General features: G+C 39.5%; 1 pseudogene; it reads right to left on the bottom strand.

The window, feature by feature from the left end:
- Positions 1–31,951: 31,951 nt before the first annotated feature.
- LOC110135937 (mitochondrial transcription rescue factor 1 pseudogene) lies at positions 31,952–34,011 on the bottom strand (annotated as a pseudogene).
- Positions 34,012–52,572: the final 18,561 nt, after the last annotated feature.

Raw genomic sequence — 52,572 nt, 5'->3', positions numbered from 1 at the left:
CAGTATCACAGAGGTCCAGCTGACCTCTAAGACTATTATGGTGTTAACTTCTATCTCAAGAGATGAGTTTTAAACAATGATGTGATATAGGATAATACATATCTTGATGTCTTAATTAACCAACATTCATGGGACATAATGGCACTAGTTCAGTGGAATGCAGAGGAAAAACGAAGTTTGTCTTCCTGTTAGAAGCAAGCATAAGTTATAGGAATTTTGAATACTTGCTAGCTAACTTACATGCTTAAAAATATAAGAAGACTTGAAAAATATATTTTGGCTTTGTAGAGAGCATCTGAACATAAATAATTCCAACAAAGTCAGATTAGAAGAGGAATTTTAAAGTACAAAATCTTGACTTTAAAAAAGAAGAGGGTGAAAATGTTACTGAGCCTCAGCTTGGTAACAAATTTTGGTAAAGTCAGCCAGGATCATTGCTGCTTGGCCAGCTGACCTCAATTAGGGAATTTTCATGTAAGGCCCTAGCAGCTTCCAGGACCACTTGTCCTGAGGACCTTCCCTTCAAAATTCCCTGAAGTGGCACCAGCTGAACCAGCACTTGGCAGTTGGAGCAAGAAATTGACAATTTGGGAGCCACCTTTCCTTTGAGCTGAAGCAGTTACTTCAGGAAGCTGAGTTTACCCTGGAGCAACCCACCACTGTGTATGTCCCTCACCATGTCCTTCCTTTACTGGAACAGAAAGGGAGCTACTGGCTGGGAAAATGGGAAAGCACCAAGTAATTCTTTTGGACAATCCCAATGTAGGACTTCAGGTCACTTCAGTCATAAATCCAGCCCTGCTGCTCCCAGTTAATGCTGCACAATCCCCAGAGCATGACGGCCTACATGTCATCCAGCTAGTATATTCCAGCAGACCACACTTATCAGACCTGTTCACCAATGGAAACAGCTTCATGAATCAAGGTAGGCAGTGCACCGGGTATGCAGTGGTAATCCTTAAAAAGACTGTTGGGGCAAAAGCCCTGTGCCAGGGAGCTCGGCTCAGAAGGCAGAAGTCATTCCTCTGACAAGAGCCCTACTACTCACTGAAGGCAAGCAAGTAAATACATACACAGACTCTCTCTGTGCATTCTCTGTGGTGCATGCTCACAGGGCAATCTGGAAAGAAAAGGGGCTCCTCATTTCAAACAATGAAGACTTAAAACATGCTTCTGAAATCCTGTCACTCTTTGAAGCAGTCCATAAACCCCCACAAGGGGCCATAATGCGCTTCCCAGGACACCAAAAGGGCAAGGCTCATTTAATAAAAGGCAGCTGGTTATCTGACCAAGCTGTAAAGAAGGAGCCAAGGAGGGGGATGGTCAAGCCATGACTCCTCCCACAGTCTGACCTGTCAAAACACCAGCCTGTGTATGCAGAAAAGGCAAGGAGAAGGTCAAAGAGTGGAGATTCACTCTTCGTCACACCTCTCCTGGTTGGGAGTGTCATGCACACAGAAATGTTTTGCTTCTCGAGGCCCTCTTGGACACTGTGCTGCAGCACATTCATAATGGTACCCTTTCTAGGAGAGATGTCACCTTACAGTGGACACAAAAATATGTAATGGGACCTGACCCACAAAGGACCATCCAACAAGTCACTCGAAATTATAGAATTTGTGCTAAAAATAACCCAGACTGCTGTCAGACCTCCCCAGATGGGGACCCAACACAGAGGAACCCGTGCACCAAGGACTGGCCTATAGACTTTACACAAATGCCTCGAGCCACAGGGAATTTCAGATACCTGCTAGCATTTGTGGACACTTTTACAGGATAGTTAGAAGCATATCCCACCAGGTCAGGAAAAGATTCTGAAGGTGTTAAAGTCCTCCTTAAGGAAATTATCCCCCAGTTTGGACTGCCTAACTCCCACCAAAGAGGTGATAGGCCTGTGTTTGTTTCTAGAATAACCCAACAAGTGTCTAAAGTACTTCAAATTAATTGAAAGCTACATTCATCCTGGAGTCCACAATCAACAGGAAAAACTGAGAAAATGAATCATACATTAAAAAGGAACATTGCTAAAATATGTCAAGAGACGAATTTAACTTGGGATAAGGCCTTGCCAGTTGCCTTGCTATGGATCAACGTGGCTCCCAGAAGCAGGCTTAGTTTAAGCTCCTCTGAAATATTGTATGGTAGGCCATTCCAGATGTCTGCCTGGGCAGGAGAATCTATAAATGCTCTGAATAATCTAACAGTTGCCAACTATGTTGAACTCTGGACACTATACTAACCTCTGTTCATGACTTTGTTTCCAGCAGGTCTGCTTATCCAACTGAGTTAGTCTTACATCCTTTCTGGTCTGGAGACTGAATCCTCCTTAAAACCTGTAGAAAACAAGGGCCTGAACACCAGCTGACTACAAGGTGGGTAGGACCACATGTGGTATTACTCATCACACACTCATCCATCAAGCTAGCTAGAGTAAAACCATGGATTCATCACACTTGGGTTAAAGTAGCCCCACTGACATCAGAAAATGACCCAACTCCTGAGAGGCCTAGAGAGCAATCAGTTCAGTTCAGTTCAGTTCAGTTCATTCACTCAGTCGTGTCTGACTCTTTGCGACCCCATGAATCGCAGCACACCAGGCCTCCCTGTCCATCACCAACTCCTGGAGTTTACCCAAACTCATGCCCATCAAGTCGGTGATGCCATCCAGCCATCTCATCCCCTGTCACCTCCTTCTCCTCCTGCCCCCAATCCCTCCCAGCATCAGGGTCTTTTCCAATGAGTCAACTCTTCACATGAGGTGACCAAAGTATTGGAGTTTCAGCTTCAATGTCAGTCCTTCCAATGAACACCCAGGACTGATCTCCTTTAGGATGGACTGGTTGGGTCTCTTTGCAGTCCAAGGGACTCTCAAGAGTCTTCTCCAACACCACAGTTCAAAAGCATCAGTTTTTTGGAACTCAGCTTTCTTCACAGTCCAACTCTCACATCCATACATGACCACTACAAAAACCATAGCCTTCACCAGACAGACCTTTGTTGGCAAAGTAATGTCTCTGCTTTTTAATATGCTATCTAGGTTGGTCATAACTTTTCATTCAAGGAGGAAGTGTCTTTTAATTTCATGACTGCAGTCACCATCCAGAGTGATTTTGGAGCCCAAAAGAATAAAGTCTGACACTGTTTCTACTGTCTCCCCATCTATTTCCCATGAGGTGATGGGACTAGATGCCATGATCTTAGTTTTCTGAATGTTAAGCTTTAAGCCAACTTTTTCACTCTCCTCTTTCACTTCATCAAGAGGCTTTTTAGTTCATCTTAACTTTCTGCCATAAGGATGGTGTCATTTGCATATCTGAGGTTATTGATATTTCTCCCGGCAATCTTGATTCCAGCTTGTGCTTCTTCCAGCCCAGCGTTTCTCATGATGTACTCTGCATATAAGTTAAATAAGCAGGGTGACGATGTACAGCCTTGATGTACTCCTTTTCCTATTTGGAACCAGTCTGTTGTTCCATGTCCAGTTCTAGTAGATTTGTGCATCCTTAGAAGGGTTAAGATTGCTCTTCAAAAGGAGTAAAATTTCATCACAGACGTGATGTGATGAGATTAAAATTTCATCACAGAAGGAATTTCATTAGATTCAAATAGTTGCAAATAAGGACAGAGAAGTGTATTGCTTACTAAAAATTTTAGGAATATTCCAGACCCCAAGCCAATCACTTCCATTTCATGATCACACCCTCATCACCTCTGTTCAGTGGGAATTAACCAGAAAGATCAGTACCCGTTTTCCAACAAGACTGTGGAATGAACATTGACAGTGGGGAATTGTAGTAGGGGTGGGGCAGGCGCTACCGATAGCAGCCCCTCTCAGCCTTTGCTCAGCCCCACAGTAGGCCCCTCCCCCTACTCTGTATAAAAGGATCCTGGAATGTGGGCTGAGAAAAGATGGGGCTCCTTTATTTATTTATGTATTTGAGATGCTAATCTGCCATCATCTCAGCCTGCTAGCTTTCCGATTAAAGTCTCTATTCTTTGCCCCAACAACTTGTCTCCTAATTTATTGGCCTGTCATGCGGTGAGCAGAGAGAGCTTGGAATTGGTAAGAAAAACTTGATCCAACAGTATGAATGAATAAAATGAGTAGTGAATAAAGAGTAATGAATAAAAGGAAAAAGAGATAGCAAAGGTGAAGAAATTCAAATGAACTAAATAAACATGCACAATAAGTTTGAGATTTACTCTCAAAAGTAAATCCAGACCTTCTAGAAAAGTGGTTTCATACCAATTTCAACAGAACAATCTATCAGAGAAGAGAGTCAAAATCAGAAATCACAGAATAAAAGTATAGGAATGTGACAGAGAGAAGAAATAGAAGATGCTGGTTCACTGGAAATGCAAAGAAAGGATGTGTTTCTCATTGAAGTAGAGATGGGATGTGACTGGACCTCCCTTGAGGAAGGAAAAAAATGCCAGAACTAAATAGTCCTGGTAGTTCAAGGCTATCAAATACTAACCCTGGGATGAAGGAATATATGTTGGTGTTGGTAGGTCCCTATGGTGGAACTTCAAGGCAGCTATAATAAACCAAATGAGAGCCAGTATTGCTATCTTTTTCAAGTATGTGCCCAGGATTGTTACCTAGTCAAGCTGATTCCCATAGAGACAATTGGGACATATCTTTAGGGTAATAACATTATTGGAAGAAACAAATATTTTAGAACATGAGGTATTTTAAATTGATTCCCTTTGGGAGAAAGAGGAAAATATGGGAAACATTAGTGAATGAAATTTTCTAAACCAGGACTTAAAACAATGAAATTAAAGAGCCATGTCTAAGATGGGACTGTATCTTTCCAAGAAGGGTAAGATTGTTTGTCTATAACCTACTTAATGTAATTATGAAGAAAAGTTAGAAATAAACCTATAGCAATAATAATTAGAGTAAAAGATGGTAGTTCTAACATGGAACCTCCAAGACATTTTTCTGCTGTGCCCTCTTCTTAGAAAAGCTATTTTCCCCAGTTTGTTGGTGTCAAGAAAAGATCTTTCTTCTCTAGATCCAAATGGCTGGAGCAAGTGAGCTTGTAACACCAAAGAACATAAGTTATAGGCCATTTCAAGGCAATTAGATGTGGGAGATACAGTAGGGGTACCAAGACTGAGTTTGGGGATTGGACACTTGATCTGGAGGGTCATGTCCATTGCAGATAACATCACCATTTTTTCCCTTGTGCAAACATAACCAACAAATGCTAGGATGCAGAAGTTAGGGAATGGTACAGATGAACCTCAGAATCAAAGAAGCACGGAGAGATAGCAATTCCTAAGTGTCAGATATCAGTTGAGTTCCTTGTGGAGCTCAGCTATCCTCTATGGTCACATATTCTATAACATACTCCTATATTCTGTCATTAAGGGCCCCATATTTAGTTTAGTTTATTTTGAGGAGGTACCTAATTCTTGCAAGCAAACAATTCTTATCTAAATTATGTAGAAAAAAGCATGACTATGAGTGTGTTGCAAATCATTTCAATAAAAATAATAGAGAATTGTGTCCTAAACAAGTCTCACAGTCTCATAACATCAGGTGTTTTACATACTAACATAGAATATGTGTTATAAAGGAGATACATTTGATATTGTAGCATGGCATGGTAAATATGCTTTCACAGGAAGCACTTGATGGGATAGACTAAGAAAGAGTTATGACATAGTTTCAAATATTCAGACATTTACTAAGGGTCTCATCCAGCTAAAGTTAATTCTTGATTAACTTTTAGTTTAATACACAGACAATTTCATCTACCAAAGAGCAGATGAAGTATCTAGAGGAATTTCAACTCTGAGCCAAAACTTGCCAGAAAGGAGGAGTTTGTTGGTGAAAGGAAAGTAATGGTGTCCCAGGAGAAAACTTTTCTGGATGATCATCAGGAAAACAGAAGTTGAATATAGCCTAAGATTAGAAAGCCTGAGATTGAGGTACAGAAGAAAATATGATTCCACGGCAGAAGATTCTTTAAGGGGATATAGTTTAAGGGGTTAAGAAGTTACCAAAAATGAAATTCTGACCATGTGGTTTCTCTATGAGAAAGAAATGGAAAAGCAATGTAATTATACAGTTTTCTCATGAGGTTAAATGTAACAGTTGCATATAAACCATAAGAGAAAAAGACCAATGAAAAAAGAATAAAAGAATGGCATCAATCTATATACAGAATTACATGAAAGAAAAAAGGTTACTTGTGCAAAAAATGTTAAGGTTAACAAAAAAAATTTTATGCTTATATTTGATCAGGATACACTGGAACAAGTAGTAGTTTGTGAATACCAAAAAAAAAAAATCTTTTGTCTCTTTTATTTCTGTCTTTTCAGTAAAGGTGAATGGCATTCAAACTGAGAAGGTATGGAAAAAATGGACAGGGATGACTAAATCGAGACTTCTGCAAAGTAATTTTAAGAAAGCACATTTTAAGAAAGTTACCCTACCTTGAGTTCATGTTTTCAGGCCCAATAAATTACAGCTGAAAACTACTGAAAGACCAGAGATCTTTACAGAAACACGGAGGGCAGGCAAATATCATCTTAATTTCCAAAAAGGGATGGAAGGTATGGTCTGAAATTTAATCACCAGAATGATCCTACAGTGAATTTTTAAAGGGCCAGATTGTAAGCCCTTAGAAAATGATGTTAGACAATCTGCAAGTGTGAGAATGAACCAAGCCCTCTAAGAATCAGCATCTCTGACTACCTCACTTCCATTTGGACAAAAGTTACAGGTGGATCAATGGTAAAGAATCTGCCTACCAATGAAGGAGATGTGAGTTCGATCTCTGGATGGGGAAGACCACTGGAGAAGGAAATGGCAACCTACTCCAAGTAATCTTGCCTGGGAAATCCCATGGACAGAGGGGCCTGGCCAGTTACAATCCATGGGGTCACAAAGAGTAGGACACGACTTAGTGACTAAACAGCAGCAAGAGCAAAATTGTAGTAGGTGGGAAATCCTTGAATAGCAACAAAATAGATATCTCTCAATATCCTGTGGTCAAGATGATAACATTGGGTGAATGTGAATACAGACTGATGAATTTATACATTATTCAAAGGGTAGTCAAGGTGAATTTATGTCCATTTAAAAGGAGGTTCTTGGCGTCATACCAAAGAGCCTGAGCACTTTTTTCCAATTTAATCCATCAAACATGATCTGTACTAAACACTGTGATGAGCAAAAGGAACAACAAGGAACAAGACAGACAGTTTCTGCCCTTAAGGATCTTAAATTTGAGTCTGCCCTTAGGTCTGTTCCATAAACATTTTTAGATGACTTTGGTAAGTATCCAGAAAACACGTTAATTACATTTTTGTATGACAAGCAGGTAAAAAAAAATAGTAGATCCTACAGATGATGAAATTTATTCCCAAGGAATCTTGAAAGGCTGGTGCACTAGATTAAATTAAATAATACTGAATATAATAAAGATAAATATAAGTCTCTTCCCTTGAATCCAAAATTAACAACAACAAAACCCCACAATGACCATCATAGAGGTAACAGGTTGAAGGAACATATAATTTAACAGCAGATGACAGAAAATGATTCATGGACTTTGGTAGGAAACACAATATGACTATGCAGTGTGACCGGCTGAAAAAAAGAAAAAAAAAGAAGATATATAATACTGAGATGTATGCATTGAACATATATTAGAAAGAGTAAATAGTAAATAGGCGGTGGCCCAGGTATCTTTATGACAAATACACAAACAGTGAAGGATGTGTAGAAGAAATGGGCCAGAATAAAGATGGCCTCTGTGAAAGAAGAGGAAACAGTACAAAGAAACAGAAATGTCTATCCCCGAAAAGGGTCACTGGGAACAGGATACACATCTTCAAATATATAAAAGACTATTCTGTGGAGGAGGGTCTATACTTGTTCTGTATGACATCTAGAGGCTGAGGTAGGATAAAGCAGTGAAAAATAGAGTGAATCACATCCAGCTCAAATGAAGTACAAACCATGTTATCTAAACATTTACCCATGGCCAGTGAGCTCTATGGGATCTACCGTACGAGGCTTCTCTCTAGAACCTGTCCCACTGCTCTCCCACCCACTCATTACAGGTCACCTACTGTCATTCTTCCTATTCCTCAGACTCACCAACCTGACCTTGGCATTATGTACTTGCTAGTCCCGCTGTCTGAAAAGCTTTTTCCCCAGATGTGTAGGGTTGGCCTTTTATCATTAAGGCCCTTAGCATTAAGGTAAATTCTGATGAGAAGACTTTTCTGGTCACCCTAAGTTAGAATCTCCAGTCACTTTGCAATGCAACACTATTTTATTTTAGCATTCATCCCAATATGATATTATCTTCATGGTGGTACATGGACTTTTGCTTTCTATTCACTGTCGAATTCCTAGCCCCTTTTACAATGCCTGGAACATTGGGTGCTCAGTGAGTATTGGTTGAATGTATGAATGAATGTAAAGTTGGTGAGATCTGCCAGAATATATGTTTGAGTGAAGAGCAAAAGCTCATTGGGAAGGCTATAGTAGGGGAGATTAGCACACAGATTAAAAAATATAACTGGGTGATCTAAAAGACCTTTTCAATCCTGAAGTTCTACAATTAATCCCTAATTTATGGAATGCATTATAATATCACTAGTGGTTTGAGAGAGATGGTAAATGGAGACTGGAACAGTCAAGAAGGCTTCATCAAAGATGTAGTTGCTGTTGTTCAGTTCCTAGGCTGTGTCTGACTCTTTGACCCCATGGACTGCAGCATGACAGGCTTCCCTGTCCTCCCAGAGTTTGCTCAAACTCATGTCCATGGTAGAATTTAGACAGTAGGAATAGGAGGAAAGATGTTTTAGGAGAAAGAAATATCATGAGCAAAGTCTTAGAGGCAGACCAGAGTACCATATGAGTGACAGAAAACTGTAAGAAGTTCAGTTCAGTTCAGTCGCTCACTTGTGTCTGACCCTTTGTGACCCCATGAATTGCAGCACGCCAGGCCTCCCTGTCCATCACCAACTCCCGGAGTTTACCCAAATGCATGCCCATCGAGTCGGTGATGCCATCCAGCCATCTCATCCTCTGTCGTCCCCTTCTCCTCCTGCCCCCAATCCCTCCCAGCATCAGGGTCTTTTTTTTTTCCCATTTATTTTTATTAGTTGGAGGCTAATTACTTTACAACATTGCAGTGGTTTTTGTCATACATTGAAATGAATTAGCCATGGATTTACATGTATTCCCCATCCCGGTCCACCCTCCCACCTCCCTCTCCACCCAATCCCTCTGGTTCTTCCCAGTGCACCAGGCCCGAGCACTTGTCTCACAGCATCAGGGTCTTTTCCAATGAGTCAACTCTTCACATGAGGTGGCCAAAGTATTGGAGTTTCAGCTTCAACATCAGTCCTTCCAATGAACACCCAGGACTGATCTCCTTTAGGATGGACTGGTTGGATCTCCTTGTAGTCCAAGGGACTCTCAAGAGTCTTCTCCAACACCACAGTTCAAAAGCATTAGGGTCATCTAAAGGAGAAGATGTGCTTTGGGAACTTGAGAAAAATGAGACTAGACAGAGTAGGGATACAAGGTGGGACCTTAAAGCCAAACTATGAATTAAACTCTGTGGGAAAATCCTGCTGTGATTTATGTCGGAGAGTGTTTTGCCTATGTTCTCCTCTAGGAGTTTTATAGTTTCCTGAGTATCCTTGAGAAGATAGGTGAATACCATGATAAAGGCAATGATTTAAGAGATGTTAATTCCTGGTAGAATCCAAGCCTTGTAATTGATTTGAACTAAATGATACCCCTTCAACTATAAAACAATTTATTATTTTCTAATCTATTCCATTTTAGGAGGCTTTAACAATAATCCTGATGTAAGATATGAGGCCCTGACCTAAGATAGTAACAAGTGAAACAAAAGATTAATGTGAGAGATTTTTTAAAAAAGCTACCAGGAGGGAGGAGCTAAGATGGCAGAGGAATAGGACGGGGAGACCACTTTCTCCCCTACAAATTCATCGAAAGAACATTTGAACGCTGAGCAAACTGCACGAAACAACTTCTGATTGCTAGCAGACATCAGGCGCCCAGAAAAGCAGCACATTATCTTCAAAAGGAGAGGGAAGAAATCCAGCTCCATGCACCAGAACACCGACACAAACTTCCCTACCCAAGAAACCTTGACAAGCCACTAGTCCAACCCCATCCACTGGAAGAAACCTCCACAATAAAAAGGAACCACAGACCACCAGAATACAGAAAGGCCACTCCAAACACAGCAATCTAAACAAGATGAAAAGGCAGAGAAATACCAACAGGTAAAGGAACATGAAAATGCCCACCAAGCCAAACAAAAGAGGAAGAGATAGGGAATCTACCTGAAAAAGAATTTAGAATAATGATAATAAAAATGATCCAAAATCTTGAAAACAAAATGGAGTTACAGATAAATAGCCTGGAGACAAGGATTGAGAAGATGCAAGAAATGTTTAACAAGGACCTAGAAGAAACAAAAAAGAGTCAATTAAAAATTAATAGTGCAATAAATGAGATCAGAAACATTCTGGAGGGAAGCAACAGTAGAATAACGGAGGCAGAAGATAGGATAAGTGAGGTAGAAGATAAAATGGTGGAAATAAATGAAGCAGAGAGGAAAAAAGAATCAAAAGAAATGAGGACAACCTCAGGGACCTCTGGGACAATGTGAAATGCCCCAACATTTGAATCATAGGAGTCCCAGAAGAAGAAGACAAAAAGAAAGACCATGAGAAAACACTTTAGGAAATAATAGCTGAAAACTTCCCTAAAATGGGGAAGGAAATAGTCACACAAGTCCAAAGAACCCAGAGAGTCCCAAACAGGATAAACCCAAGGCGAAACACCCCAAGACACATATTAATCAAATTAACAAAGATCAAACACAAAGAACAAATATTAAAAGCAGCAAGGGAGAAACAACAAATAACACACCAGGGGATTCCCATAAGGATAACAGCTAATCTTTCAATAGAAACCCTTCAGACCAGAAGGGAATGGCAGGACATACTTAAAGTAATGAAAGAGAATAACCTACAACCCAGATTACTGTACCCAGCAAGGATCTCATTCATATATGAAGGAAAATTCAAAAGCTTTACAGACAAGCAAAAGCTGAGAGAATTCAGCACCACCAAACCAGCGCTTCAACAAATTCTTAAGGATCTTCTCTAGACAGGAAACACAGAAAGGTTGTATAAACACAAACCCAAAACAACAAGGTAAATGGCAACGGGACCATACCTATCAATAATTACCTTAAATGTAAATGGGTTGAATGCCCCAACCAAAAGACAAAGACTGGCTGAATGGATACAAAAACAAGACCCCTATATATGCTGTCTACAAAAGACCCACCTCAGAACAAGGGACACATACAGACTGAAAGTGAAGGGCTGGAAAAAAATATTTCACATAAATGGAGACCAAAAGAAAGCAGGAGTCGCAATACTCATACCAGGTAAAATAGACTTTAAAATAAAGGCTGTAAAAAGAGACAAAGAAGGACACTACATAATGATCAAAGGATCAATCCAAGAAGAAGACATAACAATTATAAATATATATGCACCCAACATAGGAGCACTGCAATATGTAAGGCAAATGCTAACGAGTATGAAAGGGGAAATTAACAATAACACAATAATAGTGGGAGATTTTAATACCCCACTCACACCTATGGATAGATCAACTAAACAGAAAAATAACAAGGAAACACAAACTTTAAATGATACAATCGACCAGCTAGACCTAATTGATATCTATAGGACATTTCACCCCAAAACAATCAATTTCACCTTTTTCTCAAGTGCACACGGAACCTTCTCCAGAATAGATCACATCCTGGGCCATAAATCTAGTCTTGGTAAATTCAAAAAGATTGAAATCATTCCAGTCATCTTTTCTGACCACAATACAGTAAGACTAGATCTCAATTACAGGAAAAAAGCTATTAAAAATTCAAACATATGGAGGCTAAATAACATGCTTCTGAATAACCAACAAATCATAGAAGAAATAAAAAAAGAAATAAAAATATGCATAGAAATGAATGAAAATGAAAAGACAACAACCCAAAACCTATGGGACACTGTAAAAGCAGTGCTAAGGGGAAGATTCATAGCATTACAGCCTTACCTCAAGAAACAAGAAAAAAGTCAAATAAATAACCTAGTTCTACACCTAAAGCAACTAGAGAAGGAAGAAATGAAGAACCCCAGGGTTAGTAGGAGGAAAGAAATCTTAAAAATTAGGGCAGAAATAAATGCAAAAGAAACAAGAGACCATAGCAAAAATCAACAAAGTTAAAAGATGGTTTTTTGAAAAGATAAACAAAATTGACAAACCATTAGCAAGACTCATTAAGAAACAAAGGGAGAAGAACCAAATCAACAAAATTAGAAATGAAAATGGAGGGATCACAACAGACAACACTGAAATACAAAGGATCATAAGAGATTACTACCAGCAGCTCTATGCCAATAAAATGGACAACTTGGAAGAAATGGACAAATTCCTAGAAAAGTATCTTTCCAAAACTGAACCAGGAAGAAATAGAAGATCTTAACAGACTCATCACAAGCACAGAAATCGAAACTGTAATCAGAAATCTTCCAGCAAAAAAAAGCCCAGGACCAGATGGCTTCACAGCTGAATTCTACCAAAAATTTAGAGAAGAGCTAACACCTATCTTACTCAAACTCTTCCAGAAAATTGCAGAAGAAGGTAAACTTCCAAACTCATTCTATGAGGCCACCATCACCCTAATTCCAAAACCAGACAAAGATGCCACACAAAAAGAAAACTACAGGCCAATATCACTGATGAACATAGATGCAAAAATCCTTAACAAAATTCTAGCAAACAGAATCCAACAACATATTAAAAAGATCATACATCATGACCAAGTGGGTTTTATCCCAGCAATGCAAGGATTCTTTAATATCTGCAAATCAGTCAATATAATACACCACATTAACAAATTGAATGATAAAAACTATATGATTATCTCAATAGATAAAAAAAGCCTTTGATAAAATTCAACATCCATTTATGATAAAAACTCTCCAGAAAGCAGGAATAGAAGGAACATACCTCAACATAATAAGAGCTATATATGACAAACCCACAGCAAACATTATCCTCAATGGTGAAAAATTGAAAGCATTTCCCCTAAAATCAGGAACAAAACAAGGGTGCCCACTCTCACTACTACTATTCAACATAGTTTTGGAAGTTTTGGCCACAGCAATCCGAGCAGAAAAAGAAATAAAAGGAATCTAGATAGGAAAAAAAGAAGTGAAACTCTCACTGTTTGCAGATGACATGATCCTCTACATAGAAAACCCTAAAGACCCTACCAGAAAATTACTAGAGCTAATCAATGAATGTGGTAAAGTTGCAGGATATAAAATTAACACACAGAAATCCCTTGCATTCTTATACACTAACAATGAGAAAACAGAAAGAGAAATTAAGGAAACAATACCATTCACCATTGCAACAAAAAGAATAAAATACTTAGGAGTATATGTACCTAAAGAAACAAAAGACCTATATAGGGAAAACTATAAAACACTGATGAAAGAAATCAAAGAGGACACAAATACATGGAGAAATATACAGTGTTCATGGATTGGAAGAATCAATCGTATGAAAATGAGTATACTACCCAAAAATAATAGCAAATGAAAAAACAGACAAAGGATTAATCTCAAAAATATACAAGCAACTCCTGCAGCTCAACTCCAGAAAAATAAATGATCCAATCAAAAAATGGGCCAAATATCTAAACAGACATTTCTCCAAAGAAGACATACAGATGGCTAACAAACACATGAAAAGATGCTCAACATCACTCATTATCAGAGAAATGCAAATCAAAACCTCAATGAGATACCATTACATGCCAGTCAGGATGGCTGCTATCCAAAAGTCTACAAGCAATAAATGCTGGAGAGGGTGTGGAGAAAAGGGAATCCTCTTACACTGTTGGTGGGAATGCAAACTAGTACAGCCACTATGGAGAACAGTGTGGAGATTTCTTAAAAAACTGGAAATAGAACTGCCAGATGACCTAACAATCCCACTCCTGGGCATACACACAGAGGAAACCAGATCTGAAAGACATGTGTACCCCAATGTTCATCACAGCACTGTTTATAATAGCCAGGACATGGAAGCAACCTAGATGCCCATCAGCAGATGAATGAATAAGGAAGCTGTGGTACATATACACTGTGGAATATTACTCAGCCATTAAAAAGAATTCATTTGAATCAGTTCTAATGAGATGGATGAAATTGGAGCTCATTATACAGAGTGAAGTAAGCCAGAAAGATAAACACCAATACAGTATACTAACACATATATATGGAATTTAGAAAGATGGTAATGAAAACCCAATATGCAAAACAGAAAAAGAGACACAGATGTACAGAACAGACTTTTAGACTCTGTGGGAAAAGGCGAGGGTGGGATGTTCTGAGAGAACAGCATTGAAACAAGTATACTATCAAGGGTGAAACAGATCACCAGCCCAGGTTGGATGCACGAGACAAGTACTCAGGGTTGGTGCACTGGGAAGACCCAGAGGGATGGGATGGAGAGGGAGGCAGGAGGGGGGATCAGGATGGGGAACACATGTAAATCCATGGCTGATTCATGTCAATGTATGGCAAAAACCACTATAATATTGTAAAATAAATTAGCCTCCAACTAATAAAGATAAATAGAAGGGAAAAAAAGCTATCAGGATTTCATGCCTAAATTAATAATAACTATAGTTATTTCCATAATGGAACCCAAAATACAGTAGGTGCTCAATAAATATTTGCTTATGTACTATAAAAAGATTCTATTACTGAACACTGGCAAGATATTTAGAATCCTTTGTGCAACAATGGCAATGAATTTGTACATATTCTCTCACTCAGAATCCATTGTCACCAGTGTCCTGCAGGTGGCTGGGTGAGCATGGTCAGGTGAAAACGATGTCCTCTATTGTAAATTGTCCCTATGACTTATATGACTGTGACCTTATTAGAACCATGCTCCATTCAGAACAGTTGTTACAACCTCATGTGACTGGGCCTCTGTGAGGCAGCACCATAAAGGGATCAGAATGATTTCTTATCCATCTTGCCAGCACTTATACAATGAATACACTCCTTTCCAATTAATCACTTTAAAAGCTCATCCCTTTAGTCTCATTCATCCCAGTCTTCCTGACACTTCTCTTTACTAAAGACTTTTAGAAGCCACACAGCAGCCAAACAATTAAAATAACTCATCACTCTATAGGAATTGGTTCATGCCATGTAACTCTCTGCCAGATCTCCTTAAAAGCATCAACACAGCTCCCTACTTCAGGCAGCGCTGGTTAGAGACCAAGATCCCAATTGACCCCCACCCCCTTTCACTTCTTTTCCCTTGTTAACTGGCCTTTCTTCTTCTTCTCTCTCCATTTGATTCATTTATTTCTAATATTGCTTGATTTTTGTTGCTGTCTTTCCCCCACATTTTTTTGCCAAAGAAATGTCAAATGTATTTGTTATGTGAATGAATTCAGTATGCCACCCTAAAAGAGCCCAGTTCAATTTGGGAAGAGGTGTAGCACAGTGTAACAGACTCCAGGAGATAGTAGAGGACAGAGGAACTTGGCGTGCTGCCATCCATGGGCGTGCAAAGTCAGACATGACTTATTGACTGAATGACAACACATGGTAACAGCTCTGGAATCACACAGCCTGGGTTTGAAAGCTGGCTCTGTTGAACTTGAGCAACTATCAGCTGTATGACCTTCTACAAATTATTTAACCTTTCTAAGCTACCTTCTTAAACTGAAAAACAAGAATGTTAATAAAAGGAATAAGATAATCTTTGTAAAATACTTAGTTCTTAGCACATAAAAAATTTCTCCACCTTCCATTTAAGACTATCAGAACAACAATAAAGGTTAACTACATTAATTAATCTTAATAATTCAGAGATTGAGGGAAAATCAACTGCTCTGTCTATACCACACTCTTAAGAACTACTCAATCCCATGAAGAAATTGGTCTAACAGACACAGGTGTAAATACAGTAAAAGAACTGAGAATGCCATTTATTTGAATTGTTCTCTTTCTCCATGGTGATAATGTTTTCTCAGTAACAAACAGATGAATAAATATAAGCCAGTAATTTTTTACTTTATCTCACACTTGAAGAGTCAAGAGGAAATGAATATAAGAAATATTCTCAGAGAAGAGAAAGGTGCAGGCATGAGCCTTGCAAATATCCATGAGAATTTTTGGCAAGTGCTTTCAGTACAAGATTAATAAGGAGACTAAAGGACGCTGCAGCCATGTTTGCAGAGCAGACAGGCATGAGGCCCTTCACGAGATCAAGGCTTTGAAGGTTTAAGTTCCAATTCTGCTGCTTTCCATGCAGCCTCAGCCAATCTACTTAAGTCTTCAAAGCCTTGACTTTCTCATCTGTGAAATGGAGACAATTAAGAAAAATAATATACGTAAAGTTCTTATACAAGATAAGCATCAGTGTTTATTGTATCCTTACTCCTCTAGGGCAATGTGAACTAAATAAAATTGTTTTGATCAGGGCTACTGGGCCACATCCCTCAAAGTGTACATGGTACAAAGAGGATTTTGTATCTGGATATTAGGCAGGCAGGTCTTCAACAAATATTTGATGATTTGTTTTGGCTTTAATGGAATTACTTTGCATACCCCAACAGCTAATCTCGGATCTGCTTCATAAACTTTGTAGGTAGAGAAGCTACCAGTTTCCAAGGTCTGCAGCATCCTTACGTAATCCCAAGATCCTGTCTATTTCATTCACCACTATTTCTTCATGTCCTTTAGTCTCAGAATGTTTCCAGTGGTTTGGCAGAAGTGCTATCCATGGAAGGCAATCTTTTAAACATATTTGGACTGTGTTAAGCTTCCACTATATTTAATTATCACTGTGGTCAGAAGGTATTTCAAAGAGAATTGAAGGAAGAAGAATAATTTGAATGATTGTCCTGTACAATAAATTATATCAATGTCATGTATCTACAAACATTGGAAAAGGGGGCTATCTCTCTTTTTTCCATTTTGGGTGAGAAGATTGTTATAAGCCCTAGATACTATTGAATCTGAAAGGGATGGGGAGCTCCCAACTTTGGGCAGGTTTGGACTGAGTGACTCTGGGTCAGCTAAATGACTGGATTGTGGTTTGGGAGATGGATGGGGAGCTCCTTCAGAGTCAGGGGCAAAACAGGAAAATGAAAATCCTACTCTTTGGTGCATATTTTATGGGAGAGAAATATATGAATCAATTTGAAATAACTTTCATAGGCTAATTTTTTGTATTCCTTTCCTGTTTTTAACATAATTTTTAAATTTTAAAATAGCTTTTGTTATTAAAAAAAGATACATGTTCACTGAAAAGTATTATACAGATAAGCAAAAGAAAAATAATTCAAAGTACATTTGAAAAAAAGCAGATCAGTGGTTGCCTGGGCCTGGAGGGTTGGGGAGATAGAATTGATTAAAGGGGACATAGAGAAACTTTTTGTGGTGGTGATGGTTACAAATTCTTATATACTGTCAAAATTCATCAAACTGTGTATTCAACCTGGATGTGATTTATTGTATGCAAATTTACCTCTATAAAGCCAATTCATGCTTTTCAAAGTACTTCTGTCATTACCCATACAAAACTATTGTTAATATCCTTATGTACATTTTTTCAAATGATTTTTCTATGTATCTATGAATATACATGTTTATTTGTTTATACAAAAAAGGTATCATTTTTATCAAATGTAACAGTTTTCTATCCATTTCAATTTTTTATTCTCTTTCTTGGAAATAGATTTTACCCCCATAACCACAAAGCACTTTACGTAACACTGAAGTGAAAAAATTGCTTTGGAGAAAGGGAAACAGGGGAAGCTATCCTGACTTTTACAGCCTCCAGCATCTCATTATTGATGATTCAGCAATCACTGTACCTAATAGGCACTGTATAAAAGCTGGATAGCAACACCTGCCATTAGTAATGTCATGGTAACTGAATGCTAAGATGCCCACTGGCAGCTCCTGCCAATACCCCTGACTACATCACATCTGCCTGTGAAAATGTGAGTCCACCTGTAGGTTTATGCCTGGTGTACACCCATACAACCCTCTACTTCTAGAGATTTACTAGATATTTTAAAAGAGAAGACAACAGAAAACGCTGACCACTTCTTCCAGAGGCAAATCTATCATTTTCCAGAGCTAATTGTAAGGCAGGCAAAACTTTACCTCTACCCTCTTAGAGTTTCCAGCCAGGACTAAGAATTAAACTGATACAAGAGAGTTAACAGGAGAAAAATAATACAAGTTTTATGTAATATAAGTTTTACATAATAAAATTTCTAAGTTTATGGGGGCCTTCACAAGGAAATGAAGACCCAAAGAAGTGGCAAAACCTAAATGCTTTTACACTGGGTTAAACAACTAGAGGCAATTGTAGAAAAGTAACTAAAATAAACAGGGAGGCTAATGACAGAAAGGAATCATTTTAACCAGGTCTGTTTGTAAAGAATTCTCTTAGCTTCAACTCCTCACTTCAGGTGATCAAAATGTTTCTTTCCTCTTGGTACAGAGAGGACATCTTTCACATGGAAGTTGTTATCTCCTGCTTTTAGGTAGAAAAGGAGAGATCAGAGCACCCTTCTTACACTTGCTATTTTTCAAGTGTCTTTAGCTTAAAATAATCCATCTGCAACAGTGGGATATTTTGAAGTAATATTCTGGTTTCCTTTATAATTCTGAACCCCCCAAGAACCAACTCTCTTATCTATGTGAGAATTTGGGAATAGAGAAAGTGCTGGAAGAATTAAAATCAAAATCACCCCAGCAGTTAACATAGATGTCAGTGCACAGATCCAGTTGCAGGGAAAGCAGCAGCAATTACCACCTGGCTTCTTCTGCCTCTGCATCTGTGGATATCTGTGTGTGTAGGTGGGCTACTCAGTCCAAGAGAGAGAAGTATACCTCCTACCAGGAATATTAAACAAAGATTCTATCTATGAGGTAATCTGTCTCTGGGATACATGGTTCCTAAAGAACAGAAAAGGAAGCTGTTAACCTCCAGCCACTTTTATCAGAGACAAAATAATCTGGCCTCATTGACAGAAAAACAAGAACAGAACACTAGTGAGACTTCATGACTCATTTAGAGCAGTACCATATGCAAATGGGGGCTTAATCAGGGCTTCCTGATGACTCAGGTGTACACACCTCCAAGATGCAAGAGTGCCCAGTGACCAAGGAGAGGCTAAGCCAAGCTGGAGGCTCGCCAGTTGTATCTCTATATCCAAGAAGTCAGACTTCTGCACCCTCAGCTTCCACCCGAACCCAGGGAAGAGACATGGAGATAGGAAAGCCTGAATCCCTTTGGGCCAGGGCTCTGCATAAGGGCATCTGAGTGGCTGAACAAGCAGTTTGCCACATCAGTGTCTGCACATTGTATGGCTGGAACTGCTCTTGGGCCCTCACTCAGCCAGTATGTACAAAGTGAGGGCAATATACGAGAAGCAGGGAGTCAGGATGCACTGAAAACAGCAGAGAATTGACTAATGACAGAGTGGAGGACAGAAGAACTGCAAATTCACAGCTGTCTGGAGCCATTTAGCATTGGGCTAAGAGCCCTGAGGACCTCAAATATTCCTGAGGTCATGGCAGCATTGTAGCATTGGACAATGATTGATGTTCAAAGCAAGTCATCAAGATAAGGTCAAATTATATTCAGAACATTTTGTTTAAGAAGGCAAAGTAGAGCATTTGGGAAAAATCACTTTCCAAAATGAAGTTTTAAAGTTGGCATTGAAGTTCAGGTTATACCATGTTGGCTGTTAATAGCACTTCCACTTAAAATATTAAGTATAATCCCCCCAAAAAGAATAAAATACTTCGAAATAAACCTACCTAAGGAGGCAAAAGACCTGTACTCAGAAAACTGTAAGATACTGATGAAAGGAATCAAAGATGACACAAACAGATGGAGAGGTATACCATATTCTTGGATTGGAAGAATCGATATTGGGGAAATGACTACAGATTTTAGGCAATCTACAAATTTCAGCATAATCCCTATCAAATTATTAAAGAATTTTTCACAGAATTAGAATAAATTTATAATTTGTATGCAAACACAAAAGGCCTCAAATAGCCAAAGCAATCTTAAGAAAGTAAAACAGAGCTGGAGGAATAAGGCACCCCTGGCTTCAGACTATACTACAAAGCTACAGTAATCAAAACAGTATGGTACAGGGGAAAAAAACAGAAATATAGACCAATGGAACAGGATAGAAAGTCCAGAGATAAACCCATGTACCTATGGTCACCTATTCTGTGAAAAAGGAGGCAAGAATATACAATGGAGAAAAGACAGTCTCTTCAATAAATGATGCTGGGAAAATAGGAGAGCTTCGTATAAAAGAATGAAATGAGAACACTCCCTAACACCACACACAAAAATAAACTCAAAATGGATTAAAGACCTAAATGTAAGGCTGGACACTATAAAACTCTTAGAGGAAAACATAGGCAAAACATTCTTTGACATAAATTGCCCCAAGAATTTTTGATCCACCTCCTAGAGCAATGAAAATAAAAACAAAAATAAGCAAATGGAATCTAATTAAGCTTAAAAGCTTTTACACAGCAAAGAAAACCATAAATGAAACAAAAAGATAACCCTCAGAAGGGAGAAAATATTGCAAACAAGGCAATCAACAAGGGATTAATCTCTACAATATACAAACAGCTCATGCAGCTCAATATATACATTTAAAAAAATAACACAATCAAAAAATAGACTTTTCTCCAAAGAAGACATACAGATGGCCCAAAAGCACATGAAAAGATGCTTAACATCACTAATTATTAGATAAATACAAATAAAAGCTACTACGAGCTATATCACTTCACATGGTCAGAATGGCCATCATAAAAAAATTTACAAACAATAAATGCTGGAGAGGGTTTGGAGAAAAGGGAACTCTCCTACACTGTTGGTGGGAATGTAAATTGGTACATCCACTATGGAGGACAGTATGAAGGTTCCTTAAAAAACTAAAAGTAGAACTACTATATGACCCATCAATTCCACTCCTGGGCATATACCCAGAGAAAACCATAATTTAAAAGACACAAGTACCCCAATGTTCATTGCAGCACTAGTATAAAAGCCAGGACATGGAAGCAACCTAATGTCCATCAATGAGGAATGGATAAAGATGTGGTACATATATACAATGGAAAATTACTCAGCCAAAAAAAGAACAAAATAATGCCATTTTCAGCAACGTGCATGGACCTAGAGACTGTCATACTGAGTGAAATGTCAGACACAGACAAATATCACATGATATAGCTTATATGTGGAATTTTTTTTAATTGGTAATTTTAAAAAAATGAACTTATTTACAAAACAGAAGTAGAGTCACAGCTGTATTAGAAAACAAACTTACACTCCCAGGGGATAAGGGGTGGGGGGAGAAGGATAAACTGGGGAATTGAGACATATACATACTACTATAGATAAAACAGATACTTAATAAGAATCTACTGTATATCATAGGGAACTCTACTCAATACGCTGTAATGGCCTCTATGAGGAAAGAATCTAAAAAGAAAAGAGTAGATATATGTATGTGTATAACCGATTCATTTTGCTGTACGCTTGAAGGTAACACAACATTGTAAATCAAATATACACCAATAAAAAAACTTTAAATAGATAGTAGGTATATTCAATATTACTATGCTAAAATCCCACCCAGAGAATTGATTTTTATCTATGTAGTATTACTGATATATAAATATATATACAGACATTAGACAGCTATTTTTAAATCAAATAAAATCTTGCCATTTCTTCCAGGAACTGATGCCATTAATTCCTTCCAGCTCCTTGATCTCTGCTAGATCTTTCTCTCCAACATATAAGCATGTTCAAGTCTCTCCTAAACAAAACAAAATAAGAAAGCCAGCCTAGGTCTTACTGCACCCCACCCTCTCCCAGCACTGACCTATGCCTTTCCTTTCCTTCATAATCAAGCTTTTAAGAATAGTTCTGAATCTTGTGGCCACTTCTCTAAGAAATTCTTTGCCATTTTCCAATGCTTTATTTTTATCAAGTTTCAATCTTATCTTCTACATACTTGCATTTGCACAGTTGACTGCACCCCACTTCTTAAGCCAAGCTTTTCTCTAGGCCCCTGTGATACTCCTTTGCTATATTTTCTTCCTACCTTTGTCCTACCAGGTCCCATTTCAACTTTACCTTTCCCGTCTGAATCCTCAATGTCAGTGTTTCTTAGGGTTCTATCTCTGGATATCATCTCACTGGAAACATCCTCTCTGGGCAATCTCTCCCACTCTTTCTTTGATGACACCTTCATCTATATTTCTGCAAAGTTCTTACTTGTGTCCATTATTTGCATGTGACTGTGTAAACCAAAGTGAGTGACCATCTCCACCTGGATGGCAATTAAAATGTCCCATATTCAAGTCTTGCTCTTCAGACCTCCTCTTCCTTGGGTTCTCCCTGTCTAAGAATCACTCATCAATAGCCCAAATTTGGAGACACTATAGATTCTTCCCTTTCTTTCATTCACTCATCCAAACAACCACCATCTCCTCTTGATTCTGCTTCTTTAGTATCTCTCAAAGCCAGCCTCCAGCCTGGCTCCTGTGTACTGCTTCAGTTGCATGTTGGATCAAGGTAAGTCTTCAGTTCTCACCTTAATACTTCAGTTATTGTTTCCTGAACTTTTTGCTGGTAATCTTTGACTCTTTGGAATTTTGTATTTGCTAATTTAGGTTTCTTCTCGCTCACAATCCAGGACATGAGGCCCCTGTCTGGTTACACAGTCCAAAGATCATTCTTCCTTTTATCTCACCACCACCTTCATAAGGTGGAGAGAAACAGGATAAATGCTCTTGATTGAGGATACTTCCCCATAAACCACAGATAAGTCACACATGATTGTCATTCTGCATTGATGGTGCCTTTGTTGGCCTCCTGTTATGCTCTGAATTATTTTATAGTTCTTGACTGCTGATTTCAATATCTAGATCATCAGTGGGTCCACTTCTATGATCTGCCTTTTCTCGTGATTATTAGCCACATTTTATTGCCTCATTGAATGTCCATTTTTTAAATTTTTATATTATATGCCAAACATTAAGCATAAAGATGTCATAAAGATTCCAAATGTTCCCTTCTACCAAACAGAGCTCACCCTTTCCTCTGTTAGGCTAAGAGGATAAGGAGTTGGTCACTTTCATTACATGAAAATACGATGTGCATTGGGCCTGACTGTAGTTTTACAAAGACTTGCTCTACCTTGGATCTGACCCTGTTTTGAGCATATGGCTCTCCTGGGCTTGTGATTGTGAGCCTAAGCGTCTTCAGCTCCTTAGCCCTGGAAGACTACAAGAGATCTAGGTCTGCCCTTCAGAAATTCTAGCCCAACTCTTCAGCCTCCTGTCCCACAGCACTGTAAGTAAATATCTTGAGGATATACTGGAGGCAAAGTCTTCCTCAGAGGGCTTTTGTTTCCCAAGCATTTCAAGACTAAAGGAGGTAGATTTCACTTTGTCTTTTGAAATTTTTTCCCCTGGCTTTGTCGCCTGCTGTGCAGTACCTGAATTCAGCAACCATGTTATGGGGGAACTCTGTCATATGTTTGAGTCTTCTTTTTCCTATTTTTCCCATCATTGCATTATCCTTGCTAAGAACTTCACTGGTTTTTCTTTGCCCCAGCAGAGGTTTTCTGCCTAAACAAATCCCTTGACCATACTCAGAATCAGCAAGTGTCTTTGGGAATGAATAACAGACAGTGTCAACCCACTTTGGAAAGTACTCTACTCTCTCTCTGAAATTTTAGTTTATCTAATCCTTACTGCTTCCATAGCAACTAGTTGCCTTTAAAATACAATTTTTGTCATTTATCCAGGTTAACCTAGTTGTTGTACTCGGAGGAGCGTTGGCTTGTCATGGTGTACTATATCTTACCCAGAAGAGAAAATCTCATATGAGACTGTTTGATCCCTATCTCAGTATTTTGTGAATAATACACAGTAATGTGCCATGAATTTTTAACTCATGAACAAAGAAATCATCTCAGTTTTCTTAGCATCATTTTCTCCTAGTGAGATATAATATTTTACATGAATTTAATGCTTAATGATATATAAAATATTTTCAATTCAGGAAATAATTCATTTAATTCTTATAATACCTCTTCAGTAGAAGTTATAATAATGATTGGTAGGATAAAAATAGCTACTATTTACTGAGTACTTATTCTGTGCCTCGTGTTATGCTAAGTACTTTACATACATTATCTTTAATCCCTGCAATAAAGTTGGAATATAGTTCTCTCCCTTCTTCCATGAGAAAATTGAGGCTAGAAAATGCTAAGTGAATTGTCTAAGTGCTCAGTGGAAGAGTTGGGATTCAAATAACAGTATGTCTGGTTCCCAGTCCAGGAAGTTTTTCATTGCATTTCAGCTTTTTATCTGAGATGATATCAGTTTTCCTACAAGGTTCAATTAAAATACCTGAAATTCTTCAATCTATAACCTTTCCTAAGCACTATGCTGTGCTTAATCACTCGGTTGTGTCCGACTCTTTGCAACCCCATGGACTAGCATGCCATGCTCCTCTGTCCATAGGGATTCTCCAAGCAAGAACACTGGAGTGGGTTGCCATGCCCTCCTCCAGGGGATCTTCAAAACCCAGGGATTTAACCTAGGTTGCATTGCAGGCAGATTTTTTACTGCCTGAGCCACCAGGGAAGCCGAAGAATACTGGCGTGGATCATCTATCCCTTCTCCAGCAGATCTTCCCCACCCAGGAATCAAACCAGGGTCTCCTGCACTGCAGGAGGGTTCTTTACCAGCTAAGCTACCAGGGAAGCCCTTCCTAACACTACATAAACACAAAATATAATTGTGAATGAACTGTCCCAAGATTACACCAAAAACATTTAGAAGTAGGGTAAGGGAATTTAGTCACTTTCCTCTTATTGATAACGATAGTTTTGCCTTATGTGGATGATATTTCATTGTCTGGTCTCAGTTCTGGACAGTAATAACTATTTGTAGGACAAATGATTAGTTAGGATTAAGGATGTATCTGTGTCTGTTTATGCAATAGTAATGCATAAACCTAGCCTCATAGAAATTAAATTTATTCTTTGACTTCATTAGCACTTCAGTTTGAATCACTGAGTTAACTAGCCACAGATCAAGTTAATTCCAATTGCATTTAAAATGGAGGAATATATTGCTAAAACTGAAAGCTATTCCATTTGCTTTCTTAAAATTCACTATTTAACAATCCTAATGTTACTTGTTAAATTATTTTTTGTCATTTGGAATAAAAGAAAGATTTACTGAAAAAAATCAGCCATTTTAGAAGCTAAGTGGATAAAATGCACACTTTTCATCATACTGAACTAGATTTCTCTTTATTAGGAATCATGTATATTTTTTAATCATCATTTCTCTCAAAATGCCTACAAAAATATTTTGATTCTGTGCTTCCATTCAGGGTACAAATAAGACAAGGGGAAAGTGAACAAAAGTGGTAAAGTGTTTTATTAAGTCTTATTAGGTTTATTTTGAGGCCATGGCAACCCACTCCAGGATTCTTGCCTGGAGAATCCCCATGGACAGAGGGGCCTAGTGGGCTACAGTCCATGGGGTCGCAAAGAATCAGACACAACTGAACAACTAAGCACACATCAGGTATATTATTAAATAAGAATAAATATATATTATAAGCTTTAGTTAAAGCATCATCTGTAATTTTTTCCTTATAAAATGTGCATGGGACATAAGAGATACAAATTTCTTATCACCAGGTAAGAATTTTAGTAAGTAAATGATTATCAATAGAGACCTAGATTCTTTATTCAGCCTCTAAGCTATTATTGTTCTCAGTGAGTGGAATAATTATTACAAACAGTACAATATTTTCAGAAAGCACTGTCCTTACCTCCTTATCTCCTGTATGTGTATAGACTTCAGACTTACATATATACATACATGTACAAATCTATATACATTCATATATATACATGTGTATCTTATACAGACACATCTACCTGTATCTATATATATCTATCTATATATACATACACACATACATATATATGTGCACATAGGGTATATATGCACTATGTATGCATCTATAACCTACATGCAGATACATATGTGTCAAACAAGATCTTAGTGTAAATTATTATACAGATATTTCCTGGTCTTTCAAGGTATGTTCAAACCTATCACATCATTTCCCCTTCATAATAGTGTGTGAAGTTAATAAAAGAAGAAATGGAGGTACAGAGTTAAATGTTTTGTCCACAGTCACAGAGCAGAATCCAGATGAGAGCTGGTCTCCTGACTCTTTTCACAATGCTGCCACCCTTGCTTGATAGGCTTCACTCCAGCTCAGTGTGAGAAGGACACAATGTCCCACTGATATCCTTGAATCAGTTCACTCAAGCAAAAGGTCATTTTAGACAGAAAACTGGTTTGACTGATTTATTTCACCGTGTTGACCAATTTAAATAAAATGAGCAAACCAGGGTGTCTGTTTCTGTGTCACACAGACATAGCCTAAATACTGACTCAGTGCTGTTAACACTGGCCTCCATGACCCATTTTTGACCCTGTCCCCTTAATAAACATCTCTCTAAATAGAAAGTGACTGAAAGGCAGGACAGAGAAGATGAAAAGACAAAAGACACCTTCCTAAGCAAACATCATTGAATTACAGAAAAAAAAAAAAAAAGCTATTTTAAAAAATTGCAACCACAAGGGAGCAAATGTATCGATCGTATCATTGTTTATTTCCTCCTCATTGCTAGGATGTGGTCTATATTAAAGGCAGCAGTTACCCTGGTGAAAAGCTTCCCAGAGCAAAGTGGCAGTGCTCCCCCTACTGACCAAGAAGCCCAAGTCATTTTTGTTTTGTTTTGTTTTTTGCTTTAAAACCAACCAACAAACAAACAAATAGGGCAATTAGACATTGTTAATAAATAGCTTTAGACTTACCTGCAAAACTGTATTCCAAGGATATTTAAATTTATTTAAAATACACTGGAAATTTCCTTTCCTGTTCCATATGATGAAACATAAGGCAAATTCTGACTAGGTGCCAGGTTTCTCACATCTTCAGGCTATTTCTTTGTTTTGTCTCTTCAACTCAGAGTGAACCTGGAGATTAAGACTTTTCTCACCTTTATAATTTAAACTCTGAGTTCAATTTGAACTTTTGAAATGTCAAGGGGTAAGAAATTGCTTGTAATATTAGCTAGTGATTTTTGAAAATTACTAGTTACTTGTAATGGAGAAGAGAGGGAAAGAAAGAGAATTGTATAAAGATCCTGATTTTTGCACCATGGAAATTACTGAAAGCATCTAACACTGAACTGAAAAGTGGCAGGGATTGGGTGATCAAATTATGGAGGGTCAGGTAAGCTCCACTGAATTCGAAGGGTGTACAACCTATCCAGTTAGCTATTAATATTACCATAGAGAGTAGAGTTTAGGAGAAGGATTTGGAAATTGAGTTATAGATTTAAAAAATCAACTTATATATCACAGTTAAAGTCACATGTATGGGTGAGATCATCCACAGAGAAAATAAAGAAAAAGAAGAGGAAAAAAGCTGAATATGAAAACTTGTAGAACATCACCAACATTTAAAGAATGGGCAGAAAAGGAACCATTAGCAGAAACAGAATCTTCAGAGATTTTGGAGGAAAATGAAAGAAATGATTGTAAGATTGACCAAAGTAGGAGAACATGTCAAGAGGGACTATGTCAACGATGTCAAGATGCAGAGAGGCCAAGGAGGATGAGAACTTAGAGAAACCGTTGGCTTCGCTCGTTAGAAGAACCCTGGTGACCCCAAGAGAGCACAGTGGTGGAGGCCAAACCCAATTTTAGTGACAGTTTAAATGGTGGATTAGAAAGTAAAAGTAATGAAGATAAACAACACTACTGAGACATCTGGCACTGAAGAAGAGAGAGAAAGACAGTGGTGTCCAGAGGAGAGAGTGGGGCAGGGGAAACTTCCTAAGGCTTGACTTGAACGTGTCTGAAGGTTAATGAAGAGGCAATGAAGAGAGAGAGACAGATGAGAAAAGAAATGATTGGCTCAGACAGGCTAGCTGGGAGGGGAAAGGATCAAGAGCCCAGGTTGAGTCTTCAAGAAGAATAAGAGTACATGTTCTTCTTGGACACCTGGGCAGTTAAGAAAGGATGCACAAACAACTTTTAGATAGTGGTGGGGGTGGTGATTTCAGGAGAACAGCACTGAGATGAGGGCTTAAGGAGAACAGTAAAGGTTTTATGCTAGAGCAGTTCTGTAGAGCCGGTTTGTAAAAGAATCCCTGGGCAGTATTGAGAGGACAGTGGAGACTGGAAATGTAAACCGAAGATGAGTGTTGGCACGGTTGAATGCTTTCCTACAGCAGCAACAGGTAAACCAAAGGTATGAGAAGGAAAAAAAAACCCGTAATTGGGCTGATTAAGTGAAAGATTACCAAGCAATGCAGTAAGTAATCTCCTGGTGAACCTGCAGCAATGAGTTTGGCTGTGGTGTGCAGAAAGAATGTGGAAGGAAATGAAGCTGTGGGCAGAAGGGACGGGATGGAGTGTGGAAAGTTGACAGTCTGGGAAGTTGAGACGAGATCCAAAAACCAGGGATGTCAAAAGAACTGAAAATCCCATTCAGAGAGTAATTCAGAGAGAGAGTTTGAAGGGCAGAAGCTGGAGTATGGAAGGGGTTTTGAGAATTCAGCATCTCTGGAATGGAGCCATTGCTGGCCTATGAATTGCTGACTGAGGCAGAATGAAATTAAGAGCCAGATGCCAAAACCCTCAGAGAAGTCCTCATAAAATGTGGGAAGATGAACCTGAATCAGATTATAATGACTATAAAGATGGGAATCTATAACAGGTTCCCGTTTTTAAGCCCCTGCTCTGTGCCAGGCACTCTGTGGGGGTAACTCATTTAACTATTTAATTGTTGCTACTCTGTGTGGAGCTACTATTTCTCCCATTTTATAAAAGAGGAAACTGAGGCTCATTGAGCTCACTGAGCTATATTAAGTGATTTGGCAAATGTCATTTAGTTAGTAAATGGCAAAGATGGAATAGGAATGCTCCCAAAGCACCATACTGTGTAATTTAGCGTTGTGACCCCAGCAGCTAGCAACACCAAACACATTTTAGGAGACAAAAACTACTGTCAAGAGGAGAAGGAAGGGAGGGAAGAAGAGTAGGAGAGGAGGGAGGGAATGGGGGAAAAGTATAGATTAATGACCAAAAAAAATGAAAGACTTGAAAGCTCCTATACTTTCCTCTATATTCCATTGCCTCTGCAGAAGGGTGTGGTCTATTGTGATGGCAAAATTTAATTACCAGGAATAAAACACAAAGGAGCCTTCTATTTACTCCCCTCCACTTCCCTCACCATTAAACATGGGGTTTTATTTTTAAATCAGAAGCCTAAGCTAAATTAAGTTGCCTACATCAAGCTTCCTGATTATCTTCTATCTGTCCTAAATTGTTCTGTGGGCCAAGTAAAGTAAACAATGTGTTCTCGAACATGGACTTTTCCAAAACATGATCACTGCTATCAGCCTAGTACCAAGCCTTCCTCCACTTTCATTAAAGTAATGGAAATGGGCTTAGATTTCTCTGGGGACACAGACTATTGATACGAAGGGCAATTCAACTGGATTTTGCCCGTCAAAAGCTGAAGGGAGAATGAGAATTGTTTTGTGTCTTTGCAGACTCGAATGCTTTCTCACCACAGTCACTGGAAAGGAGAACACTTTCACAAGTCTCTATTTTTGTTTCAATATTTTTAAGAGTGTAATGCTATAATAAAAGAAAACTTAGCCCGTGTATGCTGGCTCTTGGAACAGTTGCCTCGACTCTTATCCATCAAAACTAGCCTCGTGACATTCGCCACAGCGAAGTGTTAAGACTGTGATGCCAGGGGGCCCGCACCTCTCCCTCTAGGCAGGTTGGGAGCAAGTAAATAACAGCCTCAAGTTTATGAGAGCAGAGATCAGACCTCCAAAAGGCAGGAGGAAGTACACAAAATGCAGCTCTTGGGCAATCTTCATCTAGCAAATCAGGCGGTTTTCAGAGGTCTCTGTGGGAGAGTGTTTCTCCCGTGTCTCTGGGGGCTCTGGGACTGTGGAGAGTGAGAAGCTAGAACATGTGGGGACCCATTACACCCCCATCTAGCACAGCTCTACTCTCCCTTGTCTTACATGCTGGATTTCTAAATAAAGTTTCTTTTAAGCAAAGATCATAAGTATTAAAAAGCAAACAAACAAAACCAGAAAAGCCCTAAGGTTTTTTCTAGTTCTAAAAATATACTCTGGTTATAAATCTACAGAGCAGCTACCCCAAAGGTGGAATGTTGTGATTTACTGTGGTTTGACGAGATCCATGAGGATTTATTTGTTTGCTCAAAAATTGTTCCTATAAAATTCTAGATGAAGGACTGTAGAAGGAAAGGCAGTTAGGAGAGGTTCAGATTGCTCTCAGGAGGAAGGAGACCTCTCAAGTGACCCTGAGGCGCCAGTAGCCAAGGGACATCACGGGGCCCCGAGGGCCTGCAGTGAAGAAGGGCCTTAAACAAGGCTTTGAGCACCTAGTAAAGTCCACGCTTTAACAAGACTGGCCCTAAATACGGCTTCAGCAAAGAGCTTGAACGTTTTTTTTCTGGTATCCAGGGAAACGTGATTGAGGGAGCACAGGTGGTAATCCATCCTAGAATTGACAGGGAAATTCCTCAAAGGCATGAATACTGAGTCTGTGTCAAATAAACAAGCTTGGCTAATCAGAGGGAATCAGCAACTATGATCAGAGAAGACAAGATAAATGTTTAAGAACTTTTGGCGTGGGCTTCCCTGGTGGCTCAATGGTAAAGAATCTGCCTGCCAACGCAGGAGACAAGGGTTCGATCCTTAAATCGGGAAGATCTCACATGCTGTAGAGAAACTAAGTCTGTGAACCACAACTACTGATTCTGTGCTCTAGAGCCTGTGAGTGGCAACCACTAAGGCCACATGCCACGACTACTGAAGCCCACGCACCCTACAGACCGCACTCCACAAGAGGAATCCCCGCAATGAGAAGCCCGCACACTCTAACCATAGAGTAGCCCCTATTTGTCACAACTAGAGAAAAAGCCCATGCAGCAATGAAGAACCAGCACAGCCAAAATAAATAGATACAATTATAAAAACAACAACAACTTTGGGTATGGGTGGGAAGTGGAAGGATAAGGGACAATGGATCTTTCGCTATTCTAAGCCTGAGGAAAAAAGACAGTTAATTCTCAAATCTAGGGTCAAGATAGAATATGTAACATTCTAAATCTGTACATTTTATGTGATTAAGATTTATTTTCCGTTTATGAACAGTAATGCCTAGGGACAGAGGTAAAATTGTTAATAGTAGAGAAGTATTAGTTGACGATAATGCATACCTTTTCTAGGCTATTTCTTTATTTTTTTCCTAAGAACAAGGCCAGTTTATTTTACACTGCCTCTCGAGGCATTTAACCTGGGAAACAGCAGGCTGATCATGTAAATCATCTCTGAGTTTAGCTCATTCAGCACACGTCTCACTCTTGCTCATGAGGTCAAAATGTGAACAAATCAAGCCTGGGAGGGAAATCCAGGCCAAGGGAAGCATCTTCAAAAGCTACCATGTGGATCCTGACTTCCACAAAATGGCTGGGCATCTTCCACGAATGGTGGGAGGACTTTAATAAAAACATCTTCTTTTGAACCTGGCCCCTTCCTGAACCACTAGAAAGCAGCTTTATCACAGAAAAGCAATCCGTTTATTTGAGCGTACTCTTTTTAGGCAGTTGTAACTTTTGCCACCGTTGTAACACCACTCTGTGCTTCTCATTGATGATCTTCTCCTCCAGCACTTTTTTCAGGAGACGCCACATCACTTTTCTGTTTCCGCTTCTTTATCCTCTCCAATGAGAAGATCCAATGTATCTCCCACCTTAACCTTTTCCGATATCTAGGCCTGTCTTCAGGATAACATCAAACTGTAAAGACTGTACTACTTTGTCTGGGTCTTTATAGCCTTTGGCCTCACTAGGGTTGTCCTTGGGTTCCTCTTCCAGCTCATTCATGTCGTTATGGTCCCCCTCTTCATCAGAGTGCCCTTTGTCTTCTACTGTTTGCAGTCTTTTTAGTGGATTTGTTAGAGCTTATATTACTTTTGAGTCTTATGGAAAATGGCAAAATATATTCTGGAGATATTAAAAGCGCTGAGAGTCTCAGTGAGGAAAAAGTTACAGAGGAGTGTTTTATAATTTGATGCATTTCACTTGGCACTAAACAAATATAAGTATCGATTCCAGGAAACACAGCCTTTAAGTGAAGGTATCCCGCGTTGTGCTCTGCAAAGTTCAATCCAGGCATCTGACTTTCTTAAAATGCTGCTGGGCAATCTGACACTAATCATAGCTATGGTACATACTACCTGTACATCAGGGATGTTCCTCCCTCCCCGCCCCCCTTCCCCTAGGCTATTTCTTTTGATTCTTGAGTATCTAAATCCCCTTACAGCAACTTGCACATAATAGGTGTCCAATAATTATATGTTGAGTAAATAAATAATAAAAGATTTTCATGAGCATTAAGTCATGGGATCATTGACAGCTTTTCTTACCTCAGGCTACTAACAGAATCTTTTCAAGGACATGAGGTGTATCCTTGAGAGCTGCCACATCAGAGTTAGCTGAACACCATCAACACTATTAAAGCCTTTAATGCTCAAATTCCTGAATAAAAGGGTAATGTAAGGGAACTCTGCAAATTCAAAAATGTGTTAAGCTCTTCCTGTGTGTGTGTGCATGTTAGTCGCTCAGTCCTGTGCGCCCCGTTAGCCCACCAGGCTCTTTTGTCCACATGATTTTCCAAGCAAGAATAATGGAGTAGGCTGCCATTTCCTTTTCCAGGGGATCTCCCTGACCCAGGGATCAAACCCAGGTCTCCTGATTGCAGGTAGACTCTTTATTGTCTGAGCTACCAGAGTATATACAGAAACCACAGTCTGCTTTCAGGGACTAACATTTGGGTAATAAAGCTAAAGTTTTCCAAATATTAATTTAAAAAAACGAAAATTTAGTACAATGGTGATGCCATGCACTTAAAGTAGCTCTAGGAAAACACACCCACTCCAGTACTCTTGCCTGGAAAATCCCATGGACGGGGGAGCCTGGTGGGCTGCAGTCCATGGGGTCGCTGAAAGTCAGACATGACTGAGAGACTTCACTTTCACTTTTCGCTTTCATGCATTGGAGAAGGAAATGGCAACCCACTCCAGTGTTCTTGCCTGGAGAATCCCAGGGACGGGGGAGCCTGGTGGGCTGGCATCTATGGGGTCGCACAGAGTTAGACATGACTGAAGTGACTTAGCAGCAGCAGCAGCAGGAAAACGCAAACAGTTGCAATGTAAACAAGACTGCTGGGAAGTAGAACTGCTGTGACGGCTGAGTACTTACACATGAAAAGGAAAAGAGAACAAGTTTTTATTCCGTTTCTTGTCAAAAGATCTTCCTAGCTAAAATGTTTAGACTAGATTAACACATTCAGGAAAGGGTTGCTCTTAAAAGATGAACTATTCCTAAGTATCCTAAGTTTCTTTCTACATTAGTCACAATTTTATAAAATGGGGTAGGTTTCTATAAACATAAAATACTAATTAAAATCATATTTGCATTTCTATTTTCAAATCTACTCATTTGCTGTTTAAACAAAAATTTTCTTGTTGATTACTGTTGAAAATTCTAAAAATTATTTCCTACTCAGTATTCAACTTTATTATATGGTAACTCCTTATTAATAACAAACCCTTGATCATGACCAGCACCCTGTACATTACTAACGAATTCTTGGTTCATGAACATATGCATACTCCAGAATAAATGATGGTACTGAAACAGAGCAAGACCACATGGTCTTTGCCCCCTCCACCATGTCCTCTGGATGCCTTAGACTGTGGAAAACTTTAATCAGAGGAGTGAGAAATGCTGAAACAAAGAAAACAGTCAAAAGAGACTAAATAATGATAATAATGTAGTCATGAAGCATAGTCAAGGACCTTTAGTTCTTTCTCAAAGGCTATGGATATAATATTCTGAGCCACACCCTGGGAGCTGTCTTGTAGATACCAAAACCTCAGGTGGAGAAGTTAACTACATGATGGCCAGACTGTACCCTGGACCTGAGCTGCCACAGTTCCGAGAAGTGACCGCAAAGAAATGGGAACAAGTGCACCCCGGAACTAAAGATTAACTGTACCTAAAACAAACAAGATGCTGCTAGTCAGACCACTGACGACCAGTTGTAGATGACTGTTAGAGATGACTACATTGTTTCTGCATGTAACCTCCCCCCAACCGCACTCTGTCTTTAAAAGCTCTCAGCCCCTGCTTGTTAGTGGGGGTAGTTGGCCTTTGGACAGATGTCTGCCACACTCCCCTTCCCCGTTGCTGGCATCTGAAATAAAGCAAACTTTCCTCTCCACCAACCTGGCCTGTTTATTGGCTCCTGAGTGGCGAGCAGCTGGATTTCCCCTCCACACACCTCCTTTTGGTAACAGATTTTGATGCCCCAAATTGGGGGTGGGGGGGGAGGTGGATTACAAAGTCAAAATCCAGTCTTCTAGCCATATATTCTACTTTTACTCTAATCTGTTTTCATTCTATTCTGTTAAAAAGTCAAAATCTCTCACTTCTCTGCTCAAAACCCCACAATGGCCTAAAATCCCAAATCCTTGCAAAGGCTGTAAGATTCTGTCTGGTCTCATCTTCTATGACTCTACTGCTTGTTACTCAGCTCCAGCCATGCTGGCCTTCTTGCTGTCACTCAAATAAGCCAGGCACACATTCCCTTCTCAGGACATTTGTACTTGCTGTTAGCTGTGCATGGACCATTCCTCTCCCAAATATCCTCCTGGTATGGTTTGCTCTTCCCCTCACCTCTCTCTAATATCACTTCCTTAGTAAGGCCTCCCCTGACACCCTAGCTAACACTGTAATATCACTCCTCACTCTGGATGTTCACTACACCCTTTCTCTGCTTTATTTTTTCTTCTTAGCACTTATCACCATCTAAAATAATAGACTGTGAGCTCTTCAAAAAATAAAGGGGTTGGGACGCCAACCCTCTGTGCAGTTGAAAATCAGTATGTAACACATATTTCTCTATATGTAACATATATAACCTCTATATCTGCAGATTCAACCTACCATGAATCCTGTAGTACAATGGTATTTACTAATGAAAAAAAATCCAAATAAGAGTGGATCCATGCAGTTCAAACCCATGTTGTTCAAGGGTTAACTGTATATTTTATTAGTATCTCTCTTATCTGTTTCCTCACTAGAAGATAAGCTCCATAAGGGCAGGGATTTTCTCTGATTTGTTCTCCAGCATCTGAAACAGAGTGTACCTAACAGATACACCGGAGAAGGCAATGGCACCCCACTCCAGTACTCTTGCCTGGAAAATCCCATGGAGGAGGAGCCTGGTAGGCTACAGTCCACGGGGTCCCTGAGAGTCGGGCACGACTGAGCGACTTCACTTTCACTTTTCACTTTCATGCATTGGAGAAGGAAATGGCAACCCACTCCAGTGTTCTTGCCTGGAGAATCCCAAGGACAGAGGAGCCTGGTGGGCTGCCATCTATGGGGTTGCACAGAGTCAGACACGACTAAAGAGACTTAGCAGCAGCAGCAGCAACAGATGCACATAGATATTTGTTGGATGAATTGCATGGAGCCAAATAGCACCAATCTCCTGAACCAAGAGTAAACAGGAAGTGGTGAGAAAATATGTAACTTAAATGCATCAGGCTTTACTACTTTGGATCAACTGTTTTTGATAAAGTTAGAATATATGTATAACTGAATCTCTGATTAGTGGATTATTTTACCTTTTCTATCTTTCCTCCAACAAAAACTTCACAAGATGATGTAATAAGTAGGAAAAATACTGTTTTGTATTTCATTCAATTTTCTATTGCTTTCTACCACTTTAAAGTGATAATGAGAGGGATTAGAAATAAGAGCAAAAATATCAAAGAGCAAGATAATATCAAAATGGGCAAACAGTCCCTGAAAACAATACAGTTGGCCTTATCAGTGGAAAGTATCAAATGTGTGCACAAAGATACTTTTCTATCTGGTTGGGGTTGTTTAAGAGCCTAAATTCAAGCAAGGGGCTTCTCTGGCAGTCCAGTGGTTAAGATCACATACTGCCAACACAGGGGACACAGGTTCCAAATGGTGCAGCCAAAAAAAGAAAAATAAATAAATTCAAATGAAAAAATATATTTAAAATTATAAAGATTAATGGGTTAGAAGGTCATTCTCATTACACAAGGAGGCACTGTTGCTCAGAAAGACTAAAGATGCCACATCATTAGCTAAAGTCATGACTGTGAATCATCATCATATACCCAAAACTACTATGGAAAGAGTCAGCATAATTTTCCATTTGACTACTGGTCCAATTTCTCCAAAACTCACTACATTTGAACTAAAGTTGCAAGAAACTCAACGCAGATGCATTTAGAAAACTCTACTAGAAAATACTCTGTTTGAATATTCTTTCAAATACAATGTTGTTTCAGATCAGGACTTTGCCTTCCATAGGAAGACCTTCTTTCAAGAATGCTTTTTAAATATTACAACATAGTTCCCTGTGTTATACAATATATACGCTTCCTCAGTTCAGTCGCTCAGTCGTGTCTGACTCTTTGCGACCCCATGAACTGCAGCACGCCAGGCTTCCTTATCCATCACCAACTCCCAGAGCTTATGCAAACTCATATCCATTGAGTCGGTGATGCCATCCAAGCATCTAATCCTCTGTCAACCCTTTCTCCTGCCTTCAGTCTTTCCTAGCATCAGGCTCTTTTCCAGTGAGTCAGTTCTTCCCACCAGGTGACAAAGTATTAGAGTTTTGGTTTCAACATCAGTCCTTCCAGTGAATATTCAGGACTGATTTCCTTTAGGATGGACTGGTTGGATCTCCTTGCAGTCCAAGGGACTCTCAAGAATCTTCTCCAACACCACAGTTCAAAAGTGTCAATTCTTCTGCCCTCAGCTTTCTTTATAGTCCAACTTTCACATCCATACATGACTACTGGAAAAACCATAGCTTTAACTAGACAGACCTTTGTTGGCAAAGTAATGTCTCTATTCTTTAATATGCTGTCTAGGTTGGTCATAACTTTCCTTCCCAGGAGTAACTGTCTTTTAATTTCATGGCTGCAATCACCATCTCCAGTGATTTTGGAGCCCAAGAAAATAAAATCTGTCACTGTTTCCATTGTTTCCCCACCTGTTTGGAATGAAGTGATGGGACTAGATGACATGATCTTAGTTTTCTGAATGTTGTATTTTAAGCCAGCTTTTTCACTCTCCCGTTTCACTTTCATCAAGAGGCTTTTGAGTTATTCCTCTCTTTCTGCCATAAGAATGGTGTTATCTGAAGATCTGAGGTTATTAATATTTCTCCTGGCAATCTTGATTCCAGCTTGTGCTTCATCCAGTCTGACATTTCTCATGATGTACTCTGCATGTAAGTTAAATAAGCAGGGTGACAATATACAGCCTTGACGTACTCCTTTCCCAATTTGGAATCAGTCTGTTGTTCCATGTCAGGTCTTAACATTGTTTCTTGACCTGCACACAGACTTCTCAGGAGGCAGATAAGGTGGTCTGGTACTCCCATCTCTTTAAGAGTTTTCCATACTTTGTTGTGATTCACACAGTCAAAGGCGTTAGTGTAGTCAATGAAACAGAAGTAGATGTTTTTCTGGAACTCTCATCATGAGTATCTGGGTTGTGAAGATCTTTTTGTATAGTTCTGTGTATTCTTGCCACCTCTTCTTAATATCTTCTGCTTCTGTTGGGTCCATACCATCTCTGTCCTTTATTGTGCCCATTTTTGCATGAAATGTTCCCTTGATATCTCTATTTTTCTTGAAGAGATCTCTAGTCTTTCCCATTCTGTTGCTTTCCTCTATTTCTTTGCACTGATCACTGAGGAAGGCTTTCTTGTCTCTCTTTGCTATTCTTTGGAACTCTGCATTCAAATGGGTATATCTTTCCTTTTCTCCTTTGCCTTTAGCTTCTCTTCTTTTCACATCTATTTGTAAGGCCTCCTCAGATAACCATTTTGCCTTTTTGCATTTCTTTTTCTTGGGGATGGTCTTAATCACTGCCTCCTATACAATGTGCTGAACCTCTGTCCATAGTTCTTCAGGCACTCTATCAGATCTAATCCCTTGAAGCTATTTGTCACTTCCACTGTATAATCATAAGGGATTTTATTTAGGTCATACCTGAATGGTCTCTTTTAGAATTTTCCACAGTTTATGTGATCCACACAGTCAAAGGCCTTGGCATAGTCAACAAAGCAGAAATAGACATTTTTCTGGAACTCTCTTGTTTTTTTGATGATCCAGCAGATGTTGGCAATTTGATCTTTGGTTCCTCTGTCTTTTCTAAATCCAGCTTAAACATCCAGAAGTTCGCAGTTCACATATTGCTGAAGCCTGGCTTGGAGAATTTTGAGCATTACTTTACTAGCGTGTGAGGTGAGTGAAATTGTGAGGTAGTTTGAACATTCTTTGGCATTGCCTTTCTTTGAGATTGGAATGAAAACTGACCTTTTCCAGTCCTGTGGCCACTGCTGAGTTTTCCAAATTTGCTGGCATATTGAGTGCAGCACTTTCACAGCATCATCTTTTAGGGTTTGAAATAGCTCAACTGGAATTCCATCACCTCCACTAGCTTTGTTCATAGTGATGCTTCCTAAGGCCCACTTGACTTTGCATTCAGGGTGTCTGGCTCTAGGTGAGTGATCATACCATCGTGATTATCTCGGTTGTGAAGATAATTTTTTGTACAGTTCATGGGAATACCAGACCACCTGACCTGCCTCTTGTGAAATCTGTATGCAGGTCAGGAAGCAACAGTTAGAAGTGGACATGGAACAACAGACTGCTTCCAAATAGGAAGAGGAGTACGTCAAGACTGTATATTGTCACACTGACAATTTAACTTACATGCAGATTACATCATGAGAAATGCTGAGCTGGAAGAAGCACACGCTGGAATCAAGATTGCCAGGAGAAATATCAATAACCTCAGACATGCAGATGATACCTCCCTTATGGCAAAAAGTGAAGAAGAACTAAAGAACCTCTTGATGAAAATAAAAGAAGAGAGTGAAAAAGTTGGCTTAAAGCTCAACATTCAGAAAACTAAGGGCATCTGGTTCCATCACTTCATGGTAAATAGATAGGAAAACAGTGGAAAGAGTTGCAGACTTTATTTTTGGGGGCTCCATAATCACTGCAGATGGTGATTGCAGCCACAAAATTAAAAGACGCTTACTCCTTGGAAGGAAAGTGATGACCAACCTAGACAGCATATTAAAAAGCAGAGACATTACTTTGCCAACAAAGATCCATCTAGTCAAAGTTATGATATTTCCAGTAGTCAGGTATGAATGTGAGTGTTGGACTATAAAGAAACGTAAGCACCGAAGAATTGATGCTTTTGAACTGTGGTGTTGGAGAAGATTCTTGAGAGTCCCTTGGACTGCAAGGAGATCCAACCAGTCCATCCTAAAGGAGATCAGTCCTGGGTGTTCATTGGAAGGACTGATGCTGAAACTAAAAATCCAATAGTTTGGCCTGTTGATTTGAAGAGCTGACTCGTTGGAAAAGACCGTGATGCTGGGAAAGATTTGAGGGCGAGAGGAGAAGGGGACGACAGAGGATGAGATGCTTGGATGGCATTACCTACTCAATGGACATGAGTTTGGGTAGGTTCAGGGAGTTGGTCATGGACAGGGAGGCCTGGCACGCTGCAGTTCACGGGGTTGCAAACAGTTGGAGAGGACTGAGTGACTGAATGAACTGAACTGAACTGAATGGTCTAGTGGCTTTCCCTACTTTCTTCAATTTAAGTCTGAATTTGACAATAAGGAGTTCATGATCTGAGCCACAGTCAGCTCCTGGTCTTGTTTTTGCTGACTGTATAGAGCTTCTCCATCTTTGGCTACAAAGAATATAATCAACCTGATTTCTGTATTGACCATCTGGGTTATACAATAAATCCTTGTTGTTTATCTATTTTATTTTTATTATTTATTTGTATTTGGCTGTGCTGGGTCTTTGTTGCTGTGCTGCCTTTTCTCTAGTTGCAGCGAGCAGGGGCTACTCGCTAGTTGTGATTCGCAGGCTTCTCATTGTGGTGGCTTCTCTTGTAGAGCACAGGCTGCAGGGCTCATGGGCCACAGTAGTTGCCACTCCTGGCTCTAGAGCATAGGCTCAGTAGATGTGGTTCACCGCCTTCGCTGCTCTTGTGCATGTGGGATCCACCTGGATCGGGGATGGAGCCCATGGAGCCCGTGTCTCCTGTATTGGCAGGCGGATTCTTTACCACTGAGCACCAGAGAAGCCCCAGAATGCTTTTTAAAAGGTAACTTTAAATGAAAAAGGTAACCATTTAAATTCTATAGCTTTAGAATTCTGTAACTTGTTTCAGCAGGAATTGAAATCTTACTTCATTTAAATTAAGCCTGCAGGCATCCAGGGCTTTGCGGGCTGTGCCAGTGGTGAGGCCTGAGGATTTCCCTTCTCCTGCTCTTATCAGCGTCTTACTAACTCACTCTTAAGAGATAAGGACACTGACTAGGTATGTCATGGAGATTAGAGTTACAGCTGAATTAAATAACAAGTCAACTAGAGTCATGGGTTTTGCTTGTAAAATCAACTCTCAATTATTCCCTACGTGGGTTACTATTTGATAGATTTTCCACAAGGAATGTTAATACCAGGCTGACTTTCTCATGCTATCAGCATTCTCTCAAACCGACAGCCTGTTTCTGCCCCCCCACCCCACCCCACCCCTACCCCCCCACCCCAGCTCCCCCGTGAATGCCTCTCAAGGGGCAGTCATCTTAAATGCCACTCACCTAAAGCAAATCATAATTAGGAAGGGAAATTAGGTTAGGAATGCAGTGCATCCCCAGGCCAAATAAACTATTCACTCCAGCTTTTGAATCATTAGTACCAGAATCCTGCTTCCTATAATAAGGAAAAACTGGTTGCTGGTAGGACTGTACCTTTCTTTAAGACAGATGATATTTTGGAAGCATACTTCTAAAAGTCTTAATCCAGAACTCTGGGTGGCCCAATAACCTGCATTTTCACAAGTGGGTCCTAGAGAATAACAGGGCATGTTTAGGGCCTTCATTGTGTTCTAAGAAGTAGATTCAAGGAGCATTCCTCCAATTGTTGCTTATCTTTTCTTCAGTCCCCCTCCCTTCCAAACCAACGTTGTGTAACAGGAAAACCAAAATGGCATCGGTACTGCCAACAGAGCTGCCTAAAATAGAGGTGGGAGGCCATGAAGGAAGAGAGTGACGAACGTCTCAGCCCAGATGGGGCGTCCCCAGTGGCTCAGCATAAAGAATCATCCTGCAATGCAGGAGCTGCAGGAGACACAGGTCTGATTGCTGTCGGGAAGATCCCCTGGAGAAGGGCATAGCAACCCACTCCAGTATTTTTGCCTGGAGAATCCCATGGACAGAGGAGCCTGGCAGGCTACAGTCTATAGAGTGCCAGAATCAGACACGATTGAAGTGACTTAGCACGCATGCATGCACAGCCCAGATGAAATCTGAACTTCAATCACTTATTGTCTTAACATAGGCATCCAGAACATCTTCCTAATGATCCAGAAACTCAAAATACTCATTTGACCCTTACCCTAAAATAACTCATGACAACTTATCTTTTAAGGATAAATGCATCCTTTCTTGTGTCATCAGTCAGTCAGTCATTTCAGTCGCTCAGTCATGTCCGACTCTTTGCGACCCCATGAATCGCAGCACGCCAGGCCTCCCTGTCCATCACCAACTCCCGGAGTTTACCCAAATTCATGCCCATCGAGTGGGTGATGCCATCCAGCCATCTCATCCTCTGTCACCCCCTTCTCCTCCTGCCCCCAATCCCTCCCAGCATCAGGGTCTTTTCCAATGAGTCAACTCTTCGCATGAAGTGACCAAAGTATTGGAGTTTCAGCTTCAACATCAGTCCTTCCAATGAACACCCAGGACTGATCTCCTTTAGGATGGACTGGTTGAATCTCCTTGCAGTCCAAGGGTCTCTCAAGAGTCTTCTCCAACACCATAGTTCAAAAGCATCAATTCTTCGGCACTCAGCTTTCTTCACAGTCCAACTCTCACATCCACATAGTTAATCATAATTCCTGCCAGACAATTTTAACAATTTTGTGGCTTTTCCTTTATAAGCCCCTGACTCTTTTTCCAGGAACACTCTTGTTTTACAAAATCTGTCTCCTGAACTGCAAATCTTAAGACCCCAAATAAAGTTCTTTGTTCTTTGCAGCCTTGATACTGATTATTGTTTGACATTTGATATGTGTTTTAACTTAATGAAAAGTAAATTACAGGAAACACTTCCAATCTCAGGATAAAAAGTAGGATTTTTTAAAAGTTGAACATTCAAGATACTATAAAATCCATCGAGGCCAGATACAATTTTTTTTCTATTATGTATGAGCGAAGAGAGTTTAAACATGCGTTCTTGACTAACAATAAAGATAAGGAAACTGGGGCAGTTGCCCCCAAATATGCGGTCCATTTATTTCTCTTGATTAGTGATTTTTTTCACTTTTTTAAAACCCAAAGCTCTTTCTTCAAAAAATCTAATTTAGGATCCCAGTTTTTTAACAGATAAAACAAGACTGCCCTGGCTGAAATGAGAACGGAGGATCAGAGCCACCTTCATGCTCATCACTTAGCAACCTGCAGATCCCAGAAAAATGCCTGTGCAGCCCTAGGGTTCTGTAAGAAGTGGTATGTTCCATTGTTCAATATACTCTTAATTTTATTATTGAATCAAGCCAATCTGCAGAGAGATATATATTTGAAAAGTGATTTGGGCCTTCATAGAATTGTCAGGCTTCCCAGATAGCACTAGTGGTAAAGAATTCGCCTGACAAGTCAGGAGACATAAGAGACAGTTTTGATCCCTGGGTCGGAAAGAACCCCTAGGGAAGGAAATGACAACCCACTCCAGTATTCTTGCCTGGAAAATTCCATGGACAGAGAAGCCTGGCAGGCTACAGTCCATGGGGTCACAAAGAGTCAGACATGACTGAGCACACATACACAGAATTGTCTGAAAGTATAGAATTAAATTTATTCAAATTGCATTGTTACCCTATTTTTAATTAAAATAGATTTACTTAAAAAGTAAACCAAGGATCAAGAGTTATATTTAGTATAATGGACAAAAGCATAGACTTTGGAACTAGATTGAACACTTTTCAAATCCAGCCTTTCCATTTATTAACCATGTGACCTCAAGCAAGTTACTTTACTTCCCTATGCCTTTGCTTCCTCATCTGTAAAAAGATGAGGACAGTAATACTATCTACCTCAGAAAACACTGTACTAACATGCTATATATAAATGAGAAATAAATGAATTCTAGTTTATAAAGCAATCAGAAGAATGCTATAAAATGCAATAAAGTGAAGTCAGAAATTTCTTTTCTGTATCCTCAGTATTAAGAAAATTTCTTTCACCCAAAAATGTGTATTTTTATAATGAAAGCACTGTGATTCTTAGAAATGAATTCTTCTTTATTGTGGCAAAAATATGAAGATATGTCTCCACTTCTCCCTCTAAGGCCCATGGGAGAAAAATTAGATGACTTCTCACTGAAACCATACAAAGCCCCAGAGTACTTTCAAAGTAATCCACGTAACTACTACTAGGTCAAAGCTGTCACCTAAGTATATATAACCTGTTACTCTCCTTGGGCTACAAGTACTCTTTCCATTACACCACCCTGCATTCTAGGTGGAAGGAACCACAAGCCCAAAGAAATTAATACAGAGCATGTTTATAAAATAGTGAATATAAGAAAATAGCACAGGTTTTTATTTATCACAAATTCATATTAACTTATTATGTCATTAATTTAAAATATTAATATTAAATAATACAAACTTCATCATAGCAGATGGGAAAACAATGGAAACAGTGACAGACTTTATTTTCTCAGGCTCCAAAATCACTGCAGATGTTGACTGCAGCCGAGAAATTAAGAGACGCTTGCTTCTTGAAAGAAAAGCAATGACAAACCTAGACAGCACGTTAAAAAGCACAGACATTACTTTGCCGACAAAGGCCCGTATAGTCAAAGTATGGTTTTTCCAATAATCATGCATGGACGTGAGAGCTGGACCATAAAAAAGGTTGAACACTGAAGAATTGATGCTTTCAAATTGTGATGCTGGAGAAGACCTTGAGAGTCCCTTGGACAGCAAGGAGATCAAACCAGTCAGTCCTGAAGGAAATCAATCCCAAATATTCATTGGGAGGATGGATGCTAAGGCTGAAGCTCCAATACTTTGGCCATTTGATGTGAACAGTCAATTCATTAGAAAACACCCTGATGCTGGGAAAGACTGAAGGCAAGAGGAGAACGGGGCGACAGAGGATGAGATGGTTGGATGGCATCACTGACTCAGTGGACATGAGTTTGAGCAAATTCTGAGAGATACTGAAGGACAGGGAAGCCTGGCATGCTGAAGTCATTGGAGTCACAAAGAGACAGACATGACTTAGCAACTGACCAACAACAAAATGTGTTGAATACCTATGTACCAGGTACTCTATTGAATATTTTACACATATTCTGTCATTTAATTTTCATAATAAATCTTTGGAGCCAATAAAATTGTGATTCCCATTTTACAGATAAGATAATTAAGAGTCAGAGAGACTAAGCAATGACACACAGGTAGTAAGTATCAGGGTTAGGACTCAAACCAGTTTTACCTGACTCCAAACCTGTGTTCTAAACTGCTCACAAAACATGACTTTATGTGACATACATGAAAATAGGAATGAAGAAAACAAAACTGATGTAAGACACATTGCAAAAAAGGAATCCATGGAGTTCAGCGACTGTTGCAAGGTATTAGAGAAAAGGAGGGAGTTAAAATGACTCAAGTTTGAAGTGTGAGTAACATGGAGAATAGGGACAGTGTTCAAAGAGAGAAGTCAAGAAGAGCTGGCTTCTGGCAGCGTGATGAGTTCATACTTAGATAGCACTCCTTCCAGAGCAGGAAACAGTGTGTAGAGCAGTGTTACTATTTTCACATTAGTTTCTGCTACTCATACATCAGATTTTCCAAAAGCCTAGGCAGAGGGTAGACTGGAATTCCTACTTCTTGACAGGCTGAACAGATTTTTCTATCCTCCTTTACTATTTGAACAATAAGCATGATTTTAAAAGTGGTCAGAAGAAAAAGAAATTAAAGGTACTAATTTCTTAAGGAATGAGTAGTCTTTTCTCTAGGAGTTAAAGCAATGAACACATCCTTCTGCACAACAGCCACCAGTATTTTGGCAAGAACTATACAGGGAATATCAAAATGGGCAGTGCCCTCTCAGTAAGATTAGAAGTTCCACTTTTCATGAAAACTTCTGTTTCTTTCACAGCCACCACCATGACCACCACCACCACCATCACAAGCGAGAATTTTTCGGAGAAAAAAAATTCATGATTGATAAAAAATGTCACGTTTCTGCTTTTAAATAGTTGTTGACTTAGGCAAGTAACTTGACCTTTCTGTGCTTACCTATTTCCCTCCTCTACAGACTTGGTAGGTTGTTTAGATTTTATTTAGCTCAGTCTTCACTTTGACTGAACTGATGCTACAGTTCTGTCCAATGTTTTACATTCCATTATTCAAAAAGGTGGAGAGGAGAGGCCAAAGAATACTAAAGCTGAAAGTACTGCTACAGTTTATTTTGTGCAATTCCTTCAGTTTATAAGCAAACAAAAAAATGAGGCACAGGGTCTTGACTCAGCTGGTCAGCAATAAAGTCCACTCTAGAACTGAGCTACTGATTCACAATTTTGGGCTTTTCCCAACGCACCACTGTGTCTTTTCTAACCAGCTGGTTTAGAAATATTCACCTTAGGATTTCCCTGGTAGTTCAGTGGTTAACACACCATGCTTTTAAAGCAGGGGACATGGGTTTGATCCCTGGCCAGGGAACGAAGATCCCACACGCTGTGTAACTCAACCAAAAAAAAAAAAAAATACTCACCTTGGATGAACTCAGAGTGAGTCACAGGGAAGAAAACAAACAACAAACAAAAAATACAAGGCCTCACTGACTGGAGAGAGATTTATGTGTAGGACTTAAGGCTATGAAATCTCATAACACTTCACTTGAGACATTAAAAAAACTGTGTTATGTGCTTTTTATAGCACAGTATAATAGCAAAGTCTTCAGACAGAATCTCTGGTCTCACAGCAGACACAGCGTACCCTTAGAAAACCTGCTCTGAAGTCTCAGCTCCTGTGACTACAAAAGGAAAGAGATGGTACCTTTCTACCTGGGAGTGCCCACAACAAAATCTGCAGTTGGTTCCCACTTTGACTTTGCTGCTAGAAAAGCAAAGGGAAAAAAAAAAAAGACAATGTTCTGAACTAGGCATACAGGAAAGAAATTGGGTGATGGAGGGTGCCAGCCAAGTCCTCTAGCAACATCCCAGGTCCCCATCTTCAATTCTTTTTCTTTACTGCTGACCTTTAGAAGGATACAGAAATACTGCTGTAAATAGAAAACTCAAAAATGGAAACTCTAGTGAGAGTCAGCTGGCACTGGTGAAGAAGCTGTGTGCAGAAGTACATGCTGTCTGCACCAGGGGCTGGCTCTGCTCACAATCTCTGTGGTGAGCTGTAAAGCTTAATACAACCATCTGGTGGACACCCTGGAATTCCACAGAGATAGACACTAAATGAACACAGAAAAGACTTACAAAGCTAATTCATTGTTTTTATAGATCAGAATCTTTTTACCTTCTAGACAAGAGTGAAAATGAAAAAATGAAATCAACTGTTTCCCCCTTTTGAGGTAAAAGCAATCTGGAAAATAAAATAACTGCCCACTCTGAACATAAAGGAACATATCTCTTCTGACACTTGTGTGCTTCAAGTCTTCCAAGGGTTGCTTTTCTTAATGATGGGCTTTATGCTGTTTACAACCCCAGAGCCAATATACTTAGTAAATCTCTTACTCTAAAATGAATTTTTTTAAAAAAGTTGTACTAATATTCATTTATTTATTCATTCATCAACAAATATTTATGAGTGTCTCTGATGTGCCAGGCACTATTTTGGGTGCTATGGATATAGCAGGGAATAAACTAAATTCCTGTCGTGGAACTTATATTCTGTTTAAAATCTCTCCCTAGACGTTTGTTGAATCAATGAGTGATTAATAATACTGGGGGTAGCCTGTGAGAATTAGGTGAATTAGAACATAAAGATGTGTTCAGTTGCTCAGTTGTGTCCGACTTTTTGAAACCCCATGGACTGTACCCCACCAGGCTCCTCTGTCCATGGGATTTTTCATACAAGAATACTGGAGTGGGTTGTCATTTCCTCCTCCAGGGGATCTTCCAGACCCAGGGATCGAATGCTCGTCTCCTGCATTGGCAGGCAGATTCTTTGCCACTCCGTCACCTAGGAAGCCCAGTATAGAAATGGGCTGTGAGCTATATAAAACCTAAGATTAAAAAATATATACATATATATTTTATAAATTGATCCTTGAATTTCATCTCATTCCCATTCAACTCCCTCTTTAGGTTTAGCTAGACTGCTATTAAATAAAATAGAAACAATTTCTAAGAAGTATTTCTCCCAAGACACTGAGCATAAAATAGCAACCAAGGAAAAAGAGGTCCTTATAAACAGAAAAGAAAATAGAACCTGGTAATGATCACCCTTATCCAGTGAAGTCCTACATGCTTCTACAAGCATCAGTTTTTTTTAAATCCAGTGAATCTCAAAGACCAGCACTAAGATAAGTAACAACCTGGTCGAAAACTTACTTCAAGGAGGTTCAGAGATGACCTTCCACAGCCTGGACTTTGAGGTTCCATGTTGGTTAAGTTCATCTGAACCAGTGGATTACTGCTGACCTCCAGTCAGTGGCATCTTAATTTTCATGGTGTCCTGGGTGGTGCAGCCAGTGGAGGGATGGGTCAGACAAACTCAAGTGTTTCATAATGTAGTCAGGCACAGAGCTTGTCCTTAGCCTCTGGGAAGTAAAGTTATGAGGATAAAGGCTTGTGACGGAAATCACTTCTAGCATCAAGGAATGTTAACAGGGCAACATAGACAACAAAGCCTAGGTAATTATTAAAACAAATCTCCAAAGAAAGGCCATCACTGGCTGAAGCTATCTCTCAGTCTATCTTTCTAAGCTCACTGAATGAAAGAAGTTTATTATTACATCAGGTAAAGTTAAAAAAAAATACCAAAGCACATAATATTTGCTACCAAAAATGATGCTACCTTCATCTCAGGGTAGTTTCTCCTTAGAAGGCTCATCTATAATAAAAGGAATGAACTAGGTTTTATTTGCCCTCACTCTTGTACAAAGTACCATAAATATTACTATTGGCTATATTCATATCCAAGAAAAGAGCTGAAGTCAAACAACAGTTTTCAAATAATACCAAGGATATGCAGGTTAAAAAAAATCCTTAAAAAAAATCCCCAAATATAAACATGAACAAGAATATAAAACAACTTGATGAGGTCCAGAGTACAAGACGCTTCCATCCTGAGAAGAGAATTAAGAGGTAGGTTCAAATCCTGATTTGCTGCCTGGATCATCTCCTCAGGCAGTCCCTCACAAGAAGGACAACTTCGTTACCAGTAATGATAAAGCAGTTAGAAGCAGTTCTTATTTAATTAGAGGAACCCAAGTAATGATGAGCAATAGATAAAATACATATATTGAAAGAACATGTACAAAACCAGTATTATTTTTGTGAAGTGTCTGGTATCAGAAAGACTTGGGGAGGGGGAGATAGATGCGGTGGGAGCAGAGGCAGGAAGCAGATGTAAAATGAGGAGAGGAAGCATAAGAAACACTTGTGAAAAGGGTTGTTAACTAATTCTAATCTTTTGCTTTTTAAAACTTTCAAAATATTTTGAGTATTGGTTCTCTTCTTCTTCTCCTCTTTCAAGTTCTCATTCTTTTCTCCAGTTTCCTTTAATGGCTTTTTCTTCCTTTGGGGCCTTTTCCTTTTTGTCTCCATCTTCTCTATACTGCTAAGCTCCGAGGTTCTGTGGTTAAGAAAGGGATGATACGAGAGGAAAGAATGAGAGTGTGACCAGAATTAGAGACTGAAACACTTATCTCCCTTAAGCCCTAGTTCTATAAGGATGTCTATATAACCCGGTAAAAATGATCACAGAACATGGCAGAAATGAAGACTTACGAAAGAAAGTCCACCATTATAAAGTCCAGTCATGAAACGTGTTCAAACATGCACAGTCATTTGCTGCACCTCCGTATATTCCACCATCTGGATTTGATATTACATAAAAGCATAACAGGAAGCATTGAATGCCAGAAGGTGTGCATGAAAGAAATGACTAAGAACAACACCTCGCCAGTGACCCAAAATCCAGTGTTTAAGATGGACGGGTTGTTGTCCATACATTCTTGGAAAGCCAAGAAGTGTGGCTTTCCAGAGTTGTTTCAAATGATTTCACATTTCAAAATGCATGAAAATTGTTCATCTTGTGAAATAGGCATAATCATTGCTGGCATTACAGGGACTTAAAAGGGCCACTATGTACCCAGGAAAACAACCTGATACATCTAATAATAAATGTACACTCTCCATCCACGAGTAAAGTATAAAATGAAATAAAATACACAAACAGAAAAAATAAAGAATGCTAATGAAGATATCTTGAAAGGTAACCAGCAGGGGTTTCCCAGCTAGGGCTACTGGTAAAGAACCCACCTGCTAATGCAGGAGACATGAGACAAGGGTTCGATCCCTGGGTTTGGAAGATTCCCTGGAGGAGGGCATGGCAACTCACTCCAGTATTCTTGCCTGGAGAATCCCATGGACAGAGCCTGGGGGGCTACAGTCCATGGTGTCACAACGAGTTGGACACAACTGAAGTGACAGCATACACACCATTATTTTTATTATTAAGCTACTGGAGTATTTTGAAGTCTTAATTGCCTTTCTTTTCCTCCTCTGTGTCTTTTTATTTTTCTTCCACCTTCAACATGCTTCTCAATCCAGACACATAGAAATGATACATTTATTGCTTCCAAGTAGTTTTGGGACAAGATAGAAAGTAGAAGATGGCAGCAAATCATTTTCATCATTCTTCCAGGATCTTAAGAGAACACAGTGGTTTTGTGAAGGGGACGTACGTTTCTTGCTGAACATCGAAAAAGTGTCTTGGCTAAAAATCAAAAGGGAAGAAGACTGTCATAAATAGACTCCCTCTGATCTAGGTTGGCGGCTGAGGGGAGAAGAGAGAGAGGGGGAGGCTTGCAGATTCTGAGAGCAAAGTAGACCTGAGCCCATGTCCTACCAGAATACTAGTGCAGCAGTGAGACCCAGAGAGAAATGGCTGCCTGCTCTGTCTTGGCTGGGAGAGCACAACCACCTAAGTACAAAATTTTCAGCTAAAGTCCGCAGGTAAAGGTAAAGCAGATCATTCCCACAGGTGATGTATAAATTAAGGTTTTTAGCTTGGCAGCATATTGCACCTGGTTTGAGCAAGAAAAGAATGTATTGCCTTAAAAGTGGAATTTATTGGAAGGTTATAGGGAAGTTCAGGCTTTCCAGATGGTGCTAGTGGTAAAGAACCTGCCTGCCAAGGCAGGAGAATCAGGGATGTGGGTTCAATTCCTGGGTTGGGAAGATCTGGAGGAGGGCATGGCAACCCACTGCAGTATTTTTGCCTGGAGAATCCCATGGACAGAGGAATCTGGCAGGCCACAGTTCACAGGGTCACAAACAGTCTGACATGACTGAACTGACTTAGCATGCACACATGCACAGAGGGAAGTTCAAGGAACCAAAAGCAATTTGGGAAGATCTAGCTTCAGAAGGGGAAGACCGAAGTAATTTTGATGACCTGAGTAACAGGAAGTATGGGCTTCCTTCAGGGTGCTGACAACAAGTTCATCAGCTACAATTTTTTCCCATCCTGAGTCACTCCTCACAAAATTTAAATTCCAGGAAGAGCTGGATGAAACTTACTTAGATCCCTTTTCAGTTAAGGAGGGTAGAATAACTTGTCTGATACTTGCAGGAGATGTTAAGTATTAGAAGGGTTAATCACTGAAAATTTAACTGCTATTACAAAGAATGACAGAAAGAATGGATGCTGGGCAGACATAAATAATATATGCCAACTATGGGGCCAATTTTATATATACATAAATCTCGCATGGTTGATTACCTTTTTAAAAAAGTATTTATTTATTTGACTGTACTGGGTCTTAGGCGGGACATGAGGAATCTAGTCCCCTGACCAAGGATAGAAACTGGGCCCCCTGTGTTGGGAGTGTGGAGTCTCAGCCACTGAACCACCAGCGAAGTCCCCTGGTTGATCACTTGCTGATACACTGTTCATGTGTGATAATCAACTGGAAGAAGTTGAGGTTCAATTTTTTTGAGTATTAATCAAGTCACTCTCCTGTTTACAAGTATTCACTGACGCCTCATTCTCTCCAATTCTTTTATATTCTTCCAGTCCTTGCCTATCCCTCCAGCTTCATCCTCAGTCCCCTTCCTTCAGCACTGTACATTCCCATAATACTAAGGGACATGCAGTTCCTTGAATACATTATCTTATTTCATATCCACAGTTTTTACACACGCTACTCCCATTGCTTGGAATGACCATCCCTATTCCTTGTCTGCCTGCAGAATCCACTCACCCAAATCAAACATTTCCTCTTTAGGGATATCTTTTACCCCCTAATATCCTTTCCCCATCACTTCTCTTCATCATGGTATCCCCAAATAAATTCATTGTTCTACTGCAATTATTTGCTCATATATTTGCCTCACCTATAGATACATGAGCTTTTAGGAGTAGATTCTGAATAAACAGTGTTGAATTGGGACTTCCTTGGTGGTCCACTGGTTAAGACTTCACCTTGCAATGCAGGGGACTCAGGTTCAATACCTGGCTGGGGAGCTAAGATCCCACATGCTTCAGGGTCAACAAACCAAAACACAAAACAGAAGCAATATTGTAACAAATTCAACAAAGACTTAAAAAAAAAGAAATGGTCCACACACAAAAAAAAATCTTTAAAAAAAAAACTTGTTGAATACATTAGTGAATTTTCCAGTCATGTACCAATATTCACCCAGGGCTCACTCTGCTTGCAGTTATATACAGGAGATGTATTAGGGATTCACACAGAATGTTTACCACCACATTAATTCCCTGTCAGGGGTATGCAGTGGGGAAGGAAAAGTGTTCTAGGCAAGACACACGTTTTCATTAGA

Source organism: Odocoileus virginianus, chromosome 5 (genome assembly GCF_023699985.2).
Source record: "Odocoileus virginianus isolate 20LAN1187 ecotype Illinois chromosome 5, Ovbor_1.2, whole genome shotgun sequence".
In the NCBI taxonomy this organism is placed as follows: Eukaryota; Metazoa; Chordata; class Mammalia; order Artiodactyla; family Cervidae; genus Odocoileus; species Odocoileus virginianus.
This window is presented reverse-complemented; position numbering and strand designations above follow the sequence as displayed.